Genomic DNA, 72,089 nt, shown 5'->3' with positions numbered 1-72,089 from the left:
TCTTACATTCAATATTTTTTTTTCAAAACAATTTGGTTTATTTAGCTTTTTCTTAATTTTTTTTATATAAAGTTATTGAAAACTAAAATTATATATATATATATATATATATATATATATATATATATATATATATATACCATATGGATATATTCATTTTGAAGAGCCGGATTGACGTTCAAAGAAATTTGCACAACGCTAATCAGCTGCAATTTTCCCTTAATGTGGTGATCACTATGAAAATCAAATAATTATGTGTCAATGAACGACTTCCCGTAGATGATGCCACACGAATTATACACTAAGCGTCATGACTTCAATGGTTGATAATATGAAATTATGTCAACGTTCAACTTCCCTTAGAGGCAATAATCACTTTAGAGAGATCATAGAATTATGACTTAATGAACGATTGCCCGCAGATGATATCACACAAGCAATATGAAATAATGTGTCAATGAACAATCAGGTCTCCTATAACGTGGCGATCACTCCATAAATTATGGAATTAGGTGTCAGCAAACGACCTTAGTAATGTTAAATGGCTAACTACGAGTCAGGTTCATGTTTGACACAAATATGTTAGATACTTTTATGACTCAAGCACGACGTGCGGTCGCCATGACCGAACAACGTCTAAGATAAGTAAGTTTGCTAGTAATTAAGAATAAACAGGTCAGTAATTAGATTTTTTAAGCAATTAGGTCTCGATTAGATCAATCTTAATCAAAGGCCCATATAAAACACTATAAACAGAGGTCAAAGGTAAGGTTGTTGGAATTTTTCTCTTGCATTTATTGACTTCACTGAACGTACCCTTACTGACTTAATCATTGGAGCCTCTTTGGCATGTATCTCGATTGACCGAAAGACCGAACGAACAATAGCGACATCAAACAAAGAGCTAGAATAAAAACCTAAAGATTGGACAGATTGTTTAAACAGACGTTAGACCCCTACACCCAAAACCATATATAAAATATAAATTCTCAATTTGTTATATATATACCAAAAATGGATTCTATTATATTATATAAATAATATAATACATTATAAAAAAATTAAAATAATAATGGATAAACTAAATATCAATAAAAATATTAAAAAATAATTATAACAATTAATAACAATAAATAATAATGTCATTGATATTAACAATAAAATTATAATTTAACAATTAAGCACAATTTACTTAAATAATTTCATCAACTAAAGTATATTTTTATTTAAACTAATCACTTACTTCTTATTTTAACACAATTTCAAAAATAACTAAAACACGGGTAAAAAAAACACTTTTAATTCCATATCACCCAAAACTAAAGCAAAACATGTAAGAAAACACACATATTGTAACGGTATTTTTATTAATTTTGCTTTTTATGTGTTAAATTTAATTTAATATATTGTTTAAAAAAATAAATAGATTAAATAGAAAAAAGCAGTAAATTATAACAACTGAAATTATATAATACATTTGAAAGTGGTAACACTTTATTGCGCAATAATCACATATATTAATATAAAAATTACAAAATTACAAAATGTTATAATTACTTTATTTTTAACAGAACTTCTACTATAAAATGAATAAATATTAATATCTTCAAAAAACTATATACAAAAAAGTGGTATAAGTTATTTATCCATTATCAAGGACAATGAAGTGCACTAAAAGACGTGTTATATTATATCTATATTCTATTCCCTTCTATAATTATCTGTCTATATTCCCAAACCTTGGATTGTTTGAAAATGATCTACAATTAAAATGCATATCTTTAATAATAATAATAATAATAATAATAATAATAATAATAATTTCCTTTCAATTAAAAATAACATGAGGATTTGTTTATAAATTAATTTATATACATAAACTATTTCTTTTAAAATACTTATGGAAAAATTTATGCCATGGACAGCAGTGTCACCAAATTTAACAGCTCTTCCCATTTACTGTGGATTTACTATTAAGCCAACAAATCACAACTCCAGATCTTTCTAGTCTAACCTATTGGCTCTGTCATCATTGCAACACTAAGCTTTTACAAAACTCAGAATCATCACCAACAAAGTAAAAAAGATCCTTTTAGACGCTTTTCTTGGTCACTTTTGCATTTGTCACATTGGTTGCAATATGTGGTACAGGTTTTTCGGACAGAACATGTCTGATATCTGGTACTGATAACAGAGGGGATAAACTCATCCTGTTTATTTTTATGGCTCAAACTTAGTTTAGGATTCGATTTCTATGCATAAACTTCCATAATTGCATAGTTGCATAAGGAAAATAGTTATGGCCTACAACTATTTTAAGCATCTTTTCTACCTTTTAATGATGCTGTGCATTCTGCACTGGATTGGAGAATGCTAGAATATACCACATGGCGAATTCCTTTTCTTCTCTAAGACATTGATTCCATCTCATATCACCATCAAAAAAAATAGCCGTCATTTGACTGAAAAGCTTGGTCTAATATGCATTATCACCTTCAAACAAAGGTTGGAGTGTCCAACTGAAACTGGTATCCATACTCCAGTATTTTCAACAGTGGAGAATCCGAATAAAAAGCCTAACCAATCCTTTTCATCTTTATTCTTTTCTAATGTTTTTTCTGCTATACTCGAAATTTAGTCTGGATGAATTCATACTGTGTCCTTCAATACCAGATAAAAAGGATCACAATACTCCTCAGTAACATGATATTTTTCGAGCACCACAGATCAAACAAAGAAAATTCATGATACTTAAAAGTCTAACTTTCTGAGAAAATTCAGATTGATGTCAAAAGAACGGAACTTTCATAGTCAAAAATGAAAGGGTCTGTTTAGGCGTCTTCGTGTCAAACAGGGGAACCTTCAACTTTCCACACTGATTTTCTGGTTAAGGTTTCTGTACTTTATTACTGTTGCTATTGCATAGGAGATCAAGAAAACGATGTCGTTCAAACGAGGAAACCATCTCATTCAGTTATTTATTAATCATTATACCCTGATAAGACGGGTTAACTAATATTTGGAGTGGATTTACGTACTTAAAAACTCTAATGCACACACATTCTAAAATAAATTTGACCACTATAAAGATGTTATCTTTTTCTGAGAATATAAAAATAGTTTATGTATCACAGAATTTCAAGAACAGTAAAGTAACTCAAACCAAGACCAAACTCCTCCAAGTTTTAATATTTAAAAACTAAAACCCCACCCACATGACCTGACACAGCACAGTGAGGTGCAGCCAGCCCCAGTTTCAATCATTCAAACAAAGACTGTCTTTCCAACAGCATCCTAAGGTCCACTCTTTAATATCAGCTCTGGTTCTGTTGTGTTGTTGGGAAAGAAAGTGATGCGGCTTAGCATTAACCATTTTGAAAGGTGAAAAGAAAAAAATTCTGTTTTTAGGTTTGAATCATTTATTCCATGGTGTTGAAGTCCAAGGCACTGTTCCTTGTCCTCTTGCTCCTTTTGTGCCACCCCTTTTGTGGGTTGGGGGAGGATTGGTCTACTCGGAGACTCAGCAGCAGGCATAAGGTGATCCCCAGTTGTGGAGAGCTGGTGTTGAAGTCACAGTGCTCAGAGAACTCAAAGTGCAGGTGGTGCACCAGTGAAGACCTTGATGACATGTGTTTCTCTAAATCTGAGGCATTGCGGTTGCCTCACCAGGTTTTCTCTTGTGCCATCTCTGAGATCAGATGATATCAGATCTATTCTCTCTTGGATCTGTGTGCTGCCTACCTAACAAATTTCAGGAACTATTGTTTTGTCTTTTTGTCTTGTTTTATGTTTTTTCTTTTCGTTAGTAGTTCGTTTTTGTCTTGTTTTATGTATGACTTGATAAAGTGTGGAGATGGAGGTGTATATTTGGTTTTTGTTGCCGTGTTGTTCTATATTCAGTATATGTTTTTCTTCAAACTTGACACATGGTTAGATTTGGATGAAGATAGACAGAAAATGACCACATTTTATCCCTTTGCTTTATCTGTTGCAGAAGTTTCATTCTAACTGCTGAATAGTTCTTCCCAGTTCTTTTCCAAACCTTTGTGTGTGTGTTGGGTGGTGGCTAACAATGTAAAAGCTTCAATACAAAAAGCTAAAAAATTCATCATATGTATATATCAGTTTTTCTTTAATTAAAATTTGATAATGAAATGAACACATTGTGTCTTTGGTTCTTTTAGCTACTGGAAGATTACATTGCCTATTTTCATTATTAATAGAAGAAATACCTGTTTTCAAATCAATCTCTCTAATATGGTTGAAGTCTTGCCTGGGAAGAAAACTGTGTTTATCTTTCTATGTTAACTGAACGTTTTGGTTTGGACTAATGTGTCTCCTCTGTTGCAAATGTTGATGATGGTTGGTAGAATTGAAAGTAAGAATTCCAGAAACACCAATGATTTAGATGAGAATGTGTATCTTAATGAATTGTCAGTTTTGATCTTATGAGCACCACTTCTATTTTAAATCTTCCAAAGCAAAATTTAATAGGAATACTATAACAGTGATCAAAATTACCTCAAAATATAACGCATAGATGGCCTTCAAGAAAAGGTCAGATTTCTAATTTCAGAAAGTTTGATATGCTTTTAGTTATCTTTTCCTATCAAGGTTCATGATGAAAAACAAAGTTACATCATCGTAACTCTTTAACATTTTCAGTTTTCAGTTCTACATTTGGTCCATATTCCAATCCAAAGTGTTTCTTGTTCTTGATCTTCATCTAACAATCTGCAGAAACATTCTGTCGACAATTACTCACTGATATTCAGGGAAGGGAATAATAGCGTTATACGCATACCGGGTTAATCTATTATAATAATAATAATAATAATAATAATAATAATAATAATAATAATAATAAAAATAATAATAATAATCATTAATCATCATTGTGTAAAAGTTTTAGTAAAATATTTTGAGATTTTATGTACTGGTATATTTAAAAGTTTAAATTCATTGGTCAACTTATAAGTTGAGTTCTGATAGCTATCGATAAGTCTTAACACAGGTAGACTTAGAATCTAATAATGAAGCTTACTTTAATCTTAGACTTGCCGTGACAATTTTGCTAATACAAAAAATAATAGCAATGAGTTGCTTGCAAGTATCAAAGAACAAATAAATGAAATAATTTATGGAGCCTTAAATACCCTTTATCCTAATGAGCAGCTAGTGGATATAAATAGTGAGTTATTTTGATATAGGTAAAATAATAAAATTTCCAAATCAAGAAACATATTAATTTCTCATCAATCAATTTTTTCTTAAGGGGAAGACACTTGATGATAAAGCCACATGGTGTGCCCTCAAGATATTAGGGTATGTCACACAAATAGGGGAGAATAAAAGTGGGTAGGTAGTAAAGATTTTGCTTCTATTTTTATGAAAATGTTGGTTAAATACATAATTAGTAAAGATTTTTATTTTTTGCAAATTAGCTTGATTTTTCTATTACTGAACCGATCCTAGAGATAGAAGGATTGCTTACTGCGTGTTTATATGTAACAATAGAAAATATCACTCATAAAAAAAAAAAAAAAACACTCTCGAGGATGTGTTTAGTATAAAAAAATCAAATTATAAATGGATTTCAGAATTATATGTAAGCTTTATTTATTTTTAACAAATAAATTTTAAATCTGACTGATTTTGGATGTATGAATGAAACTTACATTCAGCTCCAAACTTATGCTACTTTACAACATAATTTTTTCCATGTTTAATTCAATACTCAAACCAACCAGTGTCAGTTTTTTTTGTCTTCCAGTAAAATGCAGTTCTTTTTTCTCCATAAAAATAAGAAACGGGCCAAAAAAGAGCAAAAGGAAAAATAAATCAAGTATATTACTTATTTATGGGTTTTTACTTCTTGTACCCATAATTTCTTCGTGCACTCCACCAAATATTCAGAATGGTCATTTTATCTTCGTAAAAATAACTTCAATATTACATATTCCGAACATTTTTCAAAACAATATTTCTTTGAAATGAGCTTTTTCTTCATACTTGTACTCTTACTCTACAACGTTCTCTCTTCTTCTACCTTTGAAGCAGTAGCGATGACAACGGTAACAATGGTGGTGTGATCCAATGTTTAAGTGCATTTACTATTAGGGAGGGGGTGCAGTTAGTAATCGTGGGATGGTGGAAGTAGTGGACTTGTTTATTCGGGCTTGAACAAAGGTTTTCTCTTTCTGTACCCGCATTATTACTAACTATACTAAACTATTTATAGAAAAAAATGGAAATAACCTCTCATTTTTCAATGCCATTGTTGCCACCGCTGCATAGTAAAACGAATTGGGAGAACACGCCACAAAAATAAACTCATTTTGGAAAACTCACTCCAAAACTCATTTTATGTGTTCGAGAAAGCTTGTTATGGAAAACTAGTTTTAGAAGATATTACATATATTTTAGACTTATTTATAATCATGTCAATTACAAGACATATTTATCAAAAAAATTTCATATTACAACATTTCGAACAATCTGAATTAAATATATTTTGTAAAAAAAAGTATTATTTTTTTGTTTAGTTAAGTTTTAGGTTAAATTAATCTTTTGGTCATTAAATAGTTTTAATTTGGTCATCAAATAGGGTTAATTTGGTTATCAAGTTTTTTAAGTTTTCTTTTTGTCTCAATTTGGTCATTATTTTTTTAAAAATGATTCAATTTGGTTTTTGTTGTCAATTTTGACCAGACGATAGACGATGTTAAAATCAAAGCCACATGTCAATTTCTATTATTTTGAATTTTTTATTTATTTATTTATTTATTTACATATGTCACTTCACATTTACACACGTGTCAAAATAATTCAATTTGGTTCCTGCATTTGTTTTTAGTTTCAATTTAGTCACATTTTTTGTAAAAATGAAGCAATAGTGTCCCTCCTTAAATTGAGACTCAATTTACTTTTTGTATCAATCTTATGATGATATTCATACTAAAATTGACATTTTTATTAAAAAATTGTAGAAATATTTTTAAACAAATTTTTTGGTTTTACTTTTATTATTAAACAAAGCTAAACCTCAAACCTAATTTCAATAATTAATCATTTTGTCATCAAATATAAAGACATCAAGTGTACTATATTATACAAACTTAGTGAAGATTAAAAATCAAATAATTTGTCACACATAAGTTTAGGAACTAAATTTCAAGTTCAAAACAAAATCAAAGTTTAAAGTTTTGTATATAATTTAAAGTTAATTTAAAAATATTTCTATAAATATTTAATAAAAAGATTAATTTTAGTAAGAATATCATCATAAGATTTATACAAAAGGTAAATTGAGTCTCAATTTAAGAAGGGACAACATTGTTTCATTTTTAAGAAAATTGGGACTAAATTGAAACTAAAAACAAATATATGGACCAAATTGAATTATTTTGACACGTGACACAACCGTTAAGTGACACGTGTAAAAAATAAAATAAAATAGAAATTGACATGTGGTGTTGACTTTAACACCGTTTGATCAAACTAACGATGAAGACCAAATTGAATCATTTTTAAAAAAATAATGACCAAATTGAGACAGAAAAAAAAACTTGACCAAATTGACACTATTTGACAAATACAAGGACCAAAAGAATAATTTAACCTAAGTTTTAAGTTCATCATAAATTTGAAATTTTTTTATTGAGTTCCTCATAACATTGATTTTTACCTACTTTGGTCTCTTTGTTTTAGTGAATAAAATCAACTCTTCCTTGTTTTTGTCTTGTTTTATCCTAAAGTTTAGTGGGTTTTTGTGTTTTCTTGTGTTTTAGTTAGTTTATGGTTGTTTTAGCTCTAGTCTCTCTTGAAATGTGTGAAATAAGTGAATAGAAAACAATTCTGGTGGAGAAAAATAAGTTGAAACACAAGGAAGCATGAGTGAACAAGAAAGAATGATTTTTAGTCAAATGCCGCATCGAAAAGCACTATAATCACTCCCAACGCTGCAAACATGGAGAAATAACTCAACTATAAGTATAAACTACAATGGACCACTTCCAGAAGGCCAAAATACTATTGTTGGGGCGCCAGGTTGACTTTCTGGGCAAGTTGGTGCCTCGCTAGGTGAAAATGACAACTCAAACTTGTAGTATTCAAGTCATTGCATTAAAATATGAATCACTCAGTGAATTAAAAGTCAGAGAGCATCGATTTTTAAATCTCACTGGGCAAGAATATCTATCCTGATACGCAAATATGGTTATTTAACCATGTTTCTACAAGAGTTTGGGGACTTTCATCATTTTGCATGAATAAAAACATTATGGGTGCTTGGGAGAGACTCTTGGAGGCTGTTATGGGTGTTGGAAAACTATCCATTCTCTTTCTTAGGTCTCTTTCTTCATCCATGGAGGTTTTGTCCCTTTTGGGTTGGAGAGGATGATGGACTGCAAAATTGGAGGCAAAGATACGAATGAGTGACACAATTAGAGCAAGAAGCAGTTATTAAGAACCTTGGGAGAGAGATTTCTTCTACTTTATGGTTTCAATTTCTTTTTTATTCTTTAATTTTGTAAAACACTAGGTTCTCCACCATGGGAAGCAATTTCTGTTTGTTGAGATTAGATGTAAAACACTAAATTCTTGTGATAAATTGTGTTGTTAATATATATATATATATATATATATATATATATATATATATATATATGTTTTTTCAATTTCTGTTAATATTTTATTTTCATGCTTAATGGTTGATGTGGATTGCTCTCATGCTTGATTTGTGACTCTTGAGGTGTTGGGAGATATCTTTAGAATCTAGACTTGAAATTGAATACCTAATTAATGCTTGTATATTGGAATAGAACTAAGTTTATTAGTAATCTTAGATTATTGAAATTAATGTATGATTTTATTTGTTGAGGATTCAAAGGATTGAAACTTTATGAGTGATCATAAGTTCAAAGGCTTTAGGAATAGGATTTAAGTATTCTTGTGAGTTGATTTTAACATGAATATGAGATTGATATGATCGATGATGCATGAGAATGAAGTGGATAAAGTCACTCTTAACAACTTGTAAATACACTATGTTAAATTCTTGTTGCACACCAACTGTTTAATAAAAATACAAAAAAAGTTTTATTGTGTTTTTGTGATCTTTATTATTTAATTGAGTTGTGAATGAAAGAGTTGTCATGTGTTGCACAAGTCCTTCGGAAGAGAACGATAGAATACTTATTACTTGCTAAGTTGTCATTGATGCACTTGTCACATTGGTTTTGCGACTAACCATTCCCATGAAATTTGTGTGGTTGATTGAGTCCTTAAAAGTTTAAAAACCTTTAAATAGTTTTCTTACCATTAGATTTTTTTTTCCTTAACTATATAATGTGTCAGTTATCTTGTTATGTTACTACTTAAATGATGTCACATAATATTTCGTTACAAAAAAATCATGATAACAAGATGTTTAACTAGATTTGTTATATTTATACCAAATTATTTTTAAATTGAATACCATTATAAAATATGTTTATAAAATTATTAAAAAGAAGAAAATTTTAAAATTATGAAATTATAAAATTGATATTATATAATTATGAAATTATAAAATTATAAAATCATAAAATTGTAAAAATATAAAATAATAAGATTATTAAATTATCAAACTATTAAATTATAAAAATATTAATTTATAATTTATATTAGTATATTTTTATAGTTATAATTTATAATTTACATTTTTTTATTTTGTATTTTAAAGTTTTATAATTATCTAATTTTACAAATTTATATTTTATATTTTACAATTTCATAATTTCAAAATTTTTAATTTCGTAATATTATAATTTTTGCAACAAAATATATTATTCTACTTCCTTGAGTTCCTACATTTCAGTATTAAGTAATACATGATCGTATAATTAAAAAAACAATATACATAAGCACACAATATAACAGTGTAATTACCATCCTTTCATAGTTAAAATCTTTCGGCATTAACATAATCATCTAAAAGTTTTTCAAAATACACTTGAAGACCTATAGTTGCACTATTATATATACTTATATATATTATTCCCAAAAGCAACTCTAAGGATGACCCTCAAGTTACTGTTGAGCTTTATTTCCATCTCAAGCCCCGATTGCTAAAGTGATTATAATGAAATAACACAGCAACAAACACACAAAGAAGGCTATGCTAATAATGATAACAAATTTGAGAAATTATGAAAATCAAAAGAAATTTAAAGTAATGCAATTAATCACACACTTTTCAATTCAAAAATTCACATTTATAAATAGATAACGTCTACACTCCATTTATCCAAATTTATGCATCTACTTGTACTTTAGAAGCTTTGCTTTGTCATGTAAAATGAAATCCTTAACGTTACATTTTTAGTAGTGGTACCTAGTTCTCCCTCTCTTATGACAAAAAAGTAAGTTACTTATAGCCTAAAAGAAATGGGATCCACGACTCCAAAACCATCTATAAAAACCTCTTTCTCTTTTTACCTCCTAGACTCCATCCTCTACATAAGTCAATGAGTCTAGTAGAGTATAATGATAGATTACAAAGAGTGTTTGTAGTCAATGCATAACACTAAAGTAACTCGTCACACCCTTCCTGCTTAGGAAGAATGTTGATCTATGTTCTGGTACACCTAATAAAGTCCTACATCGCTTAGGAGTCAAGGTTTGACATAGTTTAAATACTCCTACCTTCCTCCATCTTTTGAGGCGCCTTTTAAGGACAAAATCGTGATGGAACTCCATGTTGCTCCAAAGTGGACAATTCCTCGGGAACGTGGTGGTTGTTTCTAGCGATTACTGACAGACAAACTTAGGTCGGATCGAAACATTGGCGCCCACCGTAAAGACAACAACTCCCCTTTAAATCAGAGTCGAGAGTTTAAATACTCATATCTCCCTCCACCCTCCGAGACACCTTTTAAGATCAAAATCGTGACGGAGCTCCATGCACAAGTATCAACGTAAAAATACAAAATTCAAACAAAATTCATCAAGCCATTACACTATAAGAAACATTTATAAACTAGAGATTAGTAACTAAAATAATTTCAAAAAATTATAATTGGTCTCTAAATTGGTAACTAAATTGGTCACTAACATTAGCTACCTAAGTTTTGACTACCAAAAGAACTGGTATCTAAATTAGTCTTTAATTAGGAAATTGGCCTCTAAATATATTTTTTTGGTCATAAAATTTGTCATTATTTGATAATTTTCTTGTAATGTTACTAACAATTTAGTTTTCTTCACCTGATTTAGGAATCTCTCTTGATCTCCCAAAATCTCTAAGTGCTAAATTTCACGAGAACTCTAGACAAACATGAAAAAGAACACAAATTTCAGAATCTAATATGTTATTAATTCAATGTGAACTAAAAAGTCCCAGAAGATATTCCGAGAACACATGTACAACCACCACCTCACAAATATGAGAATCGATTCTGGATTCAAGGAAAAGAGTAGAAGGGAAACTTATTTTTTTTGAAACAACTCGGTGAAGAGGAAGTGTTTCCTATTTCTAGAGTATGATTGCACAAAGATCATAGGAAGGAAATTTGTAAGGGAGAGACTCTTCTCTCGTAGGATGTCGATGCACGTGATGAGAAAAGGAAAAAGAAAGAAAGTGAAATTAGAGAAAAAATTGAAAGGAAGATGAAAGAGAAAAGAAAGGAATAGAGGGGTGACAAAGGGTTTACAAATTTATAATTTTGTAATTTATTAATTTTATAGTTATATATTTTATATCTATTATTTTAAATAAATTTAACAACAATTTTGTTAAACACAAAAGTAGTATCAATTCCTTATTTACATTGGACGCATACTTCATTAATTTTATCGAAATATTCATCAATTTTCAACAGTTGAATAATTAAAATACTTAACTTAATATATTATATGCTTGTTAATGGCTATCCATAATCTAAAAGGAACATGAACAGTTTGGCAAACATGGACAAAGATGCAAACAAAATGAAAATAACATAAAAGTGGTTTAGACAAAGTCAAATAAAGGTAGTGTTGATGACCATGTAGGAGTGGGAGGTTGGAAAAAATTTGCATGCGCATTCAATTAATCCCTGTTCAGTCAATCCTTTGCTATTCATCAACCAGGTAGAAAAAGTGAGCATAAAGCAGCCTTTAATTTTTACTATAACAATTTTCTATTCGTTAACTTATTAAATAATATTTTACAAACTCAAACTAATTTTGAACCTAATTCTGGAAAAATAAAAAATCTTCATATTAGTTTTTAAATGAAAAATGGATCCGATCCGAATGTGGATTATAGTAGTTATATAATCTTAAAAATATAATTAAATCAAGGATTAAATATATTTTTTGTCCTTTAATTTTCAGTGAATATTGAAATTAGTCTATTTTAAAATTTTAGATCAATTTAGTCTTTCATCTTTCAAAATATGTGAATTTATTCCTTTTAATCAAATTTTATTAAGTTTATTTGACATTTCAAACATGTTTCATAATAGTATTTGACTTAATATTAAAGTAAAAATATGTCAAATAGTATAAACAACTTAAATACAATCCTAAAATATGTACGGAACAACATATAAACTTAACAAAATTTGATTAGAATGACTATAAATCCACGTATTTCGAAAGATGTAAATTAGTTTAAAATTTTAAAATAGATTAATTCCAAAATTCACTAAAAGTTAATGAACCAAAAACATATTAACCCTTAAATCAAATAAATTAACGAACCGCATCACAAAATGACAAAAGTGATACAGATTCAAACTTACACATTCTCAAACTTTTTGATCTTTTTTCCGGTTTTGTCGTTGAAGAGGATGCATGAGTCCCTCACAAATATTATTTTATATCTTCATCTATGAAAGATGTATATGTATTTATAATTTTACATACATATGTTTTTCAATTATTAAAACATTATGTTTTTTAAACTATGATCTATATTTTTTTCATACACTATTAAGGCCTTGGACTATATCTTCAACCCCGACTAAATAACTCGTTGACATTTTGAATTTCTAGTTACCTAGTTTGTAAAAAGATTATCCATGATTAATGGATGAAACAAATATCAATATTCAAATTTAAAGGATTAAATGAGAAAAGATAAGCTAGGAATTCATCATAAGTTAAAATATTACATAAATAGTATTTTTTAAAATATTATAAGCTACCGAGTTCGTTAGTAATTGAAAATTTATTAGCTAAATTGGTAAAGTAATGGCCAATTATTCCTGAAAATGGAATTGAATTAGAAATGGCAAGTACGTTGCCGTGACAGAAATGTGAGATCAGCTTAATGGTAATGTCTTAGGGTTAATGTGAACCCAAATTATTCTTTTCAGTGCATCATGTGAACTGAATCTTTGCACGAACTAAAGTGTCTTATTTGATTATTTTTAAATATTTCATATATATGCACACATTGACCCAATATATTTGGGGATGTATTTATAAATCTTGTTATGCGACACATTTAATGAAATAAGTGGCTTTAATATTATGAGTATAATCATGCTTATGTTGTCAATACGATATCTTTCTTTTCACACTTCTATCATCGAGTCTTCTTATTTTACCATTTCCAAAGTCTCCATCTTACTTCTAACTCGTTAAAAACCAAGCCGTTTAGTTTAATTTAGGTATAAATATACATTTGGTATTCAAACTTTTCCGGAAAGTTCAATGTGGTACCCAAATTTTAGGAATGTTCAATTTGGTACCCCAATTTTCTAAAGAGGTTCAATTTGGTCCTCTCCGTTAAGTTGAAGTTAACACCGTGTCCGTACAGGACACGTGTCAAGCCATGAAATTTTTATTTTTTTTTTATTTTTTTCAAAAAATTAATTTTTTTTTTCAAAAAATTTAAAAAACTGCCACGTGTCAGTTTATCATCGTGCCACGTGGCAGTGTAATAGTTGTTTTCAATTTAGTACCCCAATTTAAATTTTTGGTTCAATTTAGTACCCCAATTTTTTAAAATCATTCAATTTCGTCATCTTCCATTTGAGACCAAATTAGTAAATAAGCTTAATTACAACCTATATATACATGTTACAATAACTTTTTATAATATATATACATCAAATCATTTCACCTAAATACTTAAATTATTTTATTTTTTTCATTTTAACCTTTGTAATTTTTTATATATGAAATTTTTTACACTTGTAAAAAATAAAATAATTTGAATATTTAGGTGTAGTGATTTGATGTATAAATTCAAAACAATTATTTTAACATGTTTATATAAATTATAATGAAGCTTATTTACTAATTTGGTCTCAAATAGGAAAGGACGAAATTGGATCATTTTAAAAAATTTGGGTATTAAATTGAACCAAAAATTTAAATTGGGGTACTAAATTGAAAACAACTATTACACTGCCACGTGTCATGCTTGTAAGCTGCCGCGTGGCACGATGATAAACTGACACGTGGCAGTTTTTAAAACTTTTTGAAAAAAAAAATTAATTTTTTGAAAAAAAATTAAAATTTCATGGCTTGACACGTGTCCTGTACGGACACGGTGTTAACTCCAACTTAACGGAGAGGACCAAATTGAACCTCTTTAGAAAATTGGGGTACCAAATTGAACATTCCTAAAATTCGGGTACCACATTGAACTTTTCGAAAAAGTTTGGGTACCAAATGTGTATTTATACCTTTAATTTAACATAACTCTCTCAGAAGATTAACAAGTTTAAATAAAATATAATTTGATCTAACTTAATGCAATTTAGATTGAATTAATCATAAATTTAAAATACATACGAACTAGTTCTTTTTCTAATTTAAAAAAAAATCTTTTAATTGAGAGTCGAGTGAGAGTTGTCACGTCAATTCTCTTTTCTTAAAGATTCTCATAACTCCAGAGAAGTCAATTGTAGCGATGGTATGTCATTTGAGTAATTTCAAGTTAATATTGATTCTATCGAGTGAAAAATTGAAGGTACAGGCAATTGTTACTCAAATGAGGAAGATACTAATTCTTTCTCGATTTTTTTTTTCTCAAAAACACACTTTGTAATTTTATTTACGTGAATAACACACTGTATGTAATATTTACATGCATAACACACTTTTCTCTTTAGGCAGGAATTCAGTCCCCATGGACTCGAATTCCAGCTTTGGTTTTGCATTTCTTTTTTTTATTTTCCATTCAGATCAGTCCTCAATGACGTTCCACGTGTCAAGTCTCACATCTCAGGTATCACGTCCTACGTTTCACGTCCAACGTCTTACGTCTCACGTCTCACGTCTCACGTCGTCCCACGTCTCACGCCCCACGTCGTCCCACGTCTCACGTCCCACATGTCATGTTTCACGTTTCACGTCCCATGTCCCATGTCCCACGTCCCACGTCCCACGTCCCACGTCTCACGTCCCACGTCCACATCTCATGTCTCACGTCCCACGTCCACATCCCATGTCTCACGTCTCACGTCCCACGGCTCACGTCGTACGTCCCACGTCTCACGTCCTATGTCTCACGTCGTCTCATGTCTTATGTTCCATGTGTCACGTCTCACGTCTCAAGTATCACGTCCCACGTTCCATGTTCCCCGTCCCACGTCTTGCGTCTCACGTCCCACGTCTCATGTCCCATGTCTCACGTCTCACATCCACGTCCCACGTCCCACGTTTCACGTCTCACGTCTCACATCTACGTCTCACGTCCCACGTCTCACGTCCCTCATCCCACGTCTCACGTCCCACGTCCCAAGTTCCAAATCTCACGTCTCACGTCCTACGTCCCACGTCCCACGTCTCACGTCTCTTGTCTCACATCTCACGTCTCTCGCCTCACGTCTCACGTCTCACGCCTCACGTTTCATGTCTCACGGCTCACGTCCCACGTCTCACGGCTCACGGCTCATGTCTCATGTCTCACGTCTCACGTCTCATGTCTCACGTCTCACGTCTCACGTCTCACGTCGCACGTGCCACGTCCCACGTATCATGCCCACGTCTCACCTTCCAAGTCCCACGTAGCACGTCTCACGTCCCACGTCCCACGTCTTACATGATTGCACCAAAATACTTGATTCTTTCATAAAATAATGGTGCTTTGGTTTACTGGTTGCAGTATAGCTATGGTTCTTCTTGTTGTTTATCCTTCTTCAAGTTTCTTATTGATTGAAAGAAGAGAAATGACATTATTTTACCGGAAATAGGAAAGCTAACCTTATGTAACAACAATAATTTAAAGCTTTTGCAGATGTTTGCTATCATTACATGAATGATTTTAGAAAAGTGTTTAGATGTTGGCAGACAATATTTTTTTATTGGTTTTTTGTTCTGACATTTAATATGCGAAGAGATGTGTCACAAAACTCTAATTAAGGGTGGGCAAAAAATCCATTTTTTATAATCAAATCTATTTTTTCTATGATCTAATCCATTTAATATCTTTTTTATTAAAAATTTAATCCATTTAATCCATTTTATTGGATATGAATATCAATCTGATATATATTTTATATATTTTATGAATTGGATATCCATTCTCTAAATCTAGATTTTCAAAATGGATAATCCAAAATATCCAATCAAAATTTTTAGTTTATATTTTTGGTTAGGTTAGGCTAAAAGTTGAGACCGACTAGTCCAAATTTAGTCGTATTTGATTGAGTTGGCATGACCCTATACAAAATTTGGCCAAATTCTATCAAGTCGGTCCCGATCGAAATTTGGCCCAGCTAGTCCTGGACAAAATTTGGAAGTATTTGATTGAGTTCACCCCGACCCAAATTTGACTGCATTAGGCTGAGTCGACCTATACAAAATTTGACCATATTCGACCGAGACAACCGCGACCAAAATTTGGTTGTATTTAGTCTAGTTGGCTCCAGTCAAAATTCGGTCGAATTCAATCGAATTAACCCCGATTGAGATTTGACCGAGTCGGCCCTGACCTATATTTGGTCGTATTCGGCTGAGACGACCTAGGATGAAATTTGGCCGTATTCAAATGAGTCGGTCACGATCGAAATTTGGCCGTATTCAACTAAGTCGGTCACAACTGAAATTCGGTCAAATTCAGTCGAGTCGGCTCCGGTCAAAATTCGGTCGTGTTGGCCTCGACCAAAATTTGACCGAGTTGGTCATGACTTGAATTTGGTCATATTCGACAGAGTCGATCACGACCAAAATTTGGTCATATTTAGGCGAGTCAGTCCTAACCTAAATTTGGCCAAATTCAATTGAGTTGGTCATGACCAAAATTTGGTCGAGTCAGCACTAGCCCAAATTTAGTCGTATTCGATCGAGTAAGTCCTAAACGAAATTTGACTATATTCAACTTAGTCGGCTTGATCGAAAATTGGTCATGTTCAGTCAAGTCGGTCCCGGCCGACGAATTTAGTGGAGTAAACCCTGACCGAAATTCAGTCGAATCCAGTCAAGTTGATCTCGACTGAAATTTTGTCGAGTCGACCTTAGCCCAAATTTGGTCACGTCGTCCCTGATCGAAATTCGTTCGAAAGTCATCGAAGTTCATCCCATGCTGAAATTTGGTCTCGTTGGCCTCGACAAAAAATCTGTCAAATTCTATGGTGTCAGCTCTATCAAAAATCTAATCCACATCCATTTTGGATCCAAATAATGGATGTGGATCCAAATTTATGTCCATAGGGCTGACACCAAAGAATTTGATAGATTTGACTGAATACTTCCAAAGTTTGTCCAGGACCAACTGGGTCAAATCTCGATCGGGATCGATTTGACAGAATTTGGCCTAACTCGGCCAAATTTTGTACAGATTCACGTCAACTCAATCAAATACGACTAAATTTGGGCTAGTCCATCTCAACCTTTAGCCTAACCTAACAAAAAATATAAAGTGAAAATTTGGATTAGATATTTTGGATTATCCGTTTTGAAAATCTAGATTTCGAGAATGGATATTCAATCCATAAAATGTATAAAATGTAGATTAGATTGATATCCAGATCCAATAAAATGGATTTTAAATAGATTAGATTTTTAATAGAATGGATATTAAATGGAATGGATCATAGAAAAAATGGATTGGATCATAAAAATTGGATTTTTTGACCACTCTTATTAAATATGTAATGGAATATATATGGAAGTATATTTTGATTTAATTCTTATTCTTTAACTTTTCGTATAACAACATTGCGCATTTGTTTTTCAATTTTCTTCATTTTTTGTGAGGAAAGTTTAACACGATTAAAATGTTTATTTTCTGTGTTTCCTAATAATATACTTTGTTGTTTTTTTCAACTTTCGTTACTTTTTTTCTGTGCTTTCCATATCCAAACGTACTCCAAATAATATTAAAACTTTTTGAAGTAATATTAAAAATAAATGAAAAGGATGGTAGCTTTGAACATAGAATAGGTATTAAAAATTTCCAAAAGTCGACTTAAAAACTATATTTATTTGAATTGATATTTAAAACAATGGTTTAAAAAGTATAAGCTAAAATTTGCTGTAAACAGAGTACACTTTTACAATTTTATTTTATTTTATCAATTTAGAAATATAAAAAAAAAAAACATGTAGCATTCTCACTATACTAGTTTTAATGTTGTAACAATTATCAGAAATACTAAAAATAATAAAAACTTGATGGCTTACTCAATTCTTGTAATTTCCAAACATAGACAGAGAATATTGTAGTTGAGTATGAGAATAAATATGAGAATACAGATGATGATGATACCCTAATAATAATGACATCTAAATTTAATCGCCACTTAAATATAATTAAAAGGTGTCCTTGATTTTCTCAATCTTAGGATGCTCTAAGATTGAATTAATTGGCCAAGTTTAAGGCGACAAAGATTTTTTTTATCCGAATATTTCTGCTGCTCCGCCAGAGAAACATCCACCTCCTGAAAAGATTCCAGTTCAAACAATACTGACAAAAATAAACTTTATATTTGTTTTACACTGTTTTAATATTTTATTTTCAAAAAACGACAACTTTTATATTCGAATTTTGCCTATTTCATTGTAAAACATATCACGTTTGCTAATTTTCAATCGAATATATGGTTAGCTTCATTTTCTGTTTTCTTAGACAGAAATAAGAAAAACACTCAAAAGTAAAAATCCTTAGATGACTATTATCAAAGTCCACAAATTTAGAATATGTAGTACTCTATTTAACAAACGCATGTGTATATACTTTCATTCGATAATAAATAAAAATTATTTTTTCAATAATTATTAAAATAAAAATATTATTAAAATTATAAAAATGTATTCTCAAAAAATAACTATATTACAAAATTTAAATATTAAAATAATTAAGAGAAAATAAATAGTAAGATATCTACTCCAAATAGTTATAGATAAGATTATTAACTTTTATAACAAGTATATTTAAAGTGGTACCAACAGTGATTTTTAACTATTTGTCACTGCAAAAATCTTTAAAGTAAAAAAAAGTTTCATCACCGCCGTATCTTTTTTCGGAAGAACATGCTTAGTAAAATTTATCATCATTGTATTGCCACTATTTTATTTATCATTTTTTTTAAATGTAAGAAAGTATGCCAAAGGAAATAAGAAAATTTTAGAGAAATTTCATGAAGATGAGGAAGTGAAAGTAGGAAGATAACATGAGTTAAGTGAAAAAATGTGGGTAAATCAAAAGAGGAACACAACCTTGAAATCAAAGACTTAAAATTATTTAACATTACTAGGAAAATTGAAATCAAATTTAGCAATGAAAAAACGAGAGATTTACCAAAAGAAAAATGTGAGAATTGGGAGTAAAAGAAATCCTCAATAGATATTTTGCAATCTTAAATTTTAAGATCATGTATTTACCAAAAGCAAAATAGAGTGGAATTGCTTGAGGCACCAATTTTAGCATGATGTAATCAAGAAATTAAGAGGGTAGCTAGATGAAGAAAGAGATATCTATCTTTTCTCGGAAGAACATGTTTGGAAAATTTTGCCATCATTGTATTGCTATTATTCTATTTATCGTTTTTTTTTTCTTTTTTAAAATGTAAGGAAACAGGTGAAAAGAAATAAAGAAACTTTAGAGAAAATTTTATGGGGATGAAGTGAAAGTAGAAAGATATCTTGAATTAGGTGGGAAAATGTGAGCAAATCAAAAAGGAAGAAAACCTTGGAATCAAAGACTTAAAGTTGATTAACATTACTTTAATAGGAAAATTAATAGGAAAATTAAGATGAAATTTAGTAATGAAAAATTAAGAGGGAGTGAATTTTCTCGTCTCTACTTAATGTTAGATTTCCAATAATATCTCTCTCAAGGGTGAATCATTTCCACCATTACTATATTTTTCATCAATACAAATGATGGATCTTTCGATGAAGGATCACCAAATTGACTCAATGTTAATAAGATTTGAGTCCAACACCACTTTCAACCTAAAATGATTTCAATTAGTATAATGCTTCAAAAAATGATTTCTCTACTGAACAATTTGATCATTAATATAATGCTTCAAAATATGTGAAGAAGTAGAATCTATCTTGTTTTCACCATTAGTTTCTTTTTTATCACTTTTAAACAATGAATTTATTCTTTTATTCTTTATCAATATTTTTTTTTGTAAATAATATTAAAAAATAATTTATCATAATCTAATAAAAAATTGAGGCACATAATTATTAAAAGAAAATTATATTATAGTCAATTCACAATTAAAAATTGGTTATGAAAAAACACATGACACATTATTTTTTTCTTCTATATCTTGATTATCAAGTGAGACAAAAGACAAGAAAGGAATATGATAAATTAGAAATGATAACAAAAATAATGAGTTAAATTTGTGTTTAACTTTATTTTTTGTTCAAAAACAGAAAGAGAACATATGAGAGTGAGAGATGACTACAATTTGTGAAAAAACTAAAAAGACAATAAGAAGGAAAATAAAATTATCTTAAAAAGTATTTGGTTTAATTACTCTTTATAATCATGTTTTTGTTTAAAAAATGTTAGATTGGTCCTCAAGTTTTGTTAGTCTCAAGTTGATTCTGAATTTTTGAAAAACTCATGCAATTTGATCTTTTATAAATTTCATTAAATTTCTTGAAACGTATCGATGTTCTGTCATTCAAAACTCTTAATATGAGTTTGTTTTGTTGGTGTAATTAATATAATCTTAGTGTCAATTTTTTTACAAAAATAGAGACTAAAAGAGAAATTAAACATTAATATTTTTATTCTTTATTGTCTATTAATATTAAATGTAGTGCTTAATAAAAGAAATAATATACTACCTACAATTTAAAAAATTTAATAAATTTCCAATATATATATATATATATATATATATATAAAATTAAAAAATTAAAAAAAAATTGGGGGCATGACCCCTCCCTGTCCCCAAGAAGATTTGCTTCTGCTTAAAATAATGAGTTTATGAGTTTTCATCCTTATATGATGCTCAACTTTCTCATCTCTTTCCATTATGAGACTCATACTCAAACTTGAATTACCAACACATAATTTAGAAAATAAGAACACATAATAACATTAATTTTTGGGAAAACAAGTGAATTGATTATTTTTTTTTTGCTAGATAGTTTTCCAAGACTGTATACTAATTAAAATATTAAGGAAACAACAATTGGAGAGTCGGAAAGATGGAATCATGAAGGAGAGGAAGGAGTTATTTGAATAAGAAATGTCATTTGTAGAATAATGAGTTTGTAAGCCACTTGTTATTTAGTTGTAAGGTAGCATTGTGGTTTGTGGAATATGTTGAAAAATGGTTAGAGATATGCAAATGCACTTAATAATATAGAAAGACAACATTTCCAACAATTTATTAGACTTTTTAAATTGAATGACAAAAAGAAAAAAGAGTATGGAATTGCATGTGGATGGTAGTTATATGGTACACGTGGAATCAAAGAAATATAATTACTTTTTAAGATTGAGAGGGTAAACATTGAAATTAGATAAGATGATGCTATTATTTTAGTAAATAATATATACTTTTATATTATTTATTTTATGTTTATGTATTTAAAAAAAGAAATCACTACTTATAAACATTATAATATCATCATAGTTTAACCAAATTTTTGTAAATTAGAAATAGATAAACATGATTTATATTTAGGTTTTTTATTAAGAACTTTTATTTAGAATGATATTAAGCTACTTAAATTTTTTAAAACTTTTGTAAAATGTAATTTTATTGTTTATTGATATTTTTTATGACTGTTTCAAAATTTAAATTATATTTTACTCCAGGTTGGAAGTTTTTACTTTATAAGCTAAACGTACTCTAAAAACAAAAACAAAAACAATTTTTTTTTCATTAATTATCATTATAATCAATGTAATGTAAATAATAGTTACTTTTCGTTTAAATAACTTAATATTAATGATATATATTTCTTTCGTAGAATGCAGACATATTTTATATCAAATATAAGCATAAAACCACTCATTCGACATCGATTTATAGTTAAAGATAAAAAAAAGTTCACAATCAACTACGACTATTTATATATCAAGAATGGAACAAATATATATATATATATATATATATATATATATATATATATATATATATATATATATATATATATATATTCAAAATCGATATAGAATTATATTAATGCAGCAATGAGTATATTGATTTTACAAGATATAACATCCATTTCATTACTATTTTAAAACTAAAATAACTCTAATAAAAAGGGAGAAACTGTATAAACAAATAATAAAGAAAAAAGATTATTAATAACATTAGTGGTTTACAACATTTAAATTTAAAATATATTTATCATTATAATTTAAATTTTTAGTATAAATAAGTAAGAAAATACCTTTTTAGTAATATATATATATATATATATATATATATTAATTCTAAATATCCTCTGATTATTAATATTTCATTAGAAACTAAACTAATATTAAAAAAATAGAGATAAAAGAAATATTAAAGGTCATGTTAAAAAGCTGAACAAAAAAAGAAAAGCGTAAATAGCCTTTCCGTCTTATTTAAGTGCGTCCACTCCCTCCAATGCACCCAAAAGCAGAAAAAGGAATAAAAAATTGTGGAGTTAGTTGGTTCAGCCTTAAATGCATTTTCAGAGGCAAAATAACTAACCACTTCACGTTCTCAATAAGCCATTTTTGCTACATTCATTTAATATCAACTCAACACCCATTTTCCCTACAATTTCTATTCTCAACCATTTGTCAACTTAGGAAGGAATAACAAATATCATTATATTACTTTCATATAGGAATAAATTACATGCTTCATCCTACCCATTACTTTTGCTTAACTCAATATTTATTCCTTTGTTAATTAACTGTTTAGATTTAAATAATCATTTTAAGAATAACTACTTATTGAAAGTCTCATGGATGCAATTCTCATCTTACAAATCAATTTTATGAGGTTGAATTAGACTTAAAACTCACTTCTAACATGATATTAGAGTCATGTTAGAATCTATACTAACAAACTTTCTTGAACATTCTATTTCATATGATATTGGACCGCTAAACTAATTTAATTCTAAACCCGTTTTCTAAACTATTTTAGCTTTGTTTGGATAGGTTTAATTCAGGTGTTTAAATAACTAAATTTTGTACACCTATACTTTTAATAAGTGAGACAAATTATGACTTTTAGTATTTCACAGTAAGTGGGTCTCAGTCTCTCCTCATCTTTTACACTTACCATGAGGTGGACAAAAATGTCTTATAATACTGTGTGTTTTTTTTTTCTTTTAACTTATACATCAATTGATTTTAACCTTAAGAAAATTTATTTCATAATTCATTTTGTCGTATTAACTAAGCCAAGAATGATTAAATAAATCTTTGATGATTTCAATCCACACTTAACATTATTATAAAAATCAAAGGATGCTTTATACCAATAAATAATATTAAAATATCATACCATTAATGCAATATCTATGTTTTGATCATTGATAGAGACGATTCTTACTTGTTTTATACTTATCTCCTCGTTTCATATCTATAGGGGAAAATAAAATGATGTTATTGGAAAATAAAATAAAGAAATCAATAAATATTTATAAGAGAATCTACCAATAAAAAGAATTATATTACTTTTTGTACCATATGAATTTCAACTTACAGCCCTATTATATATAGATAAAAGATTTATTATTATTGAAATAAAATAAATAAAAACTATTTACACTGATAACTATTTTTTTTTTCTTGACTTAACACAGTTATCTTGTATTTTTATCTTACAAGGTCATGAAAACCAATATCATAGGATCTAAAGGGCTTTCATTTGTCTTCTCTCCTGAGATAAGTCCAAGGTAGGGTACCTTTTTGTCTTCCTTCTCTATACTTTTTTCCTTTTTATTTGGAATATCTGCACACATTATATTCCTCTTTGGCTACTGCCGTAACTTCTTACCACATCTTCTTACATAAAATGAATCTATTTAATTTAACATATTTAAAGAAGTGTATTATTTTCATCCATTATTCGATAGAAATATATAAATTTCCTAATAACATGTGATTTTATTACTTTACTCTATTAATGTATTTAAATTAAATTCATTTTCGGTGTATAAGAATTTGATCAGCGAAAATTCTCAGAGTAATTCCTTTCAATTTCAATCGATCAAGCCATTTTAGACTATTTCACTATAGCTAATATGGAATAAAAAAATATTACAAGCACGTCTAATTAGATACCTAAAAGTGAATGATGATTTTTAGTTTGTTTGATAATATAAAATTATTGGGTCTCTTGGCGAACAACTTTTTGGTTGGCTATAAATTGGAGTTGTTTATTTAGTAGATTAGAGTGTCTAGTTCTGTTCCTTAGTAGTTTCCTTGTTCACTGTCTCTAATGGCTGATTATTCAGGAGGATCAGAAACACAGGAGGTAGTTGTAAATGTGACCAAGGACACCCCAAAAACAATTGAACGCTCCGACTCCTTTGTCTCTGTTCCTTTCTTGCAGAAGGTGCTTTTGTGCCCAACAAAGAATTATAATGCCGTTATTACAATTTGTTAGATTTATAATCTATATTTTGTTGTTGTGAAAAATATTGAACAAGAAGACATGAGAATATCATGGTTTGGTAACTTTTGTTTGTTGATGGACACATGCAGTTGATAGCAGAGGTGGTGGGTACATATTTCTTGATATTCGCAGGATGTGGTTCGGTTGTGGTGAACAAGAACAACAACAACGTGGTAACACTTCCTGGGATAGCAATTGTTTGGGGGCTGGTTGTGACAGTGCTGGTTTACTCTGTTGGCCACATCTCTGGTGCCCATTTCAATCCTGCTGTTACCATTGCTTTTGCCTCCACCAAAAGGTTTCCCTTGACGCAGGTTACAAAACCACAACCTTTTTTCTAGACTATGAACTTGGTGGTTGTCGTAAGACAACAAATTGCAGTACCGTACCATAACTCCTAAGTTGTTATTACACAGGTACCAGCTTACGTTGCAGCTCAACTTCTAGGAGGCACACTTGCAAGTGGAACTCTGAAGCTGTTGTTTATGGGAAAGCATGACCAGTTTTCAGGAACACTTCCAAACGGGACTGACCTGCAAGCTTTTGTGTTTGAATTCATAATCACGTTTCTCCTTATGTTTGTCATATCAGGGGTTGCCACTGATAACAGAGCGGTAACGTCTCTCTCACCTAATCAAGATCTTTAACTTTTCCCTAAGATTCAAGATATTTTCATAAGTTTGAATGTTTTGAACCTGCGATACTTGTCCTCACAGGAAACAACAGTATTAAAGAATGTTAAGAAATTGTAGCACAAAACATTAATTGGTTCTAGAGACATTAATTCACAGTCTTTTTACAATATTAATCCGATATGAGTGGTTTTTTAAGTAAAAAAAGTTGGGTTAATGTTTTGGGTGGTGGAAATTGAATACTTCATTGGCTCGTTCATTTTTTAGTCAAAAAGTGACCAACCCAATTCATTTTTCGCTATAGTGTCAGGAAGAAATGGAGAGAGGCATGGCAACACTGAGGCTAATGGTTGACCTTTCATGACGATGTTTCTGCATAAAAAAATTACACTATTTTTTTAATAGTAAGAAAAAGATCAGATCATTATTAGTTTCTAAGTAGTGGAATCATGAAAGAAAATATACCATCTACGTCGTCTCATAAACGAAATATTGTTCTGATTTTGAAATTGTGCAGATTGGTGAGTTGGCTGGGATTGCAATTGGGTCTACAATACTGCTGAACGTGATGATCGGAGGGTAGTTAACCAATCGAAACCCTAATAAAATGGAAAAATTTTGTTGTTGCAATAGCATGTGATGAAAGTGTTTGATATTTGACAGGCCAGTGACAGGAGCATCAATGAACCCTGTGAGAAGCCTTGGACCTGCTTTTGTGCACTCAGAATACAGAGGAATATGGATATACATTTTGGCACCAGTTCTTGGAGCTGTGGGTGGAGCATGGGTGTACAATATCATTAGGTACACAGAGAAGCCACTGCGTGAGATCACCAAGAGTGCCTCTTTTCTCAAAGGACGTGTTGGTGGCACCAAATAGTTTAACCAAATGCAGATCTTCTAATCTTTTCATCACCTCTTCTGCCACCACTCAATAACTTCTCGCATGTAATTCTCTTTCTTCCAGTAATATTCCAAATAATAACAAAATGGTTTGCATAAACCACTCAGAAAAACTACACTGTTTTGTTTCATTTCCTTGTCTCACAAAAGCTCTTGCATTTGATCTCAGAATTCGTAGTTATTAGTAGTAAAACAGAGTTTTGTCAAAAAGACACAGAATAAAGGAGTAATTATAGTAGGTCTCTTCAATGCTATTAACTGTGGACGGTGAAGAAGGCCAGAAAGTTAAAGTTTCACTTTGTGAATATAAAAGGCGGTTCCGCTTATCAGGTTCTAAAATTACCGGTTAAAAATAATTAACATATATTAAATTTTATAATTAATTATAATATTAAATAAAATCTGACTTAATAATTATTAATATAGTTTTATTTTATTTGAAGAAAAAAATACTTATAAATGTATTGTGTTTAAAATTTTATTTAATACTTATCAATAAAATTTTAAAACTATATTTTATTATTGTCACTAAAAATTAAAATATTATTAAATATGAAAAATTTAAATTAAGAGAAAATTAAAAAAAGAATAATGTTAAACATTTAAAGAGTTGAAAAACAAATTTAAAATTAATTTAAAATTTTATTGAGATCTTTTTATCTACTTTTCAATAATATTTTATAACATTTCTCTTAATTTAAGAAAATAATGAACGAAATAAACAATATTTTAATATCTAAAATTATTAATTATAAATACATAAATTAGTAGTATGTTATAAAAGTATTCTTTTTCTTGTTTTTTAGAAGAAATTTTAAAATTTTCTAAATATTTATTTTGTATTTTAGAGTTATTATTTAAAAATTTTAAAAAAATATATTTTATCTTTATAAAATCTGTTGTATATATTTATATTATTTTAATCAAAGAAAGTAATTATTTTAGTTTTTAATGTAAAAATGTTGGAAAAAAAAGCATTAATTATTTCCCAAATGAGGATATGGGATTAACATTCTCCTATACAAATAATTTCATGAGATCATTAGTTAGTTTTTTTTTTATTGGTATGAGATCATTAATTAGCGGAAATGGTAAGAAAATTATAATAAATCTAGTTTGGATAATTTTCTTAAATTTTTCTATTTGAACGTTAGTTGTTAGTTCATTTTCAAGTAAAACACAGAGAATGTATCACAGTAACTCTAATTTGTATTTGTAGTAAGCAATTAAGTTGACTATAGTCAAAACTGAATCATGTAACTTAAACTGTTATGTTCCCAAAATAGAAAAAAAAAATTATCTATTAACTATTAATCATAATTATAGTTTTTAATTTAGTAGTAAATGTCTGTTATTTAGCAATACGACCTTACTTGTATGGATTGCGCTGGTATAAAAGAATGACATAATTTAGCACAATGATAATATGTGAGATAAACGTGTAATAATTATAATTATTATTTTTCATGTGAATAGTACTCTTTCCATAAAAAAAATTGTTATTTGATAAAAGTAATAGTAAATATTTAATTATCATTATGAGAAAATAATAAAATTCTAATGGTCTAAACTTCACTATTAATGATATACACTATAAGAAAATCGATAATTATTAATAAATAAAATTCGTTGATAATCATATAATTTGGTTGTAAATTAATTTTATGGATGAATTATCTGTAAAATGTTTCTAAGTAAATTTTATTAAAGGACAAAATTGTCGATAGTTACCGATAATCACAACTCCATTTAGCAAATCTTTTATCATTAAGTGACAATATCAACAAAAGAAATTTTAAGCAAACATTTACGTTGGTAAGTTTGTTTGTTGTGAAGTGTTTCATTCAATTACATGTTAAATTACAAATTAAACAAAAAGACTAACAAGTACCTATATCAAAAAAATGTCATTAACAATCATAAATTAAGCAACAAAATTAATGTGTGGCCTAACTAATCAAGTATTGTCAACAGTAATTATAAACTGGACCTAAATTGTTCATATTTATAAATACAAAAATAATATAAAACATGCTAAACGACTATTATTCAAGGAATCATGGGACTTGAGATAAAGGTACACATATATAAATTCCTTTTTGAACCTTCTCCTAAGAGTTTAAATTTAGGGACAATTCACCTTATCAGAGTCTCTACTGTGGGTAAATAATTTGGTAGACATCAATCTTCGAAATCTTCGCGTCAACGCATTAAAAAGGATTAAAAAATATAACCGGCATATATCAGGCTTAAAAATATTTGTGTATATTTAATTCTTTTATTTCCTTATTTGTTTAATGTAAAATTCTAATAATATGGTTTATTAGGTGAGAAAATGGTAGACCTAATTTAACATTAATTAAGAAGATGCATTTTAGTTAAATTCATTTATAATTCTTAATTTCGCATTAATTTTTATTTTATTTTGACTAAGAAAGAAAGAAAAAGAAGAAAAGAAAACTCCTTATTATTACTATTTATTGGGTAAACTCTTTCCCATCACGCATCATGCTCATCACCATAACCTCGTGACAAGATAAATAAATAGAGATCACATTCCGCTTTCTCCTAACTTCATATTCACTGTACGAAGCACACTTCTCCCTGCTGTTTCTTCGTTTTTCTTTCTGCAATGGACGAGAATTCAACAACAAACCACGAGGTGGTCTTAGATGTAAACAAGGATGTCTCTACAACAACTGAAGACTCAAACTCCTGTCTCAATGTTTTTTTCTTGCAAAAGGTGCGTCCTAATTTCTTTTCGTTGCCTAAATCCGAAGAAAGAGGAGTAAAGTAAGTTTTTTTTTTTTTTTTTGTTGCAAATCTTTTAATGAACATAATCTTAATCTATTGACCATGTTGAAGTAAAAAAGCATTGAGATTGGAAATGCCGACATGGTGTTTGTTTGTTTGATGGATACAGTTGGTGGCTGAGGTGGTGGGCACGTATTTCTTGATATTCGCAGGGTGTGCTTCGGTGGTTGTGAACAAGAACAACGACGACGTGGTAACACTTCCTGGGATATCAATTGTTTGGGGACTAGTTGTGATGGTGCTGGCTTACTCTGTTGGTCACATCTCTGGTGCTCATTTCAATCCTGCTGTCACCATTGCCTTTGCCTCCACCAAAAGGTTTCCATGGAAGCAGGTGAACCAAACACGTTATTTTTCTCTTCTTCATTCATTGTTAGTTCAAGTAGGTGGGAAAATATAGGTCAAACCACAGTATCGTTGCAAATTGTATTGTAAGAAAAATTTGGTTATTTTATGCAATATTTCAATGCAACTTAATTTTTTAAAAGAGAGATAAGAGGACAAGTAAAAGAAAATTTGTTGATGTAACGTGCGGAATTATTGAGTTATTGAGAAAACTATGTTGTGTTGTATTAATATTACATCTCAGCTTAAAATACTCATTTGCCTTGACCATTTTATACAGTATAGATATAATTGATAAACAAAACGCGTTACTTAGTCTTAAAATGATTGACATGGTTATGGTTATGTTTGATTGAATTGAACATTGTAGGTGCCAATTTATGTAGTAGCACAGGTTGTTGGATCTACACTTGCAAGTGGGAGTCTCAGACTAATATTCAGTGGTCATGAGAACCAGTTTCCAGGAACACTTCCAGCGGGCACTTACGCCCAGGCATTTGCGGTTGAATTCATTATCACGTTTTTGCTTATGTTTGTCATATCTGGGGTTGCCACTGATAACAGAGCGGTGAAGTTTTATTCCCTCCTTAATTGTTGTTTTGCTTCTTGTTTGGTTATACATTATTATTAGCTTTTGATAACAACAACAAAAACATTTTGATTAACAAGGTTGCAGTCAATTAAGGTTGGCTAATCACCTCCATAAAAAATGGACTAGTTGTCTGAATATATTTGTTGCGTTTTGAATCATTTGGAAGAAGCTACAAGTTTGCATCACAAGACACGTCTTATATACTAAAAAAAAATCCATATTTGAATATTTGTCTCTCTTGGACCCCGTGACATGGTGGCCTTTATTTATTCATTTTATTTGTTTTCCAATCTTGCAGATCGGTGAGTTGGCTGGGATTGCCGTTGGGGCCACTGTACTGTTGAATGTGTTGTTTGCAGGGTATTATTGCATATCTTATCCAAAGCTAATTGAATATTATTACTATGCATACACATTAAGAAAAAAAATGCTTTATTCAGCCAAAGATGTTACACCTTTTGGAAGAAAAATAAAGGTCAAAGTATGATCTCATGCATTAGCGTGATATAATAATGGTTGAGCTAAATTTATGTTATGTTTGTGATTATGATGTTATTATGTGAATACTGATAACATGATTTGATGATTTTGTTATGTGACAGACCAATCACAGGAGCATCAATGAACCCAGCAAGAAGCTTAGGCCCTGCATTAGTGCACAATGAATTCAGAGGAATATGGATATATTTAGTGTCTCCAACAATTGGGGCTGTGTTTGGTGCATGGGTGTATAACAGTATTCGTTACACAGATAAGCCACTGCGTGAGATCACCCAAAGTGCTTCTTTCGTTAAAGGAAAAGGTGATAGATGATATTCAAGTGTGGTTTAGAGAGGAGTAACTTTTGCAGATTAGTTCTCACCAATTTTTGTTATCTTCAAGATACCAAAGTAAAGGGAGGAGACTTGTAAACCTTTTTCTTTGTTTTTGGTTTTACAATGTCAATGTAACAGTTCATCAAGTTTACGTTATTATTATGCATATTACTCAACTTTCTTACTAGATCCATCTTAATGGGTTTAAGTCTATGTTGTTGTAAAACTCATCCAAAGAAAATAAAAGTTTGCCTTCTTTTGTTTTTCATTTTATCAGCTCTCTGTTGCTACATTTTATGACTTGCTTGGGATTCCTATATGATATGTGTTTATATATACTATTAACACTATTTAATAATATTATTGCCTTTTGATAAATATAATACGATATGTATATATAACTATTTTCTAAACTAATTTCAAAACAATATATATTATAAAATAATAAAACTACATTATTTGAATTTTATTTTTCAAATTTGAATATTGTAAATGGTAAATTAATTACATATTACTGTTAATTTTTGTTAGTTATATGAAATAAATAAAAAATCCCTTTTTCTCATTTTTAAGGGTCAAGTCATCGATGCACCCTAAAAAGGGTGAACCATGATTTTTAACCCATGAGTTAACTATTCAATCCACATTAACCTGTATTAACCTGTTTTAACGAATTGGAGACAAGAAGGGCAAAACGAACCAATATGAACAGGACTTGCTTATTTGCCATATATAGTTAAAGACTAACCCTGTACCAATTTCACACAAAAAAAGCATATTCTTTGATTGGAGAAACGGTTAACTTAGTTTAATATCTGACAACCAACATTTATTCTATGATCAAATATTATTTTCAGTTTTGCTAAACCTTTTGTCAGATTTTCTTTTCAAATAAAGTTAAGTATTGTTGATAAGCTAAAAAAAGATAATGACAATAAGTAAAATTCATATGGACAAAGGTATGGCCAAGTAACATTACAAGTAAAAATGTACATGCTAGGACAAAAGAATTGAAGTTAGGATGCCTCACTAAACAAGATATACATGTCAGGAAAAGCTAGGTAATAATATTATTGGAAGAAAAACAAAAATCTTCTGTTGTGGTCACGATGCCTTTGGAAGAAACTAGTTTCCTCAACTTGATACCTGAAGATTACTTTAATTACCACCAGTAACACGAGCAGAATCACTACCTTGCCTGGTTCTTGGAATAATTATAGGCAAGCAACACACCAGAACAAATAGTAACTCCATCATGAAAGCCATCATTGCGATCCATAGAAATATGCCCAGCTTCCAACGCCATAAGATTCTCTTGATTAAGGGAAGTTCTGATTCAATGATAACTGATGAATCATATATTTGAGGAATGCCAGCACCGGGTGGATATTCTGCTCGGTGCTCTAGTGTTACTTTTAAGCATGAAGTAGGTACATTTCCTTCAACGAAACCTCTCAGATTGACATTCAGTGTCTGGGTTTCTGATACAAAACCAGTGACAAGTGGTACAATCTTGAGGAATGTCATCATTAGCCGGATAGGCTCGCTTATGAATTTTAACATGCAAGGTTGGTTCGCAGTCCAAATAGTTTTGCCATCAAAAGATAAGAAGTCTACCTTGATCTATATAATAGACAATTCAAGGAAGAATTCGTAAGCAACAGGAACCCATGAAGTATGAATGACTGTAATAATTATCATCAATCATCACAGTTCAGATTTTTTAGCAGAACAATTAAAGAAAAAGGAAATGGCAATTTTAACAAAATGAACTTATTAAAGAATCATGATCAAACAATCAAAGAAAACTGATCCCTTCTTTGCCTAATTAATGCAAGTAACTGCTATTTTACAGCACACACACCACAATGATAAGAAACATAGTACGTAGAAAGAAAAAAAGAATCACTGGAGTATTAAGTTTTAGCTTTTATGTAAAGGCCAGTGAAGTGTCCTCGTCTCTAACACAAGTATATGACATTCACGTGAATACCACACTTGGCATATATCGCAGAAGAGGTTTGTGATGATAATTCTCTACCCTGTTGTCACCCATTAAAATTTAACAATAATGGCACCAGGGATTGGATTCTCTAAGCCAGTTCAACTCCTACCAGGTAAGTTCAATGGCTGAAAAATCTTTTGATGAGCAAGAGCAGCACCAATCTACACAGCCACAGTACAACTGTTGAACTTTTCAAAGAAACTAATTCATAAAACACTAGAATCATGTTTACATCATTTCTTCTGTCCAAACTCCAATCCAGATACTCGTATAAAGCAAAAAAAAAAAAAAAAAAATCGAGTTAAAGCTAGCACCCGGTTGCCACTCAAATGCTACAGAACTATCTTCAAAAGTATAGACAATATAACTACAACCATCAAAGATCCCCATACTAACACTACACGTTTATACTAGAACAAGTAAAACATCATGCAAGAAGTTCATGTAATTCTCTGGATTAATCAAAATGAATCAGATAAGTGATAAGTACCTGAAAGATGCCAAGGTTTGTGTTGTATTCTGACTCTGGCACAACCAATGAAACAGTGACCTCCACCTTTTGATTAGCAGGTATAACCCTTCTACCCATCCGCTTTCCAACGGCAACGTTTGTCCCAGAATCATGGCCCATCCCAACATTATCACAAGACATCACAGGCACCAATGCAAAAGGACTCTGTTTGGTGTAATCAAAGTTAAAACCCTGACTCATCTGAAAAGGCTTCTCCACCAAACTCTTCACCAAAATCCCACTCACCACAAGAGAACAAACCAAAAGAGCACACAAAATGCAACAAACATAGACTGACCACAACAATCCCCACCCACACCTAAATGCAACATTCCACAAAGACTTATGCTCTTTTAACCACCCCTGAGCCGAAGAACCAATGCACCCACAAACACCACACAACACTCTACCCAAAATATCCACCAACAAACCTTTCCCCATTCTAATTGCTCCAAAAGGGTCAATAAAAAACATGAAAGCGTGTACCGTAAGCCACACTGGGCATTTCACTAACACAAAAAAAGCATTGATTTGAAACACAATAGCTCTAATCACCAACCCTGTTACATAATCGAGCAAGTTAATTGGGGAATTACCGATCTCCACGGCTGAGTCCGCGGAATCGGTGGCTCTGTCGTCATTCTCGGCGGAGGTTAACGTCGATTCCTCGTTCCCCTCTTCGCTGGCAACGCTTGGAGATGGAGAGGAACGAAGTTTCTTTTGATTCGAATCGCATTTCTCGGGGGAATCCTCGTTTTCTTTCGGAGTTTCGAGGTTTCGATCGCTCCAAAGGCTCGCTCCGGGAACGGTGGGCGAACTATCGTCGGAACCGTTCTTCTTGGATTCCCTAGCCGGAGAATGACGGCGTGTCGGACGACGGCGGACTGTGGTTGCCGGAGTTGGGGAGGGTGGGTTGAGGTCGGAAAGAATGGAAGCCTCTGCGGAAGATTCCGGTGAAGTATCAGCGGTAGCGGGGCAATGGTTGAAGGGGCAGTGCGGTAGAGCGTCGAGGAAAACGTCGTCGTTTTGGTGGTTTGGACCTTGAAACGATGAGTCCATTGAAGATGAAATGATGGAATATTGAACCTGAGAGGCTGGTTCATTTTGAAGCCACTAAATTCAGAATTTGCTTTCTGAAAACGGAAAGCATATTTCGAAGAAAACAACAAAAATATTATATTGCAAAACAATCACAAAAAGCACGTGGTTTAAAAAAAAAATTACATGTTTATTGCCACCAATTTCCCTGGGATGAACTTATAAACATTTCCTCCAAAAATAAAAAGAAGTGTACTTACACTTTAAATCTGTTTTGATTTCTCATGTTTAATAGTTAATTTATAACCCAACTTAGAAAATAAAAATGAATAAAATATAGTATTTTCATGATCATTAACATTTTTTTTTGTAATTTACTTTTTGATATTCTTTTTTGCCTTTTCTTTGAATGACAACAATTTATGTTTTACTAATTTAGGTGTACGAACTACTAACTTTAATATTTTTCTATCTTTTATGATGATTGTTTGTTTTCGATCTTTGTAATGTTATAGGATGCATAATATTAAGATTTTTTTACTCCAAAAAATATTAAAATGTTTAAGACTTTAATAAGCCTTTAGGATATATATATATATATATATATAAAGATGGAAAATGATTTTTTGACTACTAAATTTTGACAACTTTTTCTTATAATATAAGGTGACATGTTTTAAGTGGTTTTTCATTCTTCCATTTTCTCATTCCCAATATTAAAATCACTTACAAGATGTCACCTCTAGTTGCGGACCTTTTGCGAGGAAATATGCGACTCCCCAATTTTTTTTTATTTATTTTTTCATATATGTATTTAAATTATTTATTTATATATTAATATATTATTTATATTAACTTTGTAAGGTTTTCTTTAAATATCATACATTTTTTCTCTCTCTTTTTTCATTTTTCTATTTTGTATTTTCATTTTTTTTATCTCAATTTTTACTTTCAATATCATTTCTTTTTCAAAATAAAAGTGTTACTTTCAATATCATTTCTTTTTTAAAATGAAAGTGTACAATGTAAAATTGATGATTTAAAAAAACATTTTAGATTGATTAATTTATTCTTTTGAATTGGTTTATTTTGTACTTTTTTTAAGCATATATTTTCTTTTTGTATGTGATAAATTTGTCTGTTAGGTGGTGACAAATTCATTTTTTTCTAAATAGGTGAGAAGGAAAAAATATTATATTAGAAAAATGATGATAATGAGCAAATAATTATTTTTTTTTTTCAAGAAGAAGACTTGTGATTCATGTACATCAATTAAACTTCAAAATTTTTATGAGAATCTAAAAATTAAAAACTACGAAAAACAACTATCTAAGAATCTCAGAATTGCATATAATGCTAAATTTGTTTTCCAAGTTCTGCCATTGATCATCTCATATTATAAGAGAAAGTTGTCAAAATTTAATAGTCAAAATATTATTTTTCTATATAAATACAATTATTATCCCATATCACGCATAAATATTAATATTTTTCATATCGTAAGTTAGGTTCTTTCATAATTTTTTGTTATGAGCAAAATTTGTGTAACATTCATTTTTTCCATATATTGATATGAAAATAAATAAAAAAAATCCTATGCTTTTAATCTTTCTATAAAATAGAATCCTTTATATTTTTTAGCATGGAAATGTATATTTTTAAATCTTTTCATTTCCATGACATGAGAATGATCAATAACACAAATAGATCGTTGGGATATTGTTATAGATGAAAACGACGAGTTTCTTGTGAAAATATTTCAAAGACTAAGGCAGATAGATTCCATAAAGAAATATTACGTTTTGAACAAAAAAAATCAAAGAAATGTATAGAAAATCGTAATTATGTTTCAAAGTGAAGAGAGTTATAAATTTTTCATTATTCAGCCAATTTCAATCGCAGAAAGGAAAAAAAAAAAAGCAGAATAGAGTGGAAAATCACTAAAAGATAGCAGGCTATCAACACAAATTTGAAATAATGTTATTTTTTTAAATAATATTTAGATATTTAATTAATTTGAAAGTTTTTGTTAAGCGAGTGTTAATTATATTTATTTGTTCACATTATCTTTCAAATTATTATTATTTTTCATTGTAATATTCACATTTAATAAATATTTAATAAAAACAAGACAAGGTGAATATACTAGAACCTTATTGAACACGGTAATGGAATACATTTGCCAACAAAAAACCATTACATAGCATAATTTCTTGAGGGCACCTTCATTTTCTGATCTGCAATCTTTTTTCCAATTTAGCCAAGCCAATTTACTCCTCCCCCTACAATTCTCCACAAGAACTGCTTTGAAATTCTTAATAAAGAACTAAGTTAAGAGTAAATAGAAGAACATGAACCTTAAATCTGGATGCATCATCAAATGGCATAAATTTGTGCCCCTTCTACTTCAGTTTCTGAGCCGGAGTTTGATCGACTCATGAATGTGTTCTTCTTCCTCGCTATTTGATAACGTTTACTCTTGAGAACATAGTACGTCATAGCACCAAGAACACCAGCCATTGTAACTCCCCCAACAATAGTGACCAATATTGCAGCCCACTTGTGATGCCGACCAAGTACTATATAAGACGCTGATATGAATGCAACAGTGGTGCATATAGATGCTAGCCACATCATCTTGTTGATCACCTTCACAACCCTCATCTCAGACTTTGTTCTCCCTCTCACAAGGGTGATCTGAACTACCACAACAGCCAGTGACGTGAATAGCGCAACGGAATTGCACAAAAAGAACACTTCAAAAGGTATCGTGCCTTCCATCACTGCCACCCCACTATCAAAATCTCCACCGGGAACACTGAAAATGGCAGCAAATGCAAGCGCCGCAAACAGAACTGCAACCACCGTTACTGTGTTGGTGGCATTGTTGATACCTGCTCTTTGCAACTTCCGTAGCTCCATGGCGATTCCGTTCACGTTCATGTTGGTCTTGCGAGTTTGTTTCAGCTGTGAGCGAACGTCATTTCTAATTTGCGTCACGGTGTTCCTGATGGGCTCATCCCTTGGCTGGTTCAGATTGTTCGCATTCAGTGCCCCGTTAAGAATTAGGGAACCTCTTATGTCTAAGATTTCTTCTGATGGGGGAAGGGATTGAGCAATATCAAGAGCTGTTTTGTGGTCCCTTGTTAATGCATTCACGTTCATGTCTGGAAGAAGCAATAGCTCATTCACTATCTGCGTCAAACTATGACATATCATAGGAGTTTAATTTCTCTGTATATATTATCATTCTAACAATTTTTATATCACCATGAACATAACCAAAGATCATAAGTAATAAACTTATCATCATGAACATAACTGAAATATAAAGTTATCTTCAAACATGTTCTGAGAATAATAACATTATCTTGTTGAGTTATTCAGGCAGTGTACAATACCTCGACCCTCTTTTTCCTTGTGGCTATGTGCAATGCAGTATTCCCAAACTTATCTGGCAGCATCACAATTGCTGCATCAGCTCGAAGAATGCTCTTCACAGCTTCACAACTCACACCCTTCACAGCCATGTGCAGTGCAGTTTGGCCTTTCTTATCAGTTCTTCTGGCAAGTTGTTTATCCTTGGCGAGCAACAAATTTACAACATCGACATGTCCTTGGCGTGCAGACAAATGAAGTGCATTCTTTCCGTTTGATCTAGATAATTCTATTTGACTAGGGTCACGTGACAGCAAAAGTTCAACAACACTCGTATGCCCCCCTGTGGCTGCAGATATCAGAGGAGTTGCATTTGATCTGCAAACTGTCTTGATAAGCCCCGGTTCACGTTCTAGTAGCAGTTTAACAATTGCTGCAAAAAATGGAATTAGTTCTCATTAGCTATTGAAGCTTTAGTATATATAGTTATAAAGATCCATCACTCTCTCTTTCATCTTCTTCCACCCTAGATTTTCTCAGTGTTTTTACTCCTAATCTTCGACACAAATTAGCACCAAATACAAACATTTGTTACACAAATTTCAAAGTGAACACTCAAATTCTAACCTAAAAATTACAGTCAAGTTTTGTACTCAAGACATACTCTTGTAGCTGTTAGTTATTTCTGGAGACATGGTGAAAAGACTAGTTTTTAGAGGCAGGGAAGAAGATAGAAAATTAACAAGAGAAGTGAGAATATTTGATTAGGTTGAGTTGTTAATTACATACATAGGTGACCACGGCTAGCAGCAATGTGAAAGGCGTCAAACCCTAGATCATTCTTCAACGAAATCCCTTCGGGAGAAGAATAGAACAGAATATCTCGGACCGCATCAAGGTGCCCTTTATCAGCGGCAATGAACAACGCCGTCTCTCCCAACTCATTCACATCATTCACAATGGCAGACCTTATGGCCGCAACCTCCGCATCGAAATCGCAGCTGCTCTGAGTCCCCACCATCTGGGCATCGATCACGTCCATAATCTCCCTGACGGCCGCCGAGTCGCCTCGCCGCGCCGCCAGGTGGAGCTCCGTGTCGTTGTGGCGCCCCGTCACCTGTCTGACGTACCTCTTCTGGCCAGCGACGGGCTTGGAGGACGAAAGGGCCTTGCCGGAGTTGGAAACCAGAAGAGCGTTCCCGGAGGACGAGAGCACCAAAGTGGCTTTCCTCGGAGTGTTGGGTTCGTGCCGATTAACATTATCTTCAAACTTCGTTCTATCCATGAATAATGAACAGTGATGAAATGAATGGAAGGAGCTATGTCATTCACGATCATGTGTTCTTTTCATCACGAGTCAGTGGCGACACAAGAAACTCAACGTCTGGATCCGCACTATAAGCCGAAGCGTGTTTCTACAATACGCAATGCATGTAATCGTGTATTACACCTGTCAACGCATGGAAAGCATGCTCTCTTTTCTTCTCTAAGAATTGTACTCGTGCTAGACGTGGAATAAAACTAAACTAGACTCTAACAAAAATACTATTTTTGGCTAAAAATCATGTTAAACAACACATATTACTCTAATAATTGATAGTTTCTTTAGCAGATCTTTTGTGAACTTAATATATCACACCATATTCACTACAATTTTTTTTAATTATTACTAACAATAATAAATCTATAAGTATCTTTGAATCATTGACAGATTTCTAAAATTTTAATTATTGATGAATTTTAAAATCATAAAATTTGTCAACAAGGCAATTAAAAATTTTGGAACCCATTGGTTGAAATGATTATTAAGTATGGATTTGTCTATCGGTAAATTTATCGATAACAACAACGATAAATTATTCACCCAATAGTTTAGATACAATTTTTTCTTCTTCAAAAATATTAAAAAAAAAAAATCTAATTCGGTTTTCTTCTTCCACGAGATGTCTCCTCCTTTGCTCCTCTTCCTATCGCGAGACCTCAAAACCGTATCCACAGCTCGACGTTGTGCGTCTTCACCTACCAAGGTCATCATTGGAGACGTCTTTGTGTTACTGGTGATACCAACGACATTAACACCACTTCCTCCTCCCTATACAGCAATTGTGTAGGGTGCTGGCAATGTTGAAGCTTTTCTGTTCTGAAAGTGGAATTCTGGTTATGGAGGTTGCCACTACGTAATGTGTTGGTTTTTCTAATTTTTGTTGATTTGGGGTTGAAAAATGGTTGTTGGATTTGGAAGATGAAGTTTAAACCGGATGGAATGGTCGTTGGAAAGGGGCTACCAATGTTATGTTGGTTGCAGAATTGGGCATGTAAAAATTGATTTTGCTCATAACAAAAAAAAGAAAGGAAGAAGAAGAAGGAGGGACGAAGAAGAAGATGAACCAAATCGTAATGTTTACTAGAAATTTTATTAACAAAATTGTTCGTTAGTATTTTTCTATTGATAATTATCGATAAATTTTATTGACAATTTTTTTATTGGTAATTATCGATAGAATAATAATTTCATCGATAAAAGTTATTGATTGGAAATTTTATCTATGTATTTTTTATTGTCAATAATTTTGATTTATCGACAAATTTTGGTCATTGATAATATCAAATTCTTTTGTAGTCATTATATGAAATAGGCCACTATTTATAACATGTCAAATCTTACAACACTCTTTTATGTAATCTTAATGTATGAAAAGTGTAATGCAAACTTCATTTATATCAATTTGAGATATATTCAAATTATATATTAATATTTTATCTTACAAATCAATTTTATAAAATTTATTTAAGTCTATAATATTTAATTTTAATAATATATATAACTTTACATTATCAATTAATAAAAGCATAATTACTTATTTAGTTTCTTAATTTTTTAGTTTGGTTCAATTTAGTCCCTTTATTATTGGATGGTTCAATTTAGTCCTCCAATTCTTGAAAAGGATTCAATTTGGTACTCTCCGTTAAGTTCGAGTTAACACCATGTCCGTACAAGACACGTGTCAAGTTGTGAACTTTTTAATTAATTTATTTATTTTTTAATTTTTTTAATTTATTTTAAAAAAATTATTATTTTTTTAAATTTATAAACTGCCACGTGTCATGTTATCGTCATGCCACGTGTTAATTTATAGTGATAACAAATGACAATATTAATAGTTGTTTTCAATTTAGTCGTCTATTTAAATTTTTTGTTTAATTTAGTACACCTATTTTTTAAAATGATACAATTGTGTCTTTTCCAATTTGAGAGCAAATTAGTAAATAAACTTAATTATAACATATATATATATATACATGTTAAAATAATTTTGTTGAATTTATACATCAAATCACTATACCTAAAATAAGAGTACTAAATTGAACCAAAAATTTAAATAGGAGACTAAATTGAAAACAACTATTACTAGTACACGTGTCAAAACTGTAAACTGCCATGTGGCACGACGATAACCTGAACTTGAAAAAGTTGAAAAAGTAAAAAGAATTAAAAAATTAAAAATTTTACAGTTTGACACGTGTCCTATATGGATACAATATTAACTCCAACTTAACGGAGATGACCAAAACGAACCTTTTTACATAATTAGAGGACTAAATTGAACAAACCAATAATAAGGAGACCAACTTGAACCAAACCAACAAGGGGACTAAATCTGTAATTATACCATTAATAAAATACCACTACTAATATTTAAAGATATGCATTTTAATACTTGCCAAATTGATCATAAAAATTTATAGAAATTGATTCAATAAAACTATGTTCATCAAAAACAAGATTCTGATTGGTCAAAAGTATAGATCTCTCCGTCAAGAATCCATGGATAATCTTTAATCCTCAATCAAATGGGAGACGAGTTCAGAATGTTAGATGATATAAAAAACTTTAGAAAAAGTTTCTAAAGAGATTAAGACTTTTATGAAATAAAACTCGATTAACATTTACAAATTTTATTGTTAAACTTTTTATGAATAATATAATCGAATGTCTGCTCTTAAAACATTTTCTAAATTCTTATAAGGACTCTACAAATTCAATGAACAACATGAAAAATATATTCATATGAAAATTTTAAAGAATATTAAATTGTTAAAAATTTGGATGAAAGGGCCTAACTACCGCACAAATTAAAATTTTAAAACCAGATTTCAATTTTTTTTGTTAAAATATTTTATTTGAAACCATAACATATAACTTGAACTTAAATTTTGCTTGTTGTACTATAAAATAATAACAACTCTCATTTCATTAGAGAAATAATACACTACAAGAAAATCTCTTATTAATGATTAATTGTTGTGACAAAAAGAATTAATCACTATAGTGACCAATTTAGATGTCAATTTATAAATAAAAATTATTGGTAACTAAAATATTTTTTAAATTGGTCACTAGAGTGAATTGATCTCCTTTAAATTGGTTAGTAGCATTAGCTACCAAAGTTTTAGCTATTCAAAAAATTGGTCTCTAAATTTGTCACTAATGGACACTAGTGCAGATTTGACATTTTACATCACCTTGTTGGCCTCAGTTATAGCAGAATTGAAGTCTATAAGGAGGCGGTGACATTTTTACAATTTCGTCCAACTATATTGCTTCGGGTCTATACAAAACCGGTGCAGTAAAAGATTTTAGGCCTCGGTTCCAAAAGAACCGAAGCCTATAAGCCAGCCCAATAACCCTAATTTCAACAATGTTATCAACGCTATAACATTTGACTTTGGGTTTCTATTGACAGAGGCGATAAAAGGACTTTAGGCCTCGGTTATTAATTGAACCGAGGCCATAAAGCCTGATATAATCCCAAATTCACGAACCCTCACTATTCATTGTCTCCCACATCTCTGCGCGAAAAACCTCTACACTCACTTCCATCGTCTCCCACCTAGTAGCGGAAGAGCGCACCACTTCCCTTCACGACCGCAAGGCCCCGCTTGCCAAAGACTGCTATCAGTGATTCCAGCTATTGACGGCGTCCACGCCAGCGCCCATTCATCTCCAAACCTTGATTCTTTTCTTCCGCAAGAGAAAAAAGCCCTAGGCCACCATGCCATCCACCAAGATTGGGTCTGCGAGCACCATGGAAACCAACCCTCTGGCCGCCGCGACCAAGATCGCCTCAATCTAAGACTCCGACTCGTCGGCGTCTATGTCGTCGACGATTGTTTTTCCTATTTTCTTCTCTGTTTTCTTTTTTTAAAAATATTCTCTGTTGGAACTTGTTGTGTTATTATGTGGATTAGTTTTGAATGATATTGGTATGAAAGCTTAATGATTCTGGAGTTGGAAAATGGTGTGAGTAGTGGTGCGTGAAGGCTTTGTTAATGTATGATAAAAGGTGAAAAACGAAATATGGAGAAGGAGAAGATTAGAGTGGGTATGTTGACAGTGGCGGTGTGAATGACCATGTGTGGGTTATGCTTTTGGGTCTCCTGTAGGTGAAAGGTGTAGGTGGGTTGCATAATGAGTGAATAAAGGTTCTTTGGTTTTTGTTATTTTGTGTAGATTGGAGATGAATGGGGGACTTAACAGTGGGAGGGGAAGGATCAATGGTTTGGAAGAGGGAACAGAAGCTCAAACGACAGATCTGTGGACGACATATTCTGTTAAATTTTTTTTGACCATATGGCCTCGGGTTGACTAGAACCGAGGCAGAAAGGGAGTGTTTTATGTTTCGGTTGACACCCGAGACAAAAAATTACTCCTTTTTGTCTCACCCAATATGCTTCGGTTCTAAAATCGAGGCAGAATATTGAAAGTAACTGGGGCCAAAAGTCCTTACTGCATTGGTGGGATCAAATTTAAAAACTAATATTTTTTATAGTTAGAACTTTGGTAGCTAATGTTAGTAACAAATTTAGACATCAATTCACTATGGTAACCAATTTATAAATATTTTATTTATCAATAACTTTTAATCTATAAATTGATATATAAATTCGTCACTATAGTGACTAATTACTTTTTATCCATAAAATTGATTATTATAAGATATTTTCTTGTAATGAATAAGGAATGACATTGATGTATTACAAATAATTAATTTAATAACGACTAACACGATTGAAAATGAAATATATTTGTAAGAAAATGAGATGAAATAATTTTTTTAATATATATAATAAAGTGACATATAATAATAGATTATTAAAAGACAAAAAGTAAGTACAGTTGCAAAAATAGAATTTATTCTTGAACGTGAAAGTGTTGAACCAAATACACGTACACGTTTATGACATTTATGTTATGCTGTGACCTACAAGCGCTCAAGTGCTCATTGATGTTTAAAGCAAGATCAAATAAATTCTTTCTAGCAGCCAAAACTTTTTTTTTCTGTAAAATTAAAAAAAAATAGATATTCAATATTATTTCATTAATCATATTTAAAATTGTTTTTTTTTGAAACACGTTAATTACAAATTATACAATAAATAAAAATATAAAAATAAGAAGTGGATTAACTATGATATTTTTGAGATAGTATAATTAAATATGCTAAAGTAATTAATTTGTTTATATTAAAATTTATATTGGTTTTTCTTGGTAGAGCACGATTTTGTTATGTATGGCATTTGTTCGTAATATTTTCGTTGCAGTGTGACAGCAACATGGCGCCAAGGCCTAGTGGCTGTATCCGAAAAGCAGCTTTCATCTGTTAAAGTGGTCTTTTTGTGAACAATAATACAATAGATATTTCTTTCTTCATTATTTCTCACTCATTCAACACTTAAGGACTACACAAAATACATATTTAAATTAGTTAGAACCATTAGTCAACTCACTTTCAGCAGAAAAATGATAGATTACAAACTATTCTATTATTCTGAGTGTTAATTAAAGATCAGACACAGACAAATAATATAAGTAAATTATTATTATATAAGTGGCATTCAAACTTTATCTTATCAACTTATCAACATTCAGGTGCGTGTTCTCTCACTGTTTAAGAAAAAACAAAGCGCCCTTCACGTGCGAATTCTCTCACTGTTTATTCTTGTAGTAGAGTATTTCTTTCCCATCCTCCATTATTATGAACCTGGCTTTAGCATGTTCCTAGCTGTCCTTTCACTAGGTTCATTTTCAGAGGCAAATTTAAGTTATCAACACAACAAGACAACTAATTGGTGTTGCAGATCAATCAAAGACACGTTCTCTGTGAGTGTCCGAGGATGCTACCTAGGATACTCTTTGCTTTCTTACTCTTTACTCTGAGTTGTTTTCGATGGCTAGAATATGCAGAATGCAAAGTGCCCCAACAGGAGGGTAAGAATCAGTATTTTATTCTTAGGATGCGGCTTATTTTGCCTGTTTAATCATTTCTCTGAAAATGACGAGTCTCGCACATTCTAGTATTACAGCATCTTGTCTTGTCTGTGCCATCTTGAACCAAGAAAATGTTATGCAAAAGTTTTGAAAGTACAAGTAATACCCGTATTGGTAAAGGTGTCTTTTTGCTGTTAAATATCAGAACTTGTTCTAATTGTAAATTAATTTGACAGTAGGAACAGTCTCTTCTCTGTCTAAGTCGCTCACCAACACGAACCTGATTCTCCTTAGTGTTTTTCTTTCTTGTTCAATAGAGGATTCATTAGAGAGATTTCATAAATGTGATACGAGCCAACTCACATAAAAAATTAACACTTCTTTCAAGTCAAAACTTTAAAATAATGAATTTATGGATATTGTTTTTTATATGATGTTGAATTTTCTCATTTTTATCTAAAGTAAAACTTAAGACTTACGATTAGATTTCCAACACGCTTACACACAGAGAGTAAGAAGCAATGGTGATCTAAATACAAAAGTTAACATTCAAAGATATAATGAGTAACTAAACTTTTCACAAAAAGAATTCATTCAAGAAATCAGTTTTGATGGTTTTAATCCTGGTATTGTTTGTTCTTGTTAAAGATATCTTTTTTCCTATTTACCTTATCAGCTCCAGCAACCAACTAGCTTTCTCTATAAGAATTTATTCTAAGATTTACCTTTTGGAGTATGAATATCTCTCTTTAAAAGTTTCTTAGATTTTTCTATCAAACTTTTAAACCCATAAATTCCTGTGTACAATATTGTCAATGACATTATGTGCAGTTGAAACATGTAAACCTCTTTGATATAAAGACTTTGCCGCTTTTTCTAGTTGGTGGCTTGATCCCAACATCACTTAATCGCTAATTGAAATGTGTTTACTCTATCATGGTCAATATCAAGTTAGAAAGTGAATCTCTGGTGTCAGTTCTAGTTCAAACTATGATTTTGTTTCCTTTTCTTCCATGCGTCTTGATTTGTTATGTTATGATGACTGTCAAAAATTTTCAGTTGATGCTCTTAAGGAAATCACTAGCACGATGGGGGCCACCAATTGGGAGTTTGATAGTGATGATGATTGTCCTAAAATTCTAAGATCAACACCAGATCCACCTAAAGAATCTGAAAGGACAATTGCTTGTGATTGCTCTATTGAAAACAACACCTGTCACGTAGTAGAGATGTAAAAATCTCTTCACCTTATCCTGAATGTTTTGACACAGATAGTTGTTTATATATTTAATCCATAGTTTCCTTATTGTGGACTTTGAATTTTGAAATTGCTTTGCTCCTAACTGTTTTTTAAAATAATTTTCCATGTTTTAGCGTTTTCAAGAAGGTCAACCTTCCTGGCAAGCTTCCACCTCAATTGGTTAAGCTTTTTCCTTACCTCAGAAAAGTGTAAGAACTTTTAACATCTTAAAAGTACTTCTGTATGTAGTTGTTGAATGTTAAAATTTAGGTCTTTTTATTCATCTCAACGTATTTTTGTTACCATTTTGGTTGAACTTTGACTTGTCATCTTGCAAATTAAAATGAAATTTGCTCTCATTGTAGTGATTTTGCTTTTAACTACCTAAGTGGTACGATTCCAAAGGAATGGGGTTCAGAATATCTAACTTCAATGTAAGTTCTTCCCAATTAATTGAAGTTTTCATCTAGTTACTGGCCTTCAGTATTAAATACAATATGTTTTGCAGCTCTGTATATGCTAATAATCTGTCAGGGGAAATTCCTATAGAGTTGGGAGGAATTATCAATCTAACATACTTGTAAGTTTATAAATAAACTTGCTCATTTAGTTATTGTCTGAAACTAAATTTCTGACTCATATTTCTTGTGTCATTATATATGCTTGCAGAAGTTTCAAGCATATTCTAGTCATGTGCTGTGATTATATACCAGATTACCTAGTCACTATTCTTAAAGGATATTAATGGTGAATTTAATTTTTATGCAGAAATTAGGGTAACTATAATCAGCAAACTTTTCATAAACTTATTACTAGTGTATGATTACTGAATCATTAATGGTGTAGTGCTTTTGATCTTATTTTCTCCTTGGACATCTCTAATTTCTCTCCTTTTTTCACTTCTTTTTCTCTGACCTCAAAAAGGAACCTTGAAGCAAACCAATTTTCTGGTGTTGTTCCCCCTGATCTTGGAAATCTAACTAAGCTGGAAGCATTGTAAGGCAATGGATTTGTATTTATTTTCCAAGATTCAATTATATTACTGTCAGAATGAATTTGAAAGATTACACTCTGTATCTGATTGTTTTTACATGCAATGTTATCTTTGCAGGATTTTATCGTCCAATAAATTGTCTGGGAAGTTACCGGTGACCCTTGCTAAGTTGCAGAATATGAAAGAATTGTAAGTTCCGATTAACTGTTACTCAGAAAGTAAATACTTTCCCCTGAAAAACATCATTTCATGGTGCACTGCAGCAGGATAAGTGACAACAATTTTAGCGGAGAAATACCTAGCTTCTTCACACAGAATTGGACATCACTTCAAAGATTGTGAGATTGCAATTCACTTTTTTCTTTTTTCATGTTTTAACAAAACTTCACATATACTCAAACTTTTCACAATAGATAAAGCCTTCATTTTGGTTATTTTAAGATAGACATTCTCATTTTAATGTATACATCATTGAAGAGACATGCTTGCAAGTGGAATGGAGGGACCTATACCATCAAACATATCTCTTTTGAGTACTTTACATCAATTGTAAGTACAAGGCCTACTATTTTTTTTTATTATTTTAATATTTTCACCTGGTTTTCTTGTTACATCTATATTTAGCTCATGGGGGTAAATTTGATACAGGAGGATTAGTGACATAAATGGTCCAAGTCAGGATTTTCCTAATTTAAGCAACATGAGAGGAATGAAGACACTGTATGTTTAATTTTTTGTGTAAGAAACTATTTGGAATATTTGTTCTGCTACTGTTTGATGTAAAGTAATTCAGGCTTTCTAATGTAGGATTTTGAGAAACTGCCATATTACTGGAGAGCTTCCTAGCTACTTGTGGAGTATGGACTTGGAGATGTTGTAAGTAGAAATTTTGAATTTTTTTGTCAAAGTCTGCTTTTCAGTTCTTTTATTATTGAAGCAAATACAAGTACTATATTTCTTTTTCCTTAAATACAAATACTATCATTTCCTTATACATGTATAGATACCAACAAAGGCAAACTCAAATGCATAAAAATATCTAATACAACAGCCAATGAATAGAGTGAAAAACACAGAATACAACAGAACTTGCTACAGATGAGTTTTCTGTCCAAATTACAGAGAACATGCTCTGTTATCCCCCCATTCTCCTACTACACACATACTTAATAACATGAAATTGTTGCTACTTTCTGCTCTAAATTGCTAACATGATTGTTACTACTGAGAATACATTTTTACATATGTTTTAGTGGCCTCACTTATCATTCCTCATGTGTTTCTGTTCGATGACCTCATCACAGCTGAAGCTGCTGCCACCCTAACTACCGAAATATGGAGGCAGATTGAAATTTATATGTAATTTCGGTTTAATACTTGGTTGAAATCCTCCTATGAAATAATCCCTAGTATTAGTCCAACGATGATTTCTTTACCTAAGAAGATGAGAACTTGAAAGCTTGTATATAGACATCATAGTCAATGTTAAACTGCTTCAAATCTTTAAACATTAAATGATTTCATCATTTCTCCCTCCTAACCTTGCAACCAGGGTTTTCTTTAATTTTTGTAAGTTTTAAGGGCCTAAACTTGGTACACAAGTAATATCTAAAACATATTAGGAATCATGAATAAGCTCAGACACTACTACATTTTCTCATATTTCATGAGGTTTTTTTTTTTTGTAAATTTGTTACAAAATTTTGCAAGAAAAGATTTATTTTTTCTATTTTTCCTAAAAATTTTAATTGACATATAATTATTTCGTGAATAATTATTTCTTACAAAATTCGCAAGTATTTCCTATAGAATTATAAGTTGCAGGCTTCATTTGTTGTTGCTGTTGTTTTTTATTGTTGTTATTATTATCATTGGGGCCAGAACCTAAGCTTCCTTTGTTTTTTCACTTTTCTCATTTTGAATTGCATTTGCTACTTATTTCTAGAATGCTGCAACACATATTTTTAATGAATACAAAAATCGCTTCAACTAGCAAATTACATGATACAGAATCTTGATTGCCTAATCATGCTAATTCATAAGAAAATAGTTTGTTGGTACATTCACATAACCCTATTTCAGAATCCAAACTTTTAACCATGGATTTTGTACTATTTCTTCAACTTTTGTAGGGACGTGAGTTTCAATAAGTTGGTTGGGAAAATACCAGATACACGACATACAGGGCATCTGAAATTTCTGTAAGTGAGAGTCTCCAAAGTTTAAAAGATGGTGCTTTAAACTAAAAGTAGAATAAGTAATTTACGTTATATCTCTCACCTATCTATCACAAAGGAAATGAAATTTGTCTCGAAAACAAAGGCGAGAATATCTTCATGTGTGGAACGAAGTAGGTATTATTTGATATTTTTGCTCAAGCCGAGTTTGTGTTTAGATAGAACCATATAACGAGACATAGAATAAAACATGTTCCCTTTTTATTGCCTGGGAATTAGTAAACCCTTTTTGTTCTTTTCTTTTCCAGCTTCTTAACTCACAACATGCTAAGTGGTAATATTCCCAAATCAGTCTTGATGGATGGAAGCAGCGTGTACGTTTCTTAGTTCTTGCTCATTTAACTCCAATATTGCAAAATATCTATTTTTAACTCCAATGGTAGTGTAATATGATCAGTTGTTCTTGCAATCCGTGGGACAAAGAAGCTAGCAATTTAGATTTTAAGCACACTCACACTATATCTTTCTGCTCCACTGTGTAGGAACTCCCATATTTGTTTTACTCTATTGTGAGAACATTATTTTGATTTGATTACACAGTGTTCTTGCTCACACATTTCTTTATTCCTCTGAAATATGTATCCACAGTTTTCTAGCAATGAATCTATTGTAAGTATTATGGTTCCACTACGGTAAAATAGCACCTAGGACAGATTCTGTACTAATTGAAGAATATGATTTTGTTTATGGTGGTGTGATGGAAAAATTTCTCAATTGATAATGATTTATTTTCTGATATTTGTTTTGTTTGCAGTGACCTTTCTTACAACAATTTTACATGGAAAGGACCAGACGAACATGCTTGTAGAGAAGACCTGTTAGAATCCAAAGACTTTTGCAATAATTATTCATATGACTTTGCTGTTTATATATACACCTTAATTCTTACACTTCATACTTTCTTCTAGTCTAGAGAAATTAAGATAGTGTATGTGTGAGTGCATGTACGCACAATAGTGTGTTGGAATGCGTGCTTTTGTTGTTTTATCATCTAAAAGGAAAGTGGTGCAAAAATGAGGCATAGAAAGCAATATTTTTTATTCTTATATATATCTTCAAGTTTGATGTAATTGAAAAACTAGTTATTGTTTCCTCTTGTTTGACTTGGGCAGAAATTTAAACTTAAACTTGTTCCGGAGCTTCTTCGGGACCAAATTGTAAGAACCTATCCTTTCTGTTGTTAATAATTTGAGTGAAGTATTTGGTATCACTGTTGTTGTTGATGATATTGACAGACGGCAGATTCTTCCATGTAAAGAGATCTCCAATTGTCCTGCATGTAAGTACATATTATTCTATATCAATAACTGGTTTGAGATTTGAACAGCCAAAAAAGAAATAGTACAGCATGACCATCCCAGAAGTTGCATTATGGTTGAGCACAAGTGTTACGTCATGATTTTTCCTAACTTCAATTTTGACTTATTGCAGATTCACGTTGTTTTCATCTTAATTGTGGTGGAAAGGATGTGAAGGTGATGGAAAATGATGAAAATGTTCTCTATGTAGGAGATGGAGATGTGTTAGGTAGTGAAGCTGCTAAATATTGTATTAATTATGAAGGTCACTGGGGATATAGCAGCACTGGGGACTTCATGGATGATGGCATTTACCTAAATACTCGTTTTACTAGGACTTTGACATCTTCAAATTTGCCTGAATTATATCAAACGGCACGTGTTACTCCACTTTCGCTTACTTACTTTCTCTATTGCTTGGAAAATGGGAAATATACTGTAAAACTCCACTTCGCAGAAATACAATTTACAAACGATAAGACATATAGCAGTCTTGGGAAGCGCTTATTTGATATCTATATTCAGGTATTGATCAAAATATTGAAACTAAGTTTTTGCTGGCTAATCAGAATTTGACAAGATCACTCTGTTGCAGGAAAAACTAGTTAGGAAGGATTTTAATATTGAAGATGAAATTCATGGTGCTCAAAAACCACTTATTTTCCCATATAATGTCAGTGTAACAGACAATATTCTGGAGATTCGATTCTATTGGGCTGGAAAGGGGACTACAAGGATTCCTGGTGGTGGAGCTTATGGTCCCCTCATATCAGCACTCTCCATTGTTTCTCGTGAGTTGTATAATGATTCAACTCAATCTGCATCAAAAACAAAGCTTAATCTTTCAAGTTGTCTTTCAAATTTAATTATGCTAGCGCCATTCTCTTTTATGAGATAATTATATCTCATGATTCTTTTTGTCTTTTCTAGATTCTAAACCTTGTTCTGAACCAAAAAGTGCAAGGCGTATGATAATTGTTGGAGTTGGGTTTGGTGTTACCGCTCTGTGCCTTGCCATCATCATTGTTGGAATCTTATGGTGGAATGGCTGCTTCAAAGGAATGATTAGGGAAGTAAAAGGTAAGTAATATCATGTCCATCCCATTCTGGAATTAGTTTGCTTGATCTTCTACTTCATGATTTCCAAGTTCAAACTTCCTGAAAAGTCAATCACTTGACTTAGCATCTAGGAAATTGCAAGTTAACTTATAGCAGGGTGCTACAAGATGTGGTTATGTAAGATTGAATAGTGTTCATTATGATAGACCTCATTAGGAGGGTCAAACACAGAACTTGCATGAAATTTTTACATTTGATTTGACAGTACCATTTCCCTTCGGTAAAAGAGAAGTTTCAACCAGGTAAATGTTTAAAGTAATTAAGTGGTCATCCAAGGCAACCTATACCCTTCACATGTGACTCTTGGAAATGAGTTGAAGGAGGAAGAACTCATGAGAGAAATCATTGAGACACATTTGCACATTGTCACTCTACTGTGTCTTTAAAAAATGGAAAATACTAGAATTGAAGAAGGGATTTATTAAGCTCTAGCTACTGTACCAACCCAGGGAAGAGATGCATCAGGCAAATCCTCTTTGAATCCTTGCCCTTCTTAGTTGAGGGCCCTTTCCAAATATTTTTATACCTTAGCCGCTGCCACACTCCTCTTTTAGGAGTTTTCCTACAACACAACATCAAAAAGTCCATTAATATTTAACCCATAACAGAACTAAACATGAAAAACAAATCATGAAGTCCTAAGAAAAATACCACCTAAAATTGATCCTAAAGTTGACAGTTAAGACCTTTGCAGCTGTAATTCATCTCATTGGACAAAACGAACGTTCTCAGTAGCAGCAGAAAGTTTCATAAGGTTTTCAAATATTTTAAATTATTACTGATGGTATGTTTAATTGTGTTTAATTTCAAGTTAATTTTATCATCTGTAGACATCTCAGAAGAATTTCACCTGTGCATAATTTATTTAATATGGAGATACACAGCAGGAAAATATTATGTATTAGGAACATTTTGTTCAGGTGTGTTATTTGAATTGATGGCTTGGTCAATGGAACATACAAAGAAGTTGGTTTCTTTATCAGAAATACAGAAACAGACTCAAAGGTGGAAAATAGGAATGAAAAGAAAACACAGAATTCATGTCATCTCATTAAGGTGTCCTTAAGTTAGGAAACATAATTAATACAACATCATGAATTCGTGTTCATTAATTTGAAGTTCCTTTGCTTATTGCAATAATCAATGTCGTAATCAAATTGAACGGTATATTGCCCCTTAGTATTCCGACCTATGTATAACAAAGGGTTTGTTGGGTTTCTTTTGATAATCTCTTCGCATCCACTTATAGTATTTATGGTGACAAGCATTTCTATGTATATAGATACATAACAAACATTCGTACTTGCCTCAAATACTCTTAAACAAATCAGATATACTGTTGTTTCTCTGGAACATGTATTTCACGGTTGACTTATCCAACAGGTACTGAAAGACATGATTCTAAAATGGGGACATTTACATTAGAACAAATTAGAGAGGCCACGGAGGACTTTAGTCCAGTTAACAAGATTGGAGAAGGTGGTTTTGGTCCTGTCTACAAGGTATTACATTTGAAGTGAACTCCCAACTTCCTTCTTCTAAGAATAAAAATTTTATGGTCATTCCTAGCGTTTAAAATTCAAATTAACTATTGGATTGCAGGGTCAATTATCTGATGGTACACTGGTAGCAGTCAAACAACTCTCATCAAAGTCACGGCAGGGAAATCGTGAATTTTTAAACGAGATAGGCTTGATATCTTGTTTGCAACACCCTAATCTTGTGAAGCTTCATGGATGTTGCATTGAAGGGGATGAATTAATGTTGGTGTATGAGTACATGGAAAATAATAGCCTGGCTCAAGCTTTGTTCAGTGAGTTTCTACCCAGAACTGTAAACTAATGCCTTTTTTTTGTCTTCTGCCTTGTCATTTATTAAATGTTCTGTTAGATAACATCCCAAGTGGTCACAATGAGAAATCCCTAGGGGATCTGATTAACTTGAGGAAGCTTCTCTTCATGGAAATTTATCCTTTTCCTTTTTGTGGATACAAAATACGGAGTAAATGTTATTTCTAATTGTTTTTCTTCCTCTTTTTGTTTAGGGAAACTAATTCAGTTACTATGATTCATATTGTTAAACTTTAACTTATTTTTGCATAGGCTCAAAAGATGAACTTAAACTTGATTGGCCAACAAGGCTTAGGATCTGTATTGGCATAGCAAAAGGTCTTGCATTTCTTCATGAAGAATCAAGACTCAAGATTGTTCATCGAGACATCAAGGCTAATAATGTGTTACTGGATGGGAATTTAAACCCCAAAATATCTGACTTTGGGTTGGCTAGGCTTGATGACGAAGAGAAGACCCATATCACCACCCGAATAGCTGGGACAATGTCAGTTATCTCTCCTTTGATAATAACACTCACAAAAAGTTTTCTTGATCATGAATTGGAATCTGTTTTGCAGAGGGTACATGGCACCAGAATATGCATTATGGGGTCACTTGTCTTACAAGGCTGATGTTTACAGTTATGGAGTTGTGGTCTTGGAAGTTGTTAGTGGGAAGAGCAATAAGAATTACATCCCTAGTGATAATCATGTTTGCCTTTTAGACAAGGTAATCTACTTTTGCTTCAATCCCTGATCCATTTTTTGCATTATCTAATGCAAATATCTATACTTTCACCACATAAAAAGAGAGGTAATAGAATTCGCATTGCAGGCATGTCATCTACAGCGTAGAGAAAGCTTAATAGAACTTGTGGATGAAAGGTTGGGATCAGAGGTAAAACCAACAGAAGCAATAATTTTGATGAAAGTTGCTCTTCTGTGCACCGATGTATCACCTTCGCTTAGGCCTACAATGTCTGAGGTTGTAAACATGCTGGAAGGAAGAGCAAGCATTCCAGATGGTATCCCACAGTCAAGTGAGTTTAGTGAAGATATAAGGTTTAAATCCATGAGGGATATCTATCAGCAAAGGGAAAACCACAGTTTAAGTTCAAGCCAGTTAGACAATTCAACAGGAGTTCTCACACTTTCCTCGTCCTAAACATTTGGCAAATGGTTGGTGTTGCTTCATAACTTCTTTGTTGCCGAGAATAATGCAACAACATGAGATATCCTTAGAGCATAGATGCTTAATCTTTTAAGGAAACCAACCTTAATGATCACTGTTTTAGGACATAGCAACTTTCTATCATCCCCTGTAAAATTCTAACTGCTCATGGAGATAACTTAAGATTAAATTACTAGCTTAGTCCTTGAACTGTTTAGAAATCTTCAGGCATGTTTCGAGACTAAAAAAACAAAAATGGGTCTTTGATAATGTTTTTTTTTTCATTGACTTCTTAACAATTTTAAGACCACCATTAATTATCGTGTGTACTGCTTAAGTTTTTATAAACTAATCCAAAGACATGTTTCCTAGCTTTAGAGACCTACCTAAAATTTGTTTAGTTCAGGGACTTGCTAAAGATTTCTCAAATAATTAGAGGACAATTTAACCTACTTTCTACTAATTTTATTTTTCTTTTTAAGTATTTCATTTCGAGAAATTATTAAATGTTTCTAAACATTTGATTTCAAGTAATTTTCAAGAGACATAATCACGAGCGGTAAACTCTAATTTGTTTTTCATGCAAGTGTTACTTTTGGATTTCGCTTATTCTTGCATGCATTTTTACTTGCGCACTCTATTTGTATTTTTAGTGTTCATTGTTTAAATTCTAAATCGACATGGTATTAAAAAATGTCTATCACGTACAAATTGAACTAATGGCTGGTAAAAAATTTGTAAGCAAAACTTAAATTTAATTACTGAAAATCCTATACCGAGTGCTTTAGTCTTCTTGCTGTTTGTGAATAAAAATTATTAGTAACTAATGAGATTCAGCAAAAGTATTCAGTAGTGTTATTAAAAGAAAAGACTGAGAAAGGGGGAGAGAATAAGCAATGAATTAGTTGCGTTGATGTGTATTCATAATAAGAAAATTTTAAAAATTATGCTCCATGTAATTGTCAAGAAAAAAACACAACATATTATGTATAAGTCTGTTAGTATTTTTAGTTTTTAGTTAGTATTATGTATACTAAAATAAAAGATATGTATCCTCAGAATTATGTATATAAACTAAAATCTGTTAGCATTTTTAGTTTTGGGATAATTATTATGTTTAAGTAGATATGACACAAACAACACCATATTTCGATTAAGATAATCTTACTAAAAGTCTAAAACATAAAGCTCCAGCATATTTCATAGTTCAGCAAAACGAAAAAAACAAAACAACTTAAACAGCTAAAGGCTTCGGAGTGAAAACTGATGAAGAGCATAAAACTTTAAAAATCAGTGTAGCTTCCGATGCGGTCTATTATATTTCCCACTGTATCCTTGCTCTCTCGCAGCACTCTAACGCTCCTTTTGAGCTTTTCGCGCTTCCCAGCGATGGAAGGCGACTCCTCCAACAGCCTTTCGATCCCACCACCACTCGGTGATAACAGATCATGCACAATTTCTCTCTCCAAATCAGTGTTAACAAGATTATGAATACTTAACATCAGATGCAATGCTATGGTATCAATCAGCCTTTTCTGAACGATTTTCCAGTACGAAATCATCCTCACTTTAAGGTCAAATGCTTGACTAAGAACAGCAGCAGGGTATTGTCTGAGGTGACCCACATCAATTCCTCCAACACCTTCTAGATTCACATGCGATGGCTGTTGCACACTCAAAACTCCATTCACAAATCCTGCTTGGTGAGATATTAGCCTATTGTATTCTTGGGAAAACTCAGAATTACACGTGTAATCCGTGTACATCTCCATTTCAATTGCTTCTACAACATGCTTACAGGAATTCTGCTTCTTCTTGGATATCAGAACTTGGGCTGCACGCTTTGTAGACACCAACAGCTGATAGTAGTTGTCACAATGACGAGTGATAACGGTAAACAACACATCCTCAAGATAGTTCCAAACATTCTCAGCAAAGCCTATAGGCATATGTCTAACACCACGGACTTTATTCTGCAAAATAGTGAGGAAAGCAACGCGAGGCATGAAATTCGGTAGTCCGATCCATTTTGCTTCTTCCAACACCTTTATCTCATCCATAAGAAACTCTTTGGTAACATCACTTTCAGGACAACCATAAAGATCATGTGAGAAGGAATCTAACATATCCACCAACCTAGCAGTGCAATGCATGTTCTTTTCATCAGGGTACTCATCAAATTCTCCTCTAAGAAGAATTTTTCTGAGGGATTCCTTCGTCAGTCCAATAATATGCATAAATGCAGTCATGGCATCAGCCACCGAAGTCAAGTTTGACGGCAAATTTTCTGACTCGGACAAATTATTTGCCAGTTTCTCATTGATCTTTTTCACGATCTCAGGCAGAGTTTTGAAATGCTCATGGCCTGAACTTGAACCAGTTTCTGAGCCAAAACTGGAATACCAACAATAGACTTGTCTATTTTAGAAAGCAATTTGTGGGAATCAAAAAGCCTCTGTTCCTCAATTCGAGCATCCTCATAAGACTCGTCACCAATCCTGTTTCTGACACAAACATAACCCAAACCAATGTTAACATCATCAGCAGTCACTTTTTCTAGCAATCCCTCTGGAGACTTATCAGCCTTTGTAACCACAGCCAACGTTCTCAGCCCAGTTTTGTCAACACTCTGAGACATCCTAATGGACTCACAGGTGGTGAAATCAACACTGGCAGAAAGAACATTCAAGATGATACTTTCTTCTGGCTTAATATACTCCATGATAATGTCCTTAATCTGATCATAAATATTCTCGGGTTGCCCATGAACAGGAACCCGGGTTATACCAGGAAGATCAACCATTGTGAGGTCCGGAACACCATTTTTCTTCACCACCAAAGTCAAGGGGTTATTTGAAATCCCTTTGCCATGGCCAGCAAGCTCTTCTGTTGCACCATTGATGGCCTGAGAGACGTTTTCCTCATCAGTCATGATGATTTTGCCATGGTACTCCAGTTGAAGCTCAGGAGTAGGGAGAGGGTGGTTTTGGAGCCTCATAATTAAGGGTACCCTAGTGCATATCCCTTGGCCACGTGGCAAGCTAATACCAGCCAAGGATTCAAGAACACTGGACTTCCCAGATGACTGATCTCCAACTACTACAATGGAAGGAAGCTGAATTCCCTCTTTTGCAATGTTAAGACGCCTTAGATTTTCCATAGCATCCAGAACTGGACGTATCTTCTCATTGTAAGAGGACACAATTGGTGCAACAATGGCAAGAGCCTGTGGTTGTTCTTCATTGACTAAAGCAACAGATTCGTTGTTACCACGTTGAGAAAAAGCAGCAGCAGCCTTAGTGATTGCCTTTCTTCCTCCAGCCATATTATGATGCAACAAACTCGAGATTGTAGAGAATGTGATAGTTTTGTAGGCTTATGGTTGCGATGAATGAGAGAAGCGCAAGCTCAAGAGCATATTAATAGGAAACTTGGGGGTAAATGAAACGAAAGGACAGTTTGGTATCTTAAAAGCACTTCTGGGTTAGCTTTTCGTCGGAATCGGAGTTACACCTCAGTCTCCGGGTCTTCCAAGTTTTGGTAACGGAAAGGTTCCTGCTAAATGCATGCTCTAATTAAAAATGAAAAATATACATTCATTAAGTAGTGAAATCTATACCTGAAAAGAGAGTTTCTGATTCATCTGATGAGAGGCTGTAAAGTTGTATTATCGTTACCGAGATAAAATGAAGTTTTAAATATGTTTTTTTTTTCGGTGAATTTTAGAATTACTTTATTTTAAAATTTTGGACCAATTTAATTTTCATCTTTCGAATTATATAAATTTAATCATTTTAATCAAATTTTGTTAGATTTATTTAATGTTTTGTATGCATTTTAATATTGTATTTGAGTTATTTATACCGTTTAACACATTTTTACTTTAGTGTTAAGTCAAATATTATTATGAAATACGTTTAAAATATCAAATAAACTTAACAAAACTTAAAATTTAATTAAAATGACTAAATTCACGTACTTCAAAAGATAAAAAACTAAATTAGTCTAAATTTTTTAAATAGACTAATTTCAAAATTCACCAAAAAGTAAGAATAAAAACATATTTAATCCTAAAATGAAAAGTTTATACGGATAAAGTTTTTACTTTTGGAAGTTAGTCGGAAATATATGGTGTGATGGTCCACATCCTTCAAAATTTATATTACTATTTTATCAAATTTCTATTTGATAAATTTAATTTATATTTTAATTAATAGATTTATTAAATAAGCTGTTAAATGGTAGTGACATTGAATATGACTGTTAAAATTGTGTTTTTCAAACAATAAAAAAATGATAAACCAAGATATCAAGATTAATAAAAATAGAAAAGAAAATGACAAGATAAAAATGAGATGAAGAGAAACGTATAAATGAATGAATAGGGTTGAACTTTTTTTAAGAATTAGTTTTTCATCAATTATTTTTTTAATTGTTTTATTATATTTTGTGGTGATCGATCTTTGTGATTCTTTTATCTACTCTAAATTATTTGGTAAAATGATAGTTAAAACCCAGAAACAACTACAAAAGGTTGACAGATACCTATCTATAATGTTTAAAAATCTAAAACCCAGAAAAACAATTTGTATAAACATCTGAAACTCTTATTTTATATCAGAAGTGTAAATGCCTAGCTTCATTCATTCCTATAAATATAAGTTTGTTTGATTAATTAACCCCTTGAATTGAAAAGTTTAAACAAGTGATCAAATTAGCAGAGAAATAAGAAATAATTAATTTCTTCAATAAGAGAGAAATTTCTGAATGCAGTAAGAAGATGATAAGAAATAATCGATGGCCCAAAATACCATAAAAGATAACGGGGTAAATCGTTAATTTAGTATTTAAAAACTGAAAAATTAATCTTATTCAGCCTTACATGTAAAAGAAAAATAAAATTGATTTTTAATATCATATTTTTATATAAAGTAATTTTAATAAAAATTTAACGAGATATATTTGTAAGATGTTTTATTATTTAAAAACAGAAATACTGAAATAAATATTTCTTTGATTTAAAACTAAATTAACGTGTACCACGTTTAAAGACCGTCATTTACCAAGAAGAAAACGTAGTAAAAAAGAATTTCAACTAAAGAGGCAGGAATTACAAAAGAAGAGAAGTTCAAAGATTAAAAATTAGAATAAATGCGGAATAGATTTTGCATTTTAATGAAATATAAGTGAGAGAAAAGTGTAGATGAGAAGGTTGTAATTATTAAAAGAGAATCTTGCATACTTACAAACAGAATTCAAGTGCATCAAATGAATATTAAAAGTTACTTTTTTTTTTTAAATTTGAAGAGTCGTGTTTCTTAATTGGATAAAAAAATAATCATTACAAGGACTTTAATTTACTTTAATATTATGTTATTTTGAAAAGAAGGATAAGAAGAGATGTGAGGCCCCTTTCTATTTCTGCTTTCTTTTAAGGACTGTTCTACAGTAATGGGTCTAAAGGCTAGTCCATAGGATAAAAGCCTTTTATATTGCTCTAATCTTACATTCACTTACACTCTTTCAGAAATCAGCCGTCACCCTTCTACTCCGTGAGAAAGAGCTCTGCTAGGGTTCAGCCGCCTTCCGCATCTAGTGGGCTCGAACCAATTTTTCACTTCTCGTAAGTCCGTTCCAACGCCTGCTCGTACTTCCTCCGGTGTTTATTCATGTTTGTTTCAGCTAAGAATCCGTAGTGAGCTCATCATGTGATCTACTCCGTTGTTTTTTCAGTTCCTAAGTATAACCTAAAGCTGTGGTGCCCGTGGTTACTGTTGAGTCCTGTACCAGCATATTCCAGGTACGGGAAGCTAGAACCCTCTGCTTGTTCGGTGCGAGTATGCTATTTTATGTGGTTGGTGATTCTCTTTTGTGTTTACCTGTTGATATGGATGTATGATACGGTGGGATTGTTGCTTGTTGTATGTCTTCGCATCTGTTGCAGGTGAAAACAGTGGCGGGCACTGATAAACTCGCCCAGGCGAGCTGGTCTCGCCTAGGCGAGACTAACAGAGGCTCGCCTAAGCCCTTTTTCCACGAATGGTCGCCCAGGCGACCCATTGTGATTCTGAGCGAGCAAGCATCTCGCCCAGGCGAGAGGGGTCTCGCCTAAGCGAGATCCCGCGTTGCTCCCTGCTTCCCCTTTTGAGCCCTCGCCTAGGCGAAGGGGGGCTCGCCTGAGCGAGCACGTCTCGCCTGAGCGAGAACCCTCAGCCTGAGCGAGGGATTGGGCGAGGCAGTGCGCTGTTTGGGTGTTCGTTTATTCTTGGATGATTGATATTGGTTTGGGTGGGAATTGTATGATGAGAAACATGTATATAATGGAGTATTATGCGTGCTTGGCATGAATCACGAATTGTGTATGACGGGTCTAGTATGAAAGTTGGCATGTGAAATGAATGAGTGGTGTGGAACTAAAGGAACATGGTAGTAATATGAAATGAGGCCCTAGACTCATGGGGTGGTGATGATCAGAGGTATGGATTCGAAATATGATGCGTATAAGGAATTAATCTCAGGGGTTGGTATGGAAATGTAAAATATGATTTTATGTTCTCTTATTGCTGAGCTATGAATGTTGGTCCGTGTCAGCGTATAAATTCCTTGGGGTCTCTAGGTGAGACCTTCGGGGTCGCGCTTTAGTGGTCGGGACGTAATTCCATGGCCCATGTTAGTGGGTGTTCATGGTGGTGCCTCATCTGTATAACTAGGTAAGGATTCAAGTTAAGGTTGCATCCTTACACTCTAAGGAGCCAGTTAGTTTCACTTAGAGCGAACTGACTCCTGTGGTGAGAGTAGTAGGAGGCCTGAAATTCATTAAGGGCTAACCTTGTGGTGAGGGAGATTTGATTCATCGTAACACTTGTAACACATAGCTCGGAGATGAGCAACTCAGGGTTAAGCAGAGGTATCCACCACAAGTGCAAGCACCCGCTGAATCCGACTAAGTTATACGTATCCGATGAGTCAAGTCGAGTCGTAGTGTATTGAATGAGGAGTCATAACATGCTTGGTTGTATATGGATATGGGATGATGATAATGCATTTGACTGTATGATGAATATGTGTTGGCTCTAGCTTACCCGTTTGTTTGCATGGTTGTACTGTATGTGGTTGTTCTTCTTGCGATGATCATCAATTTGATTGATGGGAGCAGATGGGAGAAGTTCTCATGGTCAACAAGGGAATGGCGAGTCCGTTGCTTAGCCATCTGGGCTGGAGTTATCTTATTCATGATTTCCTTACGGCTACGACCCCTGTATCGTTTTATGCTTTCATGCTCTATACTCTTTGTTAGAATTGTATCTGGTTTATGCTGGCATTGTGGTGTGCCCAGGTTGTAGGGGTTGTGTTAAGGACCCCAAGACTACGCTACTATACTTTTATCGCGTGACATTTCCTTTAATTTCGTTTAATAATTAAATGGGACGCCAAGAATGTGCCTTGCGGAGAACAGGTTGGCGTTCTCGGTTTATATGCTCACGGGAGAGGCAGAGCATTGGTGGAGCAGCACTAGGTCCATCCTGGAGGAGAGGGATGAGCTAGTGACGTGGGAGACATTCAGGGAGAGGTTCCTCTCCGAGTACTTCCCAGACAGCATCCGGTACGCCAAGGAGGTGGAGTTCCTCCAGTTGACCCAGGGAGGGAAGACAGTGACGGATTATGCTGAGAGGTTCAAACACCTCAGCCGTTTCTACACCCTGCTACTCGATGAGGAGTGACGATGCCGTAAGTTCGAGAACAGTCTTCACGGTGATATCTGCTTGATGGTGGCCCCCTTGTCCATCAAGGATTTTGCCGCTCTGGTAGAGAAGGTCAGGGTGATGGAGAAGATGAAGCGTGAGGTGGAAGGCCAGCGCCCACAGCAGCCACAGCCGCCTCAGAGGATCGGTGGACCATTTGGGTCCAAGCCCAAGCATGAGGAGCGGAGGAGACCGTATGATAGGCCCCACCATCAGCCTCAGGGGTCTAGGAGCTTTTCTCCTCAGCAGGGCCGAGTTCGATGTTATACATGTGGAGGACCCCAGCCGAGGTACGCATGTCCACGTATGGAGGGTTACCGTAGATGCAATAACTGTGGCAAAGAAGGCCACTTTGGGAAAGACTGTCCCAACCTTGCCAGGGCAGCGACACGCCCTCCACTTTGGTAGAGAAGGCTACGACCCCTGTATCGTTTTATGCTTTCCTACTCTATACTCTTTGTTAGAATTGTATCTGGTTTATGCTGGCATTGTGGTGTGCCCAGGTTGTAGGGGTTGTGTTAAGGACCCCAAGAGTACGCTACTATACTTTTATCGCGTGACGTTTCCTTTAATTTCGTTTAATAATTAAATGGGACGTTACAAGAGGAAGAGAAAGAGACGAAAAGAATTAGCTTGTAAAGTTGATGTTGTTCTTTTTAGAAGATTATGAATTGATTTTAAAGTAGAATAGAGAGTGAAATTGGTGAAAGTTTGTGATTCAATTGAGTGATGTGAAATATTAAAAAGAATTTAATAAATAAAGAAAATAAGATAATCAAAATATCCCTAATATTAAAAATAATATAAAATGTTATATAAATCATTTAAACTAAATTATTTAATTTGTATTAATCGTGTGAAATAATAAAAATATATTTATAAAAAATGAATAATCAAATTTATATAGTATGAAATTAAATTTGACATTTATCGATTTAATGTTTACTTGAAAAATAATTTATTAATGTTATATATATATTTTTTAATTTTAAGTGTTTGAAATATAAATTTGTTGGGTTTCTTTTGATAATCTCTTCGCATCCACTTATAGTATTTATGGTGACAAGCATTTCTATGTATATAGATACATAACAAACATTCGTACTTGCCTCAAATACTCTTAAACAAATCAGATATGTTGTTGTTTCTCTGGAACATGTATTTTAGGGTTGAGTTACCCAACAGGTACTGAAAGACGAGATTCTAAAATGGGGAGATTTACATTGGAACAAATTAGAGAGGCCACGTAGGATTTCAGTCCAGTTAACAAGATTGGAGAAGGTGGTTTTGGTCCTGTCTACAAGGTATTAGATTTGAGTGAACTCCCAACTTTCTTCTAAGAGTAAAAATTTATGGTCATCCCTAGCATTTAAAATTCAAATTAACCATTGGATTGCAGCACCCTAATCTTGTGAAACTCCATGGATGTTGCATTGAAGGGGATGAATTAATGTTGGTGTATGAGTACATGGAAAATAATAGCCTGGCTCAAGCTTTGTTCGGTGAGTTTCTACCCAGAACTGTAAACTAATGCCTTTTTTTTTGTCTTCTGCCTTGTCATTTATTAAATGTTCTGTTTGATAACATCCCAAGTGGTCACTATGAGAAATCCCTAGGGGATCTGATTAACTTGAGGAAGTTTGTCTTCATGGAAATTTATCCTTTTCCCTTTTTGTGCATACAAAACACGCAGTAAATGTTATTTCTAATTGTTTTCTTCCTCTTTTTGTTTAGAGAAACTAATTCAGTATTGGCATAGCAAAAGGTCTTGCATTTCTTCATGAAGAATCAAGACTCAAGATTGTTCATCGAGACATCAAGGCTAATAATGTGTTACTTGATGTTCTTGCATGCATTTTTATTTGCGCACTGTCTCTCTTTCTGTCCTTCACTGCTTAAATTCTAAATCGAAATGGTACTAAAAAAACCTTAATTTCGAAAATTATTAACATTATATTTACAAATATAGAATCTAAAAGAGTAATTAAATTTAATTACTGCTGAGTGTTGTACTTTTCTTATTGTGAAAATGATTAGTTATAACTACAATGAGAATCTGCAAAATTTATTTAGTGTTATTCTAAAGAAAAGAAAGGGTGAGAGATGGGTAATAAACTAGTTGCGATGATGTATTAATAATAAGAAAGATTCTGCTCATGTAAAACCAATAATTGTCAAGAAAAATTCTCAACATAAAATCTGTAAGTATTTTTAATTTCGGGATAAATATTATGCATAAGTAATGATGTGTAAGTAGAAGATATGACACAAAAAACATCTGAAAATAAACAGCATACTTCCATTAATCTTACTCAAAACAGCATACTTCCATAGATCAGCAAAATGAAATAAGAAGAAAAAAAAACAACTTAGACTGCTAAAACTTGGGACTGAAAACTGATGAACAACATAAAAACACTCTTAAAAGTCACCACCGTAGCTTCCAATACTGTCTATTATATTTCCAACTGTATCCTTGCTCTCTCTGAGCACTCTAACACTCCTATTCAGCTTTTCACGCTTCCCAGCGATGGAAGGCGACTCCTCCAATAACCTTTCAATCCCACCACCACTTGGTGATAACAGATCATGCACAATTTCTTTGTCCAAATCAGTGTTAACAAGATTATGAATACTTAACATCAGATGCAACGCTATGGTATCAATAAGCCTCTTCTGAACTAATTTCCAGTATGAAATCATCCTCACTTTAAGGTCAAATGCTTGATCAAGAACAGCAGATGAGTATTGTCTTAAATGAGAAACATCAATACTTCCCACACCTTCCAGATTCACATGTGATGGCTGTTGCTCACTCAAAACTTCATTCACAAAACCTGCTCGCTGAGATATTAGCCTATTGTATTCTTCTGAAAAGTCAGAATTACACGTGTAATCCGTGTACATTTCCATTTCAATTGCTTCTTTAACATGATTCCTTGAATGTTGCTTCTTCTTGGAGATTATAACTTCGACTGCACGTTTTGTAGACATCAAAAGCTGATAGTAGCTCTCACTATGGCGAGTGACAACGGTAGTCAATACATCCGCAAGATAGTCCCACACATTTTCAACAAAGCCTATAGGCATGCTTTTAATACCACGGACTTTCTTCTGCAGAATAGTGAGGAATGCAATGCGAGGCATAAAATTCGGAAGTCCAATCCACTTTGCTTCTTCCAACACCTTAATCTCGTCCACGAGAAAGTTCATGGTAGCATCACTTTCAGGACAACCATAAAGATCACGTGAGTAAGAATCTAACATCTCCACCAACCTAGCAGTGCAATGCATGTTGTTTTCATCACCGTACTCATCAAATTCTCCTCTAAGAAGAATTTTTCTGAGGGATTCCCTCGTCCGTCCAATAATATTCATAAAGGCAGCCATGGCATCAGCAACAGAAGACAAGTTTGCTGGCAAATTTTCTAACTCGGACAAATTATTTGCCAGTTTCTCATTGATCTTTTTCACTATCTCAGGCAGAGTTTTGGAAATGCTCATGGCCTGAACTTGAACCAGTTTCTGAGCCAAAACTGGAATTCCAACAATAGACTTGTCTATTTTAGACAGCAATCTGTGGGAATCAAAAAGCCTCTCTTCCTCAATTCGAGCATCTTCATAAGACTCGTCACCGATCCTGTTTCGGACACAAACATAACCCAAACCAATGTTAACATCATCAGCAGTCACTTTTTCTAGCAATCCCTCTGGAGACTTATCAGCCTTTGTAACCACAGCCAATATTCTCAGCCCAGTTTTGTCAACACTCTGAGACATCCTAATGGACTCACAGGTGGTGAAATCAACACTGGCAGAAAGAACATTCAAGATGATACTTTCTTCTGGCTTAATATACTCCATGATAATGTCCTTAATCTGGTCATAAATATTCTCGGGTTGCCCATGAACAGGAACCCGGGTTATACCAGGAAGATCAACCATTGTGAGGTCCGGAACACCATTCTTCTTCACCACCAAAGTCAAGGGGTTATTTGAAATCCCTTTGCCATGGCCAGCAAGCTCTTCTGTTGCACCATTGATGGCATGAGAGACGTTTTCCTCATCAGTCATGATGATTTTGCCATGGTACTCCAGCAGAAGCTCAGGACGTGGGAGAGGGTGGTTTTGGAGCCTCATGATCAATGGTACCCGGGTGCATATCCCTTGGCCACGTGGCAAGCTAATACCAGCCAAGGATTCAAGAACACTGGACTTCCCAGATGATTGATCTCCAACAACAACAATGGAAGGAAGCTGAATTCCCTCCTTTGCAATGTTGAGACGCCTTAGATTTTCCATAGCATCCAGAACTGGACGTATCCTCTCATTGTAAGAGGACACAATGGGTGCAAGAATGGCAAGAGCCTGTGGTTGTTCTTCATAGACTAAAGCAAGAGATTCATTGTTTCTTGCTCCAGCCATATTTTGATGCAACAAACTCAGAGAGATTGAAAAAATGGAGAGTGTGATAGTTTTGTACGCTTACGGTTGCCATGAGTGAGAGAAGTGCAAGCTCAAGAGCATATTAATAGGAAACTTGAGGGTAAATGAAACGAAAGGACAGTTTGGTATCTTAAAAGCACTTCTGAGTTTAGCTTTTCGTGTGAATCGGAGTTACAGTTCAGTCTCTGGGTCTTCCAAGTTAATGCATGCTCTAATTAAATAATGAAAAAGATTACATTCATTAAGTAGTGAAATCTATACCTGAAAAGAGAGTTTCTTAAAAGAATTACTCATCAAAATATTACTTATAGTGAGATCTTACATATGAATTTAAAAAAAAAAATTTGAAGAACTGGTTTATATAAAAAAAAATCTTTAACTTAAATATAAATATGCAATTCGTATTAAGTTCATATTTTATAATGAAAATGTTTTGAAAGAAATTATATTAGAGATGTTCTATACCATAATGATTAAAATGTCTTTTCGTGCTCTTCTAATTCATCTGAGGAGGCTGGAAAGTTGTATTAATCATTACCCTGATAAAACGTAAAGTTTTTACTTTTGGAAGATAGTCGGAAAAAATCTGGTGCGATGGTTCACATCCTTCAAAATTTATATTACTATTTTATCAATTTTTTATTTGATAATTTAATTTATATTTTAATCAATAATTTTATTATTATAAGCTGTTAAATGGTTGTAACATTGAATATGACTGTTAAAATTGTGTTTTTCAAACAAATATAACGAGAAAAAAAAATATGATAAACCAAGAGATCATGATGAATACAAATAGAAAAGAAAAGGACAAGGTAAAAATGAGATGAAGAGAAACATAAATGAATGAATAGGGTTGAACTTTTTTAAGAAGTAGTTTTTCATCAATTATTTTTTTAATTGTTTTATTATATTTTGTGGTGATTCATCTTTGTGATTCTTTTATCAACTCTAAATTATTTGGTAAAATGATAGTTAAAACCCAGAAACAACTACAAAAGGTTGACAGATACCTATCTATAATGTTTAAAAATCTAAAACCCAGAAAAACAATTTGTATAAACATCAAAGAGCTGAAACTCTTATTTTATATCAGAAGTGTAAATACCTTGCTTCATTCATTCCTATAAATATAAGTTTGTTTGATTAATTAACCCCTTGAATTGAAAAGTTTAAACAAGTGATCAAATTAGCAGAGAAATAAGAAATAATTAATTTCTTCAATAAGAGAGAAATTTCTGAATGCAGTAAGAAGATGATAAGAAATAATTGATGGCCCAAAATACCATAAAAGATAACGGGGTAAATCGTTAATTTAGTATTTAAAAAACTGAAAAATTAATCTTATTCAGCCTTGCATGTAAAAGAAAAATAAAATTGATTTTTAATATCATATTTTTATGTAAAGTAATTTCAATAAAAAATTAACGAGATATATTTGTAAGATGTTTTATTATTTAAAAACAGAAATACTATAATAAATATTTCTTTGATTTAAAACTAAATTAACGTGTACCACGTTTAAAGACCGTCATTTACGAAGAAGAAAAAGTAGTAAATAAGAATTTCAACTAAAGAGGCAGGAATTACAAAAGAAAAGAAGTTCAAAAATTACAAAAATGAATTCAAAATGAAACCAATCTTATAATTTTAAAAAAGACCTAACGTTAGGGATTTCTCAATAGGTAATGTTGCTCCAATACCTAACCAAAGGGCAACTACAGTACCAATAAAAAAGATGGTAATTGTTACTGGGCGACGAAATGGATTTTGGAATTTATTAACATTCTCCAAAAAGGGTACTGTTAATAATCCCGTAGATACCGAAACCATTAAAAGAACACCCAATAACTTATTGGGCACTGTAGGAAGTATTTGAAATATGGGAAAAAAATAGCATTCAGTAGTATTTCAAAAGGAGTTGCATTAGAATAAATGCGGAATACATTTTGCATTTTAATGAAATATAAGTGAGAGAAAAGTGCAGATCAGAAGGTTTTGTAATTACTAAAAGAGAATCTTCCATACTTGCAAACAGAATTCAACTGCATCAAATGAATATTAAAAGTTACTTTTTTAAAAAAAATTTGAAGAGTCGTGTTTGTTAATTGGATAAAAAATAATCATTATAAGGACTTTAATTTACTTAACACTTTACGTCTTCTGCCTTGTTATTCAATGGCAATATATTCTCGTTGAATAATAAATGATAAATAATTAAATAATTAAAACTATTATGCATATTAAACCTATAAGATGCTTAATTGAAGAAATATCCTCCCGTGACCACTTTATATAATTTCCTGAATTTGTTGATCTCATTGCTAATTGTGGTAAATGATTTAGGTGTCATTCTAAGACACATGTCACAAATAACACACTTAATTACATTATAAAAATTATACTTTGAATATCCATATTTTATCGTTAATTATCTCAATTAAATAATTCTTATTTTTAAGAATGATAACCTTCTTACAATAAGTTAAAAGTATGATGTCTAAATTTGTTAAAAGATAATTATTTTAGTTATTATGGATAGATAATCATTCAGGGTGCTTTAGGATGAAAATTTTAGAATTTGTGTACAAAGTTACAACGTCTGTTTATTAACGTTTATAATAAATAGATAATGTTTTTAATTGTATATGGATGAAAAAATTAGGTTAAAGATTTTTTTTTAGTCTATTAGACTAATATTCAAATCTACTATTTGGCTATTAATATAAATTCACAACTTAAATTACTTGAAAACCAATATATATTTCACAAATAATAATAGGAGATATTAAAAGAATGATGATAAGTTTTATCATTTGTATTTAACCAAAAATGAAAAACGATATAAAAAAAGTAAAGAAAGAAAATAAGAGTTCCGTGCTAAGAACATTGTTTAAAAATGTAATTAATGAACATAAAATTTTATAAAAAATTATAATTAATTGTAATATTAAATAAATTATGAGGTTAATAATTATTAAGATAAATTTATTTTTATTTATACAACAAAATTATTTATAAATAATATATGTTGTCTCGTGAGCCTTCTGTGAATGGATCAATTATGATGGATGTCTTTGGGAGTAGAGATGGAAAAAAATGGAGCAGATATGGTTTGGGCCGATGAAGGTAAAGATGGGATGTGAAAATGGAAAGGGGGTTTCTTCCTGCACCTCCAATATTTCTTCTGCACCTCCAAATATTCATGCTCTTCCATATGCTCTTGAAAAGTTAAATAAATAAAAAAAGTTTAATTAGGTAGACACAATAGTTAAACAATTATGAATGACAGAGTTAGTTGGCTGCCTGAATTAATTACCAGCCAGTGGTTTGTATACCTTACACCCCCTCTTCAATTTCATTTACACTTTCACTCACACTTACTTTCACTACAAAAAATTTCGTTGGTGGTTGAGGTTTGTAATTTTCAGTTGAGGGTCCACTCCTATTTTACCATTTGCTTCATTTTTTCTCAGAAAAAGGTACGCGCATTTAGAATAGAAGTTTATATTTGATAAGTTTATGTCTCAGATAAATGTTGCTTATGTTGCTGCGTTTTTAATATTTCATTCTTACGTTTATGGAAGTTATTTTTATTTACGGAAGTGTCATGTGGAAGTCAAGTTATTATTTTCATATACGGAAGTCGACTTCCGAAAGTGTATATGTAAAACGGAAGTCGACTTCCGAAAGGCAAGTGAAATTTCACGGAAATCAAATTATTTTTTCCCCTCTACGGAAGTCGACTTCCGAAAACGTATGTGTGAAACGGAAGTTGACTTCCAGAAGTGTATGATTAAATCGGAAATGGACTTCCGGTGAAGTAAGATTTTTATAGTGTTACGAAAGTGGACTTCCGGTCTTTTAAGTGAATTTTTCACCCAAAAGTCGAGTATTTGTTTGGTAAGTAGTGTGGTGAGTAAATTTTTTCCACTTCCGTAATTAGTGGTTTATCTTGTTTTTTTTTCCACTTCCGATTGTTTCTATGTTCTACCATGCTTCTTTTTTTTTTCACTTTTCCACTCCACTTCCGTAGATGGTTTTAGACTACTTTGTTTTTTTTTTCTTTTTCAGTTTTCCACTTCCGTAGATGTTTTTACACTAAGTTTTATTTTTTCTTTTTTCTTTCACTTTTCTACTTCCATGCTTTTAGACTTAGTGATATTTTAATTTATTTTATTTTGTAATTTATAATTTTGTTAGGGTTTGAATAATAACTTATGTTTTATTTATTATTTATTTATACTGTTTATTTAACTTGAGCCACCGAGATGTGCTCCTCTTGTCCTAGCCATGTCTGTAATTAAAAATAAAATTATTCGAACAATATAATTAATTAAAATTATCCAAAATTATAAATAATAATTATAATTTCTACAAATAATAATTATTTATAATTATTAATATTCAAAATTATAATATATTATTATTATTCGAAATTATAATTATTTATAAATTAAATTAATTAATATTTTAATTAATTAAATTATATTATATTAATATTAAAATAAATTTCAAATAAATTTGTTCAAAATTATTATTATTTAAATTTATATTTACTCAATAATTAAATTAATTAAAATTAAAATTATTCAAAATTAAAATTATTTAAAATTATATTTACTCAATAATAAAATTAATTAAAATTTAAATTATTCAAAAATCATAAATAACCAAAATTTTAATTATTCAAAATTT

At 32.0% G+C, this 72,089-nt stretch overlaps 6 protein-coding genes, 1 long non-coding RNA gene and 1 pseudogene across 7 annotated transcripts; 4 read left to right on the top strand and 4 right to left on the bottom strand.

The window, feature by feature from the left end:
• The first annotated feature begins 24,739 nt into the window (after window positions 1-24,739).
• Window positions 24,740-26,676, top strand: LOC114174908 (nodulin-26). Its single transcript, XM_028059643.2, has 5 exons — window positions 24,740-24,950; window positions 25,100-25,324; window positions 25,427-25,624; window positions 26,160-26,221; window positions 26,306-26,676. Exons 1-5 carry the CDS (start codon window positions 24,834-24,836, stop codon window positions 26,520-26,522), a joined length of 819 nt encoding a protein of 272 aa, XP_027915444.1. The 5' UTR covers window positions 24,740-24,833; the 3' UTR covers window positions 26,523-26,676.
• Window positions 26,677-29,042: 2,366 nt separating this feature from the next.
• On the top strand, window positions 29,043-31,379 carry LOC114174909 (nodulin-26-like). The gene is made up of 5 exons (XM_028059644.2): window positions 29,043-29,288; window positions 29,469-29,693; window positions 30,075-30,272; window positions 30,595-30,656; window positions 30,899-31,379. Exons 1-5 carry the CDS (start codon window positions 29,178-29,180, stop codon window positions 31,107-31,109), a joined length of 807 nt encoding a protein of 268 aa, XP_027915445.1. The 5' UTR covers window positions 29,043-29,177; the 3' UTR covers window positions 31,110-31,379.
• A 661-nt stretch (window positions 31,380-32,040) lies between these two features.
• Window positions 32,041-34,768, bottom strand: LOC114175884 (seipin-2-like). Its single transcript, XM_028060726.2, has 2 exons — window positions 33,607-34,768; window positions 32,041-32,734 (listed from the first exon to the last, which is right to left on the bottom strand). Exons 1-2 carry the CDS (start codon window positions 34,684-34,686, stop codon window positions 32,270-32,272), a joined length of 1,545 nt encoding a protein of 514 aa, XP_027916527.1. The 5' UTR covers window positions 34,687-34,768; the 3' UTR covers window positions 32,041-32,269.
• A 2,017-nt stretch (window positions 34,769-36,785) lies between these two features.
• LOC114179313 (ankyrin repeat-containing protein ITN1-like) lies at window positions 36,786-39,430 on the bottom strand. Its single transcript, XM_028065605.2, has 3 exons — window positions 38,833-39,430; window positions 38,067-38,476; window positions 36,786-37,860 (listed from the first exon to the last, which is right to left on the bottom strand). Exons 1-3 carry the CDS (start codon window positions 39,326-39,328, stop codon window positions 37,042-37,044), a joined length of 1,725 nt encoding a protein of 574 aa, XP_027921406.2. The 5' UTR covers window positions 39,329-39,430; the 3' UTR covers window positions 36,786-37,041.
• Window positions 39,431-44,989: 5,559 nt separating this feature from the next.
• On the top strand, window positions 44,990-55,424 carry LOC114174880 (putative LRR receptor-like serine/threonine-protein kinase RFK1). Its single transcript, XM_028059610.2, has 24 exons — window positions 44,990-45,313; window positions 46,373-46,544; window positions 46,688-46,762; window positions 46,919-46,987; window positions 47,062-47,133; window positions 47,478-47,549; window positions 47,665-47,736; window positions 47,811-47,885; window positions 48,025-48,096; window positions 48,196-48,267; window positions 48,355-48,423; window positions 49,680-49,748; window positions 50,033-50,098; window positions 50,539-50,601; window positions 50,897-50,941; window positions 51,020-51,063; window positions 51,216-51,607; window positions 51,678-51,873; window positions 52,013-52,162; window positions 53,585-53,703; window positions 53,804-54,014; window positions 54,304-54,538; window positions 54,612-54,762; window positions 54,868-55,424. Exons 1-24 carry the CDS (start codon window positions 45,220-45,222, stop codon window positions 55,195-55,197), a joined length of 2,985 nt encoding a protein of 994 aa, XP_027915411.2. The 5' UTR covers window positions 44,990-45,219; the 3' UTR covers window positions 55,198-55,424.
• A 975-nt stretch (window positions 55,425-56,399) lies between these two features.
• On the bottom strand, window positions 56,400-58,876 carry LOC114178703 (dynamin-related protein 4C-like). The gene is given in 2 exon segments (XM_028064757.2): window positions 56,400-57,556; window positions 57,559-58,876. Coding segments are annotated over 2 exon segments (2,040 nt in total). The 5' UTR covers window positions 58,529-58,876; the 3' UTR covers window positions 56,400-56,486.
• A 5,083-nt stretch (window positions 58,877-63,959) lies between these two features.
• LOC114174881 (uncharacterized) lies at window positions 63,960-64,939 on the top strand. Its single transcript, XR_003602758.2, has 3 exons — window positions 63,960-64,249; window positions 64,345-64,447; window positions 64,680-64,939. It is a non-coding gene; the product is annotated as an uncharacterized LOC114174881 (long non-coding RNA).
• A 269-nt stretch (window positions 64,940-65,208) lies between these two features.
• On the bottom strand, window positions 65,209-67,546 carry LOC114179714 (dynamin-related protein 4C pseudogene; annotated as a pseudogene).
• Window positions 67,547-72,089: the final 4,543 nt, after the last annotated feature.

The sequence above is a fragment of the Vigna unguiculata genome, chromosome 3, assembly GCF_037176805.1.
Source record: "Vigna unguiculata cultivar grain cowpea cultivar isolate G323 ecotype 2 chromosome 3, ASM3717680v1, whole genome shotgun sequence".
Taxonomy (NCBI): Eukaryota; Viridiplantae; Streptophyta; class Magnoliopsida; order Fabales; family Fabaceae; genus Vigna; species Vigna unguiculata.
The sequence above is the reverse complement of the archived record's forward strand: the minus strand, read 5'-3'. Positions and strand labels throughout refer to the sequence as shown.

Excerpts from the sequence above, each read along its gene's own strand:
- LOC114174909 (XM_028059644.2), top strand. The coding sequence starts at position 29,178 with ATGGACGAGAATTCAACAACAAACCACGAGGTGGTCTTAGATGTAAAC. Across the intron at positions 29,694-30,074 it reads AAAGGTTTCCATGGAAGCAG|GTGCCAATTTATGTAGTAGC; the intron begins GTGAACCAAACA and ends TGAACATTGTAG. Across the intron at positions 30,273-30,594 it reads TTGCCACTGATAACAGAGCG|ATCGGTGAGTTGGCTGGGAT; the intron begins GTGAAGTTTTAT and ends CCAATCTTGCAG.
- LOC114174908 (XM_028059643.2), top strand. The coding sequence starts at position 24,834 with ATGGCTGATTATTCAGGAGGATCAGAAACACAGGAGGTAGTTGTAAAT. Across the intron at positions 25,325-25,426 it reads AAAGGTTTCCCTTGACGCAG|GTACCAGCTTACGTTGCAGC; the intron begins GTTACAAAACCA and ends GTTATTACACAG. Across the intron at positions 25,625-26,159 it reads TTGCCACTGATAACAGAGCG|ATTGGTGAGTTGGCTGGGAT; the intron begins GTAACGTCTCTC and ends GAAATTGTGCAG.
- LOC114175884 (XM_028060726.2), bottom strand. The coding sequence starts at position 34,686 with ATGGACTCATCGTTTCAAGGTCCAAACCACCAAAACGACGACGTTTTC. Across the intron at positions 32,735-33,606 it reads CAAACCTTGGCATCTTTCAG|ATCAAGGTAGACTTCTTATC; the intron begins GTACTTATCACT and ends TCTATTATATAG.
- LOC114179313 (XM_028065605.2), bottom strand. The coding sequence starts at position 39,328 with ATGGATAGAACGAAGTTTGAAGATAATGTTAATCGGCACGAACCCAAC. Across the intron at positions 38,477-38,832 it reads TGCTAGCCGTGGTCACCTAT|CAATTGTTAAACTGCTACTA; the intron begins GTATGTAATTAA and ends CATTTTTTGCAG. Across the intron at positions 37,861-38,066 it reads CAAGGAAAAAGAGGGTCGAG|ATAGTGAATGAGCTATTGCT; the intron begins GTATTGTACACT and ends AGTTTGACGCAG.
- LOC114174880 (XM_028059610.2), top strand. The coding sequence starts at position 45,220 with ATGCTACCTAGGATACTCTTTGCTTTCTTACTCTTTACTCTGAGTTGT. Across the intron at positions 47,737-47,810 it reads TTGCAGAATATGAAAGAATT|CAGGATAAGTGACAACAATT; the intron begins GTAAGTTCCGAT and ends GGTGCACTGCAG. Across the intron at positions 48,424-49,679 it reads AGTATGGACTTGGAGATGTT|GGACGTGAGTTTCAATAAGT; the intron begins GTAAGTAGAAAT and ends CAACTTTTGTAG.